Source organism: Ovis canadensis, chromosome 4, assembly GCF_042477335.2.
Source record: "Ovis canadensis isolate MfBH-ARS-UI-01 breed Bighorn chromosome 4, ARS-UI_OviCan_v2, whole genome shotgun sequence".
NCBI lineage: Eukaryota > Metazoa > Chordata > Mammalia > Artiodactyla > Bovidae > Ovis > Ovis canadensis.
Window position 1 is genome coordinate 81039711 of NC_091248.1, and position 72089 is coordinate 81111799.

Below are 72089 nucleotides of genomic sequence, written 5' to 3' on the forward strand. Positions count from 1 at the left end.
GAAAATAAAAACGCAAAGAGGTTAAAGAAGCACAACCAAGGTCACACAGCAAGAGCAGCTTGGACTCAAGGCCAGGTCACTGGCTACTGAGATTGGTTCTTATTCTCCAAGCGTGACTGCTGGTCACACCTGAGCAGATAACCTCGCCTGCAGGAGAATCACCTATGGGGGCACCGCAGGGGTGTTCAGATGGTACTTTTGGACTCACACATAGAAGGCAGCTGGCTTATGTGCCACCATTTGCTCACACTAAGGCCTGGGGCAACTGATTTGTTTCTTCCAAAGTGAGTCATAGTCACGGGAATTAGAAAGTTCTAATTCAGAGGGGCTTTTCCCTATTTGCTAAATCAGTCAAGCTGGGAAGATGATCTCACCACACTGGTATGTAGGAATTGTGAGCTGAGAGTACAAGTAACTGAATCCCAGCCCTATAACCATGCGAGCTCAACGGTACAGTTTTAGGCAAGTCTGCCCCTTCCGGTCTTCGTCAAATGCCTAAATGACCAGACTCACTACTTAGCATCCAAGTTGGACTTGGAAACTGCATTAGATGATATTGAGAAATCTTTGAGCATCTTAGAAAGATGCACTCCATAAATATTTTGCCATTAACTGCAGCATTATTTATTCATTGACTAAACCATGCCACAAATGTTTTTGAAGACTCATTTTTGCCTACAATTGTACCAGATTGTACCAGGTACTAATAACACAACTGTGAGCAAGACTGATGTGGTCCCAGCCTTCAGGGAGCCTACAGTTTGGTGGGGTCAGGGAACCCCTGCTAATGGTCTATCCTATGTTGATCATACAGAAGTATTGTTAAGTATTTATTATGTGCTGGGCACAATATTAAGTGCTGCACACACATTATTTCACTTAATTCGAACTGTATAGTACTACAAGGTAGCAATAATGGTCTTTAGTTCACAGAAGAGGAAACTAAGTTTCGGAAAGTTTAAGTAATTTGCCAAAGTAGAGTCTCCTGTTACTAAATGGCAGGATCTATCTGACTTCAAGGCTCTTACCTTCTATCACATAGGTATCTACGCACATATATATCCACATACAAGAAATTTCTCTGTTACAGTGCCTGCAAGGATATCTGGCCTATAATGAGTTTTTAATAAAAAGTCATTAAATAAATATGCCCATATGGATCAAGCTAGAGAGAGAGGTCCCAAATGTTGAGATGAATGAGGGTGGTGAGAACTGAGTGAGGATTCTGAGGAGGTGGGCACAGTGTGGGCGCCACCCAACTGCTGCCTGAGATACAGGTGTAAACAGAGGAATGCCCCAGACTGCTGTCTGAACTGCTGAGAAGCCACAGCGCTGGAAATTGTGGTGGTGGTTGTTCAGTTGCTAAGTCGTGTCCGACCCTTTGCGGCCCCGGACTTTGCTCAGACTCATGTCCATTGAGTTGATGATGCCATCCAACCATCTCATCCTCTGTCACTGGCTTCTCCTGCCACCCTCAACCTTTCCCAGCATCAGGGTCTTCTCCAATGAGTCAGCTCTTTGTATCAGGTAGCCAAAGTATTGGAGCTTCAGCTTCAGCATCAGTCCTTCCAGTGAACATTCAGGGTTGATTTCCTTGCTGTCTAAGAGACTCTCAAGAGTCTTCTCCAGCACCATAGTTTGAAACCATCAATTCTTCAGTGCTCAGCCTTCTTTACGGTCCAACTCAAATTGTTGGTGTCGGAAGTTTTCAGGGTGTGAAGATGGTGACTGGAGGGGGATAGGAATGATAGACACTAACCATCTGTCCCAGCTGTCATCGCAGAAGAACATTCCATCAGTCCCTCCCTGCTCCATCACACAGACTGGAAGCTCTGTCCACCCCAGTGGTGTGGAAGAACGCGGCTCCCTGAGAAGGCTGCTGTGATAGCGTGCTGGCTGCTTTTCTCCTGCTCCTCCATCACACCTGTTTCTCCAGAGAGGTAGCTAGTTTGCTGGGCCAGGCATACAGAGATTATTTAACAATGGTCTCTGAGTGTAGGACGGGGTTAAAAGATGATGACAGTTGTCAGCTGCCTTTATCACAAGGCATCATATTTGCTCCTCCCTTCGTCACTTCTATGCTTCATCACTTTAGCTGCTCGGCTTTAAATAACACTTTTAGAAAAGTATGTTAATTTAAAATTCCCATTTCTTGCTTGTTAAAATCAGGTTACTCAACATCCCTGGCTAAAAGATTTTTTAGTTGAGGTAGTCACATGGCAAAGGTGATATCACCGTTACCTTTTTGTTCAGACAACAGCAAGGCGTTGCTGAGGATCCAGGTGTGCAGAGAAGAAAAACCCAGACATTGGGAACCGACAGAGCTGAGTTAAACCCCAGGCATTATTTCGTGTGGCAGCCTGACTCAGATGGACCCCCATCCCCGCTCCTAGTATTCATGCACGTGTGTAGTCTCCCCTTGAGTGTGGGCTGGCCTAGCAACTTCCTTCTGACCATACAGCAAAAATGATGAGATGTCACTTCTGAGATTAAGTGCTAAGAGATTGTAGTCTCTGTCTCATTCACAGACTCTCTGTGGCCTTTTCAGCCCAGACACATTGATGATGTGAGCAGCCACATCACACAAGCCCCCAGGACAAGAAACTAAAGTGGCCTCCAACCAAAAACTAGCAAGGAATTGAGGTTCAACAGCTCACAAGGAACAGAATTCTGTCCACAAGTGAGTACCTTGGAAGTGGATCCTCACCAACTGATCTTTCAGATGAAACCCCACTCTGATATCAGCTAAGATGTGCCCAGGGTCCTGAAGCACAGAAACTGTCAGATAACAGAGATGAGTTGTTGTAAGCTTCTATGTTTGCAGCAATCTGCCATATAGCAACAGGATACTAAGACACTTCACTTCTAGGTGAATTGGGGCAGGTTAATTCCACTTCATAAACCTCAGTTTTCTCATCTGTCAAAAAGGCACAGACAATAATAAAAATGATATTATGTTTGCCTTTGGGGAAGTAAATGAGAAACTGTGCCTCAAAGTGTACACATGTTGAAATCTCCTGAATGAGTAAGGGATCTGAGTTCTTCCTGGGCTGGCGTTTGAGGAAAGGGGTGCGTGGAGTGGCTGGAGTTACTCAGGAGTGGGAAGGACTTCCCCTCAGCCCTGAGGTTCTTGGAGAACAAAGGTCTAAAGGCAGGATGTCTCCTTATATGTGAAATCTAAAAAGAAATGGCACAAACTAATTTATTCAGACTTAGAGAATGAATTTATGGTTGCTAGTGAGGCAGGGGGAAGGGATAGTTAGGCTGTCTCAGTCCCTAGGTCAGGAAGATCCCCTGGTGAAGGAAACGGCATCCCACTCCAGTATTCTTGCCTGGAAAATCCCACAGACAGAGGCGCCTGGTGGGCTACAGTCCATGGGGTCACAGAAGAGTTGGACATGACTTAGCAACTAAACAACAAAAGCTAATGAATGAAATCCTGAATGTTGCCTAAGGAAACCTTGCTGCTTCTACCAGAAACATCCCAGCTGCACACTGCAGCTCCCTCTAGGAGCTGGGCCTTCAGGAAGGTCTTGGGGAAAGCCATCAGGCTACCTGATAAACCACCACAATTGTTGTCTTGCACTGGCCCTGGCCACCATGCTACAGCATTCAGCTGGAGGGCAATTACATTGCCCCTTAAGAATCAGGCACAGTCAGAACTCAGTAGCCACCTATGGTTTATGGCCATTTCCTTACTTCAGTCAATTGGAGCTAGACAGTCCTTGGTTTTTGGTGCGATTCATTCTCCTAAATCCAAACCCAAGATAGTTCCCTGAATCTGGCAGAGCTCAGCTGTAAAGTCGGAGCAGGAACTTACAAGCTGCGGCTGCCAACTCATCTGACATCACGCCAGGGCCACCCTACCATTGTCTGTGGCAGAACAAGGCCTTGCTTTGGCAGAGGTTTGCAGCCCCACCCATCAGTGCCTGCTGGGAATCTGGCTACTTCTCAGCAGGCCCGAGAGCCTCTGAGTGCCCCAGGAATGCCTTGTCTATAAATAGAAGTCTTTTGCAGGGTTTCCACTGCTTGGCAGCCTGAACAGCATCTGTACCATGTTATACATTCTGCACAGAACCAGCTGCGGGCCTGGTGGGAAAGATAATCTTGGGAGAGGAGCCTGCGCTGTCAGTGGGCAGTTGTTCAAACTCCCTAGCCTGGGGCCATCACCGGCTAGCACCGGAGGCAGGCCCTTGCGGCAGGCAGCTGTGCTGAGTTTCACAGCAAGGCCAGGCAGCATAGAAGTTGGACTGGTGAGGAATGAACCTGATTGTTTTATCACTTCAGACTCACTTATCTCCGTGGAAAGAGATTCCAGTTGGGTCTTTGTAAACAAGTTACCATGACTTGGGGGCTACCTGAGGTCAACACAGACCCTGCTGGAAGAAAATGCTATCCGTGCACCTGGTCCCAATCAGAACCCAGTTCTGCCACCCAGTGGCCCAGCTTTGAGAAGATGTCAGAGCTCTAATACAGCTCTCTCAAACCAAAATCCCTGTTCCGCATCTTTGAACATAGCAGGGAAATGCCACTCAATTTTCTACAGGGTCTAAAGCAGAAGGGTCAAGTCTATGACTGGAGTGACCATTCCTGGGAACCAAAGCCTGATTCAATAGCCACAGGCAGAGGGGCAGGCCTGCAGCGGGAGAGTATGTCCGTACAGCACTGAGAAGGGTGTGCAATCCTAGGAGCAGGAATTGAGAACCAATTGGAAAGGAAAATGGAACAAGGAACAAACAAGGTTCTAAGAACATTGAATCCCAAAGGCCAGTTGTGCTAAGAGCTTTCATAGACTCAGTTACCCAGCACTGGTGGACTGGCCATAATGAGGACTTCAGGAATGTGCCCTACCCCCTTAGTGATGACTTAAGTTGTGGGGCTGGAGGGTGGGGAATGGTGTGGATGCATGGAAGATTCTTTTAAACAGAGAGTGTTGGAAAAAGAGGCCTTCGAGTTTCAGGATTCCTATGACTCTGAAATCAGGTGATGGGGGCTGAATATATATAGTTCTAGATGCAGAAACCTGGGTGACTTTATGCTATAGATTGAATGTTTGTGTTCTTCCAAATTCACATGTGGATACCTAATCCCAATGTGATGGTATTTGGACGTGTGGCTTCTGGAAGGTGATTAGATTGTGAGGGTAAAGCCCTCACGTGTGGGATTAGTGCCATTAAAAGGAGACCCGAGAGCTTCCTCACCCCATTCACTACGTGAGGACACGTGAGCCAAGCAGATCCTCTTCAGACACTGAATCTGCTTGATCTTGGACTTCTAATCTCCAGAACTGTAAAAAATAAATGTCTGTTGTTTACAAGCTAGTCAGTCTATAGCTCCTATTATAGTAGGTTGCACTGATTAAGAAACTTTAATAGAACAATGTCACATCAATCTCTCACTGCTGGCTTGGAGGCACATGAGCCATTTTCCTACTCTCCAGCCTTCCTTCTCAAATGGGGCCTTTTCTGAGCCTTCCTAGAGATGGTGTGCAGCCAGGCAGCCTTGGAGAGCAGCACAAGCCACCAGAAAGTGAGTGTCTTGTGTTGGGGGGTAGCTTCTCTCTCGACTTGGAAATTGCACAGAAAGTAGAAGGGGCCACAGCATATATCCTTGCCTTCCCACCAGGACGTGTCTGGGGCCAGGGCTGCTTCATGACTACCTTATCTGCGGATGACACTTCCTGGAGGATCACCCAGGGATCATGGGGTAGAAGACCTGTGCCGTGCATCCTCTCCTGGGAAGGGTGTCAGGCTCACAAACTGGGTTCCAGGACGACAGCAGGAAAGGCTGGATGAAAAAGTGATTCCTCATCTGTCATTCAAAGCAATGTCCAACTCTTTGGACTCATGCCCCGTCAGCAAATGGCTGGAACAAAAAATAAATAAAAACAGGGCTGTCACCTGGGTAGCACCCTCCCTGGGGTCAGCACCCTGGACCACACACCCAGGGTCTCACTACCTCACGCTGGCAGCCTCGGGCCCACACTGGCAGGTGGTGGCAGCAAAGTGGACGCCTTTAGGACAACTGGGCCTGTCTGTGGACACTGGCCCACCAGCTCCCACTTGGGAGTCTTGCAGCATTAGCAGGGATGGCTGTGAGTGCACCCAGCAAGGAAAACACCAGGTGTCACCAAAGATGAGCCAGTCAAACACATATGAGACACCCCAGAGGCCAACCTCAGGGTATTTGGGGTGAATCTGAGGAGGGCTGAGAACCGCTAAAGTGAGCATCAGAGCCAGAGAAATGAGAACTTGTGTCTGTAGCTGTGGCTGTCTCCTCACCCGCAGGCTGGCAGGTGTGGGGAAGATGAATGACATCAGATGAATGTCCAGAGGTTGGGAAACAGAATTAGTCACCCTGCCAAGAGGATCAGTTCCCTAGTTTCTGCCTCCTTGTGACATCACTGCTCCAAAGCATAGCACACTCTGGCACCAGATGAGAAGTTCTATTTCTAGAAAATCCACAAAAGTGCCATTGTCTTGATAATGAACTAACACACCAAGGTCATTGTATCTCCCAGCAGCTGGTCGGCCCAACTCCACATCTGTAAAGCTCTCCCGGGGCAGCAGGCAGGACCGTCCCCAGGAGAGGAGGTCCAAGCGGCAAACAGCATTCCTAACTCAGTGTTTGTTGTCTTGTGTCAAAATTCTGTCTGGAATCTCCAACACTAGCTTTCAAATGGGATTTTCAAGAGCATGTGGCCAACGTTGTTTATGCTTTTCCAGAGCTAGAGAGTGTGGAGTCAGAGCAAGGTTTGAAATGCATCCACGGGAGTCAGCTTTTGTGCATTAAGTAAAGGTTTGGCCAGAGTTCTGAAGGGACTGGACCATGTGGCTGGGCTGGATGAGTTCATTAGCACTGAGCTGGATGATGGCTCTGGCTCACTGATGGATAACAGACCTTTTTTCAAAATCCTGGGAGGTGGAGGTCAAGAAGATGCTTCTCACTCACCACAAGAAGGGTGCTGGTTTGTGTTTCCTTCACGACAAGGGCTTTACACCAAGCCACTCATATTCCCTTACTAAGCACTTCTTGTAACCGGTTACAGGAGTCATTTGGGAGCTGACCAGAGTCAGAAATACTCTTTGAAGGAAGGAGGAAATCAAGAGAACTGGAGAGTTTAGCTCTATCACCAAGTATTGCCAAATCACCAAATTTCTTTTTGCTTTTTTTTTTGGCTGCATGGCAGGTGGGATCTTAGTTCCCTGAGCAGGGATGGAACCTATGCCCCCTGCAGTGGAAGCATAGTCTTAAGTCCTGGAATGCCAGGAAGTCCCCAAATCACCAATTTCAACCATACTGTAAAGAAAGCTACGAAATGGCATGGGTTCAATATAAATAACGCTTTCCTTCACGAATTTTCCTATGAGTTAAGACTACTTGCAAAGATGAAGGACATATTTCTGAAGTAGTAATGTTGTCTATGAAAGGACTGCATTACATCTCCATGTTAAATTTAGATGAAGTTTGAATGATAAAGGGCTTTCCTAGTGGCTCAGACGGTAAAGAATCTGGCTTGTACTGAGGGATACCTGGGTTCGATCCCTGGGTCAGGAAGATCCTCTGGAGAAGGGAATGGCTACCCACTCCAGTGCATCTTTGAGTGAGATGTGTAGACGCTTGGTCAGGATTGTTGTGGTTAGGCAGATAATCATGTCACTGGATGGACTGGGATGCAGTGGTAGTTGTTAAGAAAGGGTCACTGTAACGGCTATAGGCATATGTCGTGTGGGTTGATGGGAGCTGGGTAGGTGTGTGGGTGCATAGGTACAAGCCGAGGTGGCTAGGCATGTTGCAGGGCGGGATTACGTGAGGCAGGTAGTGTGCAGCAGGGTGGGATGGAGCTAGGTAATTTGGCTGTGCCGTGGCAGATTGGGACACGTATTCTTGCCTGGGAAATCCCATGGACAGAGGAGCCTGGTGGGCTATAGTCTATGGGGTGGCCAAGAACTGGATGCAACTGAGCAACTAACACTTTCACTTGAATGATACAGGGCCCAGTGGCAGGTGAGGTGGGAGAGGAGGGAGTGGAGGCCCGTTGGGTGTGGTGGCAAAGCCAGGCCTGGGTGCGGTGAGGGTGGGGGTAGGGGGGAAGTCCTCAGTAAGGGGCCCCTGGTCAAGTGCAAGTCCAACCTGAAATCCCATCGCAGAGCAACGTCGGGGGAGGCTGTGTAGTTTGTGTCCCTTCAGTTGTTAGATTTCCATTTCTGATAACAGGGCCTAGGGGAGTCAGAAACTGTTAAACTGGACATTTTCCAGACGCGTTTTAAGTTGATTCTACTCAAGAGTTTGTCTTTTCATAGCCCCTTGCAGCCCAAGTGGCCGGTACCATTTCTGAACAGAAGAAACTCAAAACTGAAAAGACCAAAGCTATGTAGGAATCAAGACGCACATCCAAATCCCCTCTTTTCTTCATTGCCATGTGACACTGTCTGTCCCCTTGTCTTTCTGATCCCGTGCAGTTTCATGCTCCCTGGAGAATTCCTACACTCAAAGGTCTGGTGTTGACTCAGCTCCTTCGTCTGATGCCAGCATCATTCGGAAAACAGGAAAGCTCGGCTCCTGGGATCCAGCACCAGTTCTCTGGAGCCACTTGCCAGCGAGGATGCTTGCTGGGTCCCACAGGATCCGAACCATGAGGGATTATGTAGGATACTGGGGACCTCAGAAGCAGGAAAAGCAGGTTTGAGGCACCAACATTTCTAGGGGATGTGATGTGGCCGGCTTTTTTTCCCCCACATTAATGGAGGAAACAACGGCAGAGATCATCCAAACCAGCAAGTGAGACTCAGAGTCGATGGAATTTGCCTTTGAAGTGTTTTCCAATCCGCACACCTGAGAAGTACACAGTGGTGCTGGGGTTACTGAGGGCGTGTGGGAAAGGGAAGTATTGGGAATTTGGCATTAGCAGATGCAAACTAGTATATAATAGAATGGATAAACAAGGTCCTATGGTACAGCACAGGGAACTATATTTATCCTGGGATAAACCGTAATGGAGAAGAATATGAAAAAGAAATTATATGTGTATTGTTGTTGTTGTTAGTTGCTAAGTTGGGTCTGACTCTCTGACCCCAAGGACTGCAGCACACCAGGCTTCTCTGTCCTTCACTGTCTCCCAGAGTTAACTCAAACTCCTGTCCATTGAGTCATATATATGTGTGTGTACGTAACTGAGTCATTTTGCTGGAAGCAGGAATTAAACACGATATTGTAAATCAACTATATTTCAATAAAATTTTAAAAAAGCAAACCTTGAGATACAGAAAGATTTAAAAAAGTAGGGATATCAATGATAACATCTACCTTTTGTTGGAAGTATTGTAGGAGTCTAAAGGAGCTTAGTACAGTGCCCATTACTTAGAAAGGGCTTTATAAAGTTTGTTAAAATAAACTATCACACATAACAGTGCACACGGCTGGGGTAATATTCACTTAGAACTATTTGCTTGATAGGAGAAGGATCGAAACCTCCTCAGGCTATTCCATACTCACAAAGGACGCAGCAACACTGGGGAGCCAGGTAACCTCAAACCTTGTCCACACTCAACAGAATCAAGGAACATCATTCTGAGATCTAGCGGTAGTAGCGAGACTGCTGTTAAGCCACTGCTAAAATGTTTCTCAGGGCGGCAGGGGCTTCCACTATGCTTGTGACATGTTTTTTGTCCTTTCCACCAATCTCCCTCCTCGGGAACAGGGTCCCAGCTCAGCCAAGTCACCCAGCAAAGGACAAATGTCAATCCCACGACCGTGATGTGAGTTAGACCTAACGCAGCAGAAACAATAAAAAGCTGAACAGGGGGGAAATGGGGAGAGAGGGAAGGAAAGGACTTCCTGTTCCTTCTTGGGCTAAAAGGAAACCCTGGGGCAACTCTGGGAGCCACTGGGAACCCCCAGGCTGCCCTGGTTCTGGCTTTGTCCTCCGGTGGTCTGTGACATTCTGTGCTGCTATTGCATCTTGTGCCCTAGGGCTCCCAGGAGCCCCGACCAGTTTTTAGGGGCTCCCAAGTACCTTCTGGCCAGATGTTCTACAGATGCGCAAATCCTTCCCCACCCACCCCTGGTCTGTGCAGGCCTCAGGGAGCCTGACTTGAGACCTGCTGGGACCCGTCCTTGGCACCCTAAAGTTGGGTTGGAAGCAACAAGGCTTTACAAAGCCTGCCAGCTGATCACCAGAAAGGCCTGGGCTACCTCAGAACACACAGCGGCCTTTCACCTTGCTCAGAACAAAATGAAATATGCCATCCATCTCCTCTCTGGCACTTCCCCAGCCCTTCTCAGAGGGAACTAAATGCCACGCTTCATTGATCGGTCAATAAGTCGTGTTTATTGAGCTGACAGTGTGTACGTATGGGGGTGGGGGAGCTGCAGAGAAAGATGGATGAGAAAGGAAGAAAACCAACTGGGGTCAAATGCTAGGATTCATGTATAAAGAAGGGACTCTACACCTTTCCCTCCTATGCATAGCTGGGCTGCTCGCTCTTTTCTTCGTGCCACGCTGGGGGTCTGCTTTCTCGCCTCTCCCAAAGGCTCCACAAGGAAATGGGGGAAAGCCTCACCAGCACCAGGAAACCCTTTCTTTATGTGGTGCTGACCTCTAGAGGCTTCCAATTAAAAAGCATCCCAAAGGACCAACTTTGTTTTACGGCCCGTTTTTTACATCCTGCGTGGGTGCCATATTTTCCTGGAAAACAAGGAGAAAATTTCTCTGCTCCTTTAAATGCTGCCTAATAGGAAATGCCGACTTTATTCTTTGATTGCCTAATTACAGCCTCCTCAGATTTTTAAGAACACCATTGCTTTTTGCTCCAGAAAAGGGAAAAATGTAGGTTAGAAATTGGGAAAGTATTTCAAAGTTAAGTATTTGCCTACTATGAAACTAAAAGGAAAAGCAGAGGGTCAGCTATTTGGGATGTATTTCTGGAGTTTCCAAAGTGATCAGGTGGCCAAACCCACTACGGGAGACAGGACTGTTTGCTCCTCACCCCTCACCCCAGGTCAGCGGGAGGGCACGGTGGTAGTGGGAGGGGGGCACCATCTGCCAGCCCCTCCTCCACACATGTGCCAGCCCACTGGCTCCAGTTCTGGTGCAGGGTACCAACACTGGGTTTTGCTTATTTTCTTTCAACCCACTGACATCCACAATGAAAACGAGGGACACTGGGAGGTCCCACTTGGCCTGACTTTATTATGAAAACGAGATTCATTTCTAAAGGAAAGAAGACTATTCTTTACATCCCTCAGCAAATCACCCCAAATCTTCCCATCTTGTTATAGGTTTTTATTCTGTTTTTAGTATTTATTTACTTGGCTGCACCAGGCCTTAGCTGTGGCTCACAGCATCTTTGATCCTTGTTGCTGCATATTGGTTCCTTACGTGTGACATGTGGGATTTTTTGTTTTTTAGTTGTGGCAAGAGAATTCTTAGTTGTAGTATGTGGGATTTAGTTCCTTGACCAGGTATTGAACCCAGGACCCCTGCATTGGGAGCACAGAGCCTGTGTCACTGAACCACCAGGGAAGTCCCCTATCCTGTATTCTTGATCACAAAAAGAAGGGACATGCAGGAAGGCAGGAGAAAGTATCCAGGGATGTCAGCACTGGAGCTAATACACATCTACTATTTTGGCTGGGGTCTTTCTCTTTTTGTTGTTTTATTAGTGCTTACTTTTTAGAGCAGCTTTAGAATCACAGCAAATACGAGGAGAAGACAGAAAGTTCCCATGGATCCCCGGTCCACACACATGCATCACTTCCCCCATTTCAACATGCCCCACACAGCGATGCATTTGAAGCCTACACTGACACACCTTATCACCCAGAGTCCATCATTTACACCAGAGTTCACTTGGTGTTGTACATTCTATGGGTTTGGACAGGTTTATAACGATATGGATTCACCATTACAGTATCACAGAGTAGTTTCCCTACTAAAAATCCCTAAAACCCCCCTCTGCTCCAACTATTAATCCCTCTCTTTTGGACTCTTTATTTCTAAAAGGGACCTTAGAGAACACGGGTTCAAAACGGAGAAATAGTTTTGCCATTGTTGGTCATCCAGCCCTGGTTTCCTGAGAAAGCACTTTCCTTATAAACTTGCTTCCCTCCTGCCCTGACCTCACTAGCCAAGACATGTCCCCACAACACTAGTGCCCGGAGGAACCTGGAAATGAATCCATACTGTTGTCTTTACAGATGAGGAAACAGAGATGAGGGGCAGAGAGGTGACAAGCCTGTGATCACACAGCCAGTCAGGGAGGAGACTGGGCTAGAGCCTTGTCCTAGGACAACCGAGCAGAGAAAGAGTCTGCTAAGGGAACACTAGGCCCTGCACTCGGATAAAGTAGCAGGTTTGCATTTTTAAAAGTCTATCTGTGAGGGACTTCCCTCGTGGTCCAGTGGCTAAAACTCCATGCTCCCAATGCAGGGGGTCCAGGTTCGATCTCTGGTCAGGGAACTAGATCCCACGGGCCACAACTAAGATCCGATGCAGCCAAATAAATAAATATTAAAAACCAAAAGGTCTATCTGTGAGAGTGCTCAACTAACAGTAACAAGGGAATTCTCTTGTAAGAAAGGCTTTGTCTGGGGAAGACCATGTCACTGCCACTAAGTGAGGTCTGCAAGCTTGCACACTGCCCACCACTCAGTACAGTCTCTGACAACAGCCATGTTAAAATGAAGAAGCACAAATTAAGTTACCTGAAACACATACATGAGCTTCTAGGCTGTGTCTATTTCAGGCATTCGCAAATCTAATTTAACAATCTATGGAGACCTACTCATTTGGGGAAAGAAACTTGCTCTTAAATAATGGGACTTATTACCAACTTCCAGATTTATTCTTTAAATGCCACTGTTTCTGAATAACAAGTGGGAGGAAAGCAGTGGGAAATAGTGTCCTGTCATCACAGAATGACCACAGGTTTCTAATTGGTGACATAATGGATCCCTGATTAGGACAAGAAAAAAGAAAAAATCTAAGGGTCGAAGGAAGAGTGGAAAATTACTAAACACCAGCTGCAGCATCAGAATAGATTAATGTTTCCAAATACATCAATTATTAACATCTGAATTGTATCAGTGGTTGTTGCAATCACGTCCTCACTCGCCCACTCCCACCCCAGCCAGGCCCCAACAATAGCAACCACAGAGCTGGCTGGTGATCCCCAGTTCCCGTCCCCCTTCGGATCAAGTAAGGTGTCCTTTAGGACCAAACGTGGTGGAGACGGTAAACAAGAGGCACAAGTCACCAGAGATCGGAAGGCTCTTTAATAGCAAGCGTATGGTAATTACATCGTTGGATGAGATCCCCACCCACAGGGGAGTGAGGAAGGAGCAGGTGTAGACAGGGTTCAATTTGGGGTTTACACTGCTGAAGCATCTAACGAAGGGCAACAGTTTTTGGCAACCCATTTCACAGTTCTATAATTTACAAGAGATTTCTTCGAAAAGAAATATAAAGGCAAAGAAAGCATACACACCCTGCATGAAACATTTCTCACCTAAAAAACAAAAGCCCCAAACCATTCCTTGCTTTTGCTTCTTATGCGGATAGCTCACCGTTGCTCTCGTACACAAGTGAAGACTGGTTCACAGATGGTCTCGGGTTTTCCTAGAACTGACGGTTTCCTCTCTCCTCTAAAAAGCTGAGGAGATACAAAGCACTGCTCTGCATGTTATCTGCCTCGCTACCGGAAGGTATTTAAAGTAAAAAATGAATCTGAAGAAACAAAAACAAAATGAAAAGACAGGCAAAGGCAGCTTTTACAAAGAACAGACCGTCAGCTTTCTCCGTGGTATTGAACAACTTGAACGCACATTTCTCAGCAAATTAGATGTTCATTTGTGTGTGGCCTGGCGCCTGCTTTTAACTACTTGTGCCTATTCAACCATACCGTGCTTTAAATGGACTTTCTACAACATGAAATGCTCATGGGTCCTCTGTTTTTGTAATCCAAATGTGAGTGATATCCAAATGTGATATCAAAGACAACACCTTATTTAACAACCTGCCCAATGAACGTGAGCTTTAGCAATATATTTTACTACAGACACCACGTTGCCATGGATACCAGTGGCTACTGGCATTCTGGCAAGTCTGAGAATTAGTCTGCATAAAATCCAGAACACTTCAGCCTTTCACCTCATACCTGGTATCACCAAGATAACTGATTATGTCTTTATGGAAGAGGATTTGTTTTTAATGCAAAACATTTGAGGCTTCTCCAGTACTCTGAAGACTAACCGATCAGGCAACAGCATCTCTTTGGAGTTCTCACTCACTAGAGGGAAGCGGGATCTGGGATCCGCTTGAGTTTCAATTGTGCTCTTTCTCCAACCCGGAAGCGTGGTGGAGGAGGTGGGCTCTGCCCTCTGGCCAGTGGGGACATGTCTGACACAGACCCTTCTCTGCAGCGGAAAGCGAGGTCAGTTTTGGTTCTCCTGCCTGCCAGGTGATCAGAGGCCCCTCTCAGCTCTGACAGAACTTTGGAAATACAGGCTTCTCTGGCAGGTGGCTTAATGAGGAACAGAACTCCACTAATTTGCAGGACATCCACTGTCTCCTTGGCTGAGGTGGGGGTGGATTTTTAAAGCCACAAAGCCACCCCACACTCAGGCTTTGCCTCTCAACAGGCAAGCAGTCCCTTTTCAGGAAAGCAGGCCCCTGGTGAGATAGCCAGGAACATAGTTCTCTTGTACTTTATAGAATAACTGCCTCTTGGCTTTATTTATTTAAAGAGTCAGACCCTAACTCTGTCATCCTATTGAACACCTCACTCATCTCCTCCTACCACAGGTTACGTCTTGCCTATTCTTGCGTGTCTTCACTCAAACCATGGGAAATCAGGTCTGTTCATACCACAGCTTCCCCATCTGTACATTTTAATATGCAAGATTTCTAAAATATAAATTCTGACAATGCTCTAGTATCACAGCTCCCCTGGGTCCAAACACTTTGTGCTCTCATGAACCAGAAGCAGTGTTTAGAGATGTACTTGTGCTGGGGAGAGGTTTCTGCTCCTATGTGGACACTGACTGTGAGAGGAGAGAGGTTTCACTCGCAGACACTGGAAACCTTGATTCTGGCACCAGGACACAAGGAGAATTCCTAAATAAGAGACTTTTCACGTTCTAGGCATGGGAGGGGGGAAGCACTATGTGCTGCTGGGAGCCTGGAAGACTTGGGTGGACACTGGGGTCTCCAGGGTGATGACAGGGATACTATGGGGTCTCACCTCCCTCCAGAATCCATTCTTCGACTCCCCAAAGTCTCTTCAGTATGATTATTAGGCAGGGAAAGTAACTGTGTCACCATCAGAAAAATGTTTCTGTGATTCACTCAAACCTGGGATCCAGGTTTTGTAATGTTGTCACAGGCATGACTTCACAGCCCACAGTGATCGATAAGCAATCAACCATCCCCCTATTCACACACCCACCCACACTCACACACATGCCTGCGCATATATACTCAGTCACTTCCTGTTACTTCTTTCTCTCTCCCTGGATGACATGGCAACAAAGTACTCATCTTTCACTCTCTCCCAGCTATTCCTCACGTGAATTCCCCTTCTCAGTTAAGTTAAACTTATTCTACTTCCAAAGCCCCAGTCTGTCAGGGCACCAGGAAAACCCTTGCCTTCCACAGCAAAGCACGCCAACTGGAATAAGTATGTTTTCCACATTCCCGGGGGACCTCCTTCACCTTCTCACCCAAGGAACAGAATCTCATCAGCCCCTTAGCATCGGGGCTAAGGGGCTGCGAACACTCACAGAACAATACAAACAAGATTCATAAGGTATTTCCTTTGCATTTCTTGAAGAGTTTCCTTGACTGTAGCTCTTTATACACACACACAATAAGACAGTTAAGGAAGGGCAGTGGTTCAAGCAGGAAGGCAAACACCACCTGCTTTAGGTGAGTGAAGGGACTGGCCCAAGGTCACGGGCAGAGTCAGGACTAAATCCAGGTCTGCCTCCTAACTCCTGGGTCTCCGCTCCTCCCATGGTGCCACAGTGCCTCTCCGCTCAGTGTGTTTATGTGTTTGTGAGAGTCTAGCCAGGGAACCACTTCCATAATGAGAACCACAGGCTGCCTGCGTCCCTGACCAGGCAGGTGAGGCTCCACAGTGAGCAAGCTCTAAAGCCACCCAAACAGAGAATGCACAGCGCTGGCGGGTGTGTGTATGTGTGCACGTGTGTCAGCACGTGTGTCAGCGTGCACTGGAGCGGATACGCACAATCAGAGAAAACGAAGCTTTAGAGGAAACAATCTGATTCGCAAAGTTCTTTGGGGTTTTGTCACAAAAATAAGAAACACACAGCGATGTTCCCCCCAACCCCTGGGGGCAGAACAAAGACCAGATTTCTCCCCGGCATGGAATGGCTGAGCTTATCTCAGCTCAATTTTTATAAACAGAGAACATTTGCATAATAATGCCAAAATGCATCTGGTCAAAGCCTAAACACTTTTTTCATAAAATACATTTTATATTAATGTCCATTCCATTTTTGAACATATGTAAATTTAGATTTTAAGCCCTGAACTACAAAATTTCCAATTTACCTCTGAATGGAGCAAGCTAGTCAAGCGTTTTCATTTTGGTGGCAGAAGTCATCCTTTCGGCCTACTGTGTGAAAATGGAGCTTATGGATCTGGGTGCTACCTATGGGGAGGTGCAATTCCAATCACCTGTGCTCAGGTACACAGCCAATCAGAACATGGGCACGAGAGCGAAGTAGTCTGCTCACCCCACTGGATGAAACCTCAAGGTTTGTTTTGTTAACAGGCTACTCTGAAGGAAATTCATTTCACTTTAAGTTAACCTTTAATATGTCTTTCCAAGAAAAAAAAAAATCAAGACAAAACGTGGGCACTGAAGCACGGATGGAAACCACGAAATTATTTTACCCGATGACTTAAAACTGCAGGACACCATTTTAACCACAAGCAGCTGTGCGCTTCACAGCACCAATCAATTAAACAGAAAATGTTGAGATAATCAAGTTTACACCAACATGCCTGGAAGATATACAAGACTCCCATAAGCTCTGTGGCCTCTACCGCGGCTTTCTTAATCTAAAACTTTGACAACCCAACAGGCACACGTGTGCATGTTAACAACAGTTCCACCCCAGATGTTACGATTTGTCAAGTGTTGTAAAAGAGGCAGTCCTCATCTTTTATTAAAACCAGAGATGCAGAAGGGTCTAAGAAAAATGAATGTTTTAAATAATTCCATGTTAGCATTGCAAAGAATTTCCTCACTCAGTGTTTGTGGCCAAAAGGTGACAGCGGTGTTTCCAGTTATTATCACAGTTGTTTCTGTAAGTTGTCTATTTTGATCATTAACACTTCCCCACTGAACCAAGCTAACCCATGATTTAAAAAGTCCCACCTTCTTATCACTTTATGACTTCATTGCAATTGAATTCTTCAAAGCACTTGATTACAATTTTTAAATAAATTATAGAGTGGGATCTTTTCCTTGACTTTTTTTGAAAGAATAAGAGATGAATTAAGGAAGTAAAGAAGGATTCCATCATATTAAAAAAAAAATTTTATCCTGGTTTATTTTTCCTTTTAAATTCATCTATGGCTTCAAAGTTTAAGTGGCACTTGGATTCGGGATGTTTTCATAATTTAATAAGTTGCCATCTTGTTATAAAGAGAGAAGGTAAATATTTCATATGGGGGTGGCTTATGAACATTTTCAAGAAATCAATAATTTATGTCATCCCATTTATATTCTCCACTTTAAAAGGAGCTTTGGAATCAGCATGTTTTAAAATAACTGAACATGCAAGTAATGTTTCTACCTAACCATGAACCAGTTGCTCTATATCCAGGTAACTCAGTAATGGCAGAACACTTAAACACAGGCTTCTTTGCTTTTCTTACCCTCTTAATCCAAAATTAAGTAATTCTCCTTTTCTGCCCGTGTATTTGCACTTGGGCAGTTTTAATGACTAGATATTAAAACTCATGCTTTATAAGCAAAACCTTCCACTTACACACACTTAAAAGGTACATAAAAAGTGCAGACTGCATTTCTCCTCTGCCATGCTTTCCCTCAATAATGTCACCTGTGATGACTCAACGCATATCCTTAATACATTCAGAGTTCTCGACATTCGAGTCAACAAATGTTAGTTCTCCAACATAAACTCGAGAGAGAACAGTCAGCCACAGAATGGACTCTAAATTCAAACTGGCAAAGGCTACCGAGACAACTCCATAGAGACCCACTGAAACGGGAGTAAAATTCAGGTCACTTCTGAGCAAAGCTCATCCCAGATATTGTGTGGTCATTAAAAAGGTATCTCATATTAATTTGGATGCTGGGAGTCAGACGTCCTGTTTCGAAGTGCTAATGCAAAATGCTAACCCAGGAGCTCACGACCCCACCCTAGGTACACGGGGCTCACTCTCCTCCTCAGCGGGAGCCCTTGGAAGTCTACTGCTGACTGACCCCCATCTGGGGGTGGTCCGCTTCTGGCTCCTCCTCTTCCACGTCTGCACTGTACTCTTCAAAAGCGTCGTCATCTGCATCCGGAAGCCCCAGTAACTACAGGGGAGAGAAGAGAAGCAGCTGTGAGTGCCAAGTGGCCAAAAGGCAGGAAGGCAACCAAAGGCAGCTGACACAAATTCAACAGCACTGATGACAAGGGAGGCAAGCGCACACAATGAAGAAGAGACGCTCTCGTCAATAAGTCGTGCTGAGAAAACTGGACAGCTCCATGTAGAGGAGTGAAATTAGAACATTCTCTCACATCATATACAAAAATAAATCAAAACGGAGTAAAGATCTAAATGTAAGACCAGAAACCATAAAACTCCTAGAAGGAAACATAACATTCTTTAACATAAATTGTAGCAATATTGTTTTGGATCCGTCTCCTAAGGTAAAAGAAATAAAAGGAAAAACAAACAAATGGGACCTAATGGAACTCAAAAGCTTTTGCACAGCAAAGGAAACCACTGACAATACAAAAAGACAACCCACTGAATAGGAGAAATATTTGCAAATGATATGACTGATAAGGGGTTAATATTCAAAATACGATAAACAGCTCATACAACTCAATAAAAAAAAAAAAATCAAAAAATGGGCAGAAGACCTGAGATACAGATGGCCAACAGGCACATGAAAAGATGCTCAACACTGCTAATTATTAGCGAAATGAAAATCAAAACCACAATAATATCACTTCAAACTTCAGAATGGCTGTTATCAAAAAGTCTATAAATAGCAAATATTGGAGAGGATATGGGAAAAAAGGAACCCTACTACACTGTTGGTGGGAATGTAAATTGGTGCAGCTACCATGGAAAACAGGATGGAGGTTCCTCCAAAAGCTAAAAATAGAACTACCATATGACCCAGCAATTCCACTCCTGAGTATGTATCTGAAGAAAACAAAAATACTAACTCAAAAAGACACATGTACCCCAATGCACACAGCAGCATTATTCACAATAGCCAAGATATGGAAGTAACCTAAATGTCCACCAACAGATGACTGGATAAAGAAGGCGTGACACACACAAACACACACACACACCACACTGGAGCTGTTACTCAGCCATGAAAAAGAATGAAATTCTGCCACTTGCAACAACATGGATAAACCTAGAGAGTAATATGCTTAGTGAAATAAGTCAGAGAAAGACAAATACTCTGTTATCACTTATATGTGGAATCTAAAAAAATCATATGAATGCATACAACAGAACAGGAAAAGACTCATAGATAGAGAACAAACTTGTGGTGACCAGTAGGGAGAGGGAAGGAGAAAGGGGCAGAACACGAGTAGGGGATTCAGAGATACAAACAATTATGTGTAAAGTAAATAAGCAACAAGAATATATTGTATAGCATGGGGGATTATAGCTATTGTTATGTAATAACTTAAATGGAATATAATTATAAAAATATTGACTCATTACACTATGCTGCACACAGGTCACAACTACTAACAAAATGTTGTAAATAAACTACATTTCAATTTTAAAAAATTCAACAGCACTTAACAGGACTCAGTGCAGCAGCTATGGATATCTCATGGAAGTCAACTACCTTTATAATTATTTTCATAAACTTATTTGATGACAATGTCAATTGCTCAATAGATTGGTGCTCACAGGGCTAGTAGGTTTTATCAGAGAGTCTAGAGAGTCTCTGCTTTTAAGTATCATCCACATATAATATTGATGCACACACAGATATCTGGGCTGTCAGCAGCAGTACAGTGAACAGTGCTGACTATCCCATCAAGATGTTAATATCTATTCCCCTCTATATTTTCTCCTATAAAAATGCATGCTGCTATTATTCATAAAACACGTGTAAAAACACAGAAACTACTAAAACATTCAACAAAATAAATTATGGCACATCCATAAAATAGAATCTTATATATCCACTTAAAGTAATATTTTTGAATTATCTAATGATATAAGAAAATGTACTGGACTTCCCTGGTGGTCCAGTGATTAAGAATCCACCTGCCAATGCAGGGCACACTGGTTTGATCCCTTGTCCAGGAAGATTCCACATGCCTCAGGGCAACTAAGTCCACAGGTCACAACTACTGAGCCTGTGCTCTAAGCCCAGGTCCCACAAAAGAAGCCACCACAATGAGAATCCCACAGAGTGCAACTAGAGAAAGCCCGTGCTCGGCAATGAAGACCCAGCACAGCCAAAAACAGATACAAATAATTTTTAAAAAATGTTCTCATGCGTATACAAGGACGATGAAAACTACATTTTCATTATGATACAAAATTTTTTTAAGTACATACAAATGCAAAGAAAAAAAGACTTCAATGAAATAAGCCCAAATTTTACGAGTAGTCTTTTAGGCAGTGTGATTATGGATAATTTTTTCCTTTTGATCTTTCTGTATTTTCCAAATGCTCTATAATTATCATCAGGGAAATTCACGATAAATACACAGTAAACATTTTCTTAAAGCACTGGCTAGTCCTGGGTTAGAAACTGTGAGTGCCCCTTGCTGGGTCAGTTCAATATGGATGAATGCTCTGGTGCCAGCAGGAAGCCATGGCTGTGGGCATCTTGGCCTTGTCTTGTGATCCAGGGCTGCCAACCCTCAACTCCTTGATGAACCTTTCTCACATGTGGCCCCTTGGTTGATCATTCTCAGGCAAGGATCAACCATTTTCAGGCCACTTCACGGAATGGCCCTATGATCCAAACACTAAATGCATTAGGACAAAGTAAGACGGACTGTTCCGTTGATTGCACTGCCTCCCAGCACCCTGCCATCCGCCCCCTTGCCATTCCCTCTCAAAGACTTCCAGGAGGAAAGGGTAAGCAGAGTCCTGACCAAAGTAACAGCTTTACCCTGAAGTTCTCAGACCATAACTCTTTACAGGTCTCAGAGAGCCCTCTGAACATACTTGGGACAAAAATCATCTGCCGGGCATCATGGATCGTATGATGCACGGGGTCTGCCAGGGCACCACAGCCCACTGCAGACATGAGCTCAGAAGGCTGCAGCTGTCTCAGGGACACTGCTGACTGCGGAGAAGGGCAGGGAGGGCACATCTTGTCTCCACAGTGGCATCTGTCTTGTGTGTGCTGGGGAGAAGGGAGAAGCCCCTTTCTCCTACCACTGTCTCCCTTCTGCATCTTAGTGGACGGAATAAAAGGTAAAGGTGGGCTCCAAGGAGGGATAAAAGATGGTTGGTTACAATGAACACAGCTGACTAATATTTCGCTGTTCAGTTTTAAGAGCTGCTGGATGACACAGCAAGGTGAAAGTATCAAATGAACAGTCCCACTGAAGCAGCTGATAAAACATAAATATTGTTGCTGTGACCAAGAACTTCAGAGTCACCAAAACGCTAAAAGAAGACTCATGAATTCAATAAGAAATGTAACTTCTCATTGCACTGAAGGGATGCTCCTTAAAAGAGGAATGGTCACTGGATTCCTTTTCAGTTAACAAATCTGACTGGCTGCCTGGAGCCTTGGGTTCAGGACAATTCTGAGGCTCAGTGGAGAAGATCCTGTTCAGTTAGCAATGGCTGTCACAGGTACAGAAAGTGCAGCTGAGGCTTGCGTCTATATATACTGGCCATCTTGTCCTAAAGTGACATGCCTTTGATTAGCCTCGGTCATTATACTTTACATAATGCACACGGACCCAAACTGTAGGTATCCCTTAATACTCACTCTCTCCTCAGCTTAGGTTGGCTTGTAGAAGAGGTTCCAGCAAGCCAAGCATGAACCCCTACCCCTCTCCTCTGCCCAGCTTCCCACCTTATCTTCTGTGTGAATCCAAAGCACATAGGTCTAGGTCCAGAGCATCAGCCACACTGGGAGGCCCTTCTCTTTGGCAGGAAACATTCAGATGCTATTTGAGATCCTTGGGCTTCCAGGAGTGCTAGTGGCAAAGAACCCGACTGCCAACGCAACAGACATAAGAGACACGGGTTCGATCCCTGGGTCGGGAAGATCCCTTGGAGGAGGGCATGGCAACCCACTCCGGTATTCTTGCCTGGAGAATCCCATGGATAGAGGAGCCTGGAGGGCTGCAGTCCCTAGGGTCTGCAAAGTGTCAGACACGCCTGAACCAACTTAGCACACATGCATGTACCCCCATCCTTATATATATAGAGAAAAGAAGTAGCTCTCAATGGCTGTCAGGACATTTCAGGCACCTTAGTAAAGGGTCTGCAGATTCATTGAGAGGTTCTATGGAAAAGGCACTGGACCTGGCAGCTTGGAAGCCAGGGTTCTGGTTGGGGGACCCCACTTTTGCTGAGCCTCAGTGTCCTTCTCTGTAAAGGACAGCTGCTCTACTCCAGAGAAACTATAGAGATTAAATGAGAGAGTGAATGTGGCCATGGTCTGCAAACCATAGAGCCTCATATGAATCATCTAGTCACAAAGACTGTCTGTTTCTCATTTTAAAGCACAGCCAGTTCAGTGATTCAAGGGGACTAATGATGCATGAGTAGCCTGTCTCCACCCCCCACTTCTTCTTCTCTCTTCTGCTGGGCTTGTTTCTAGACCCCCTCATGGCTAATCAGTCCTAGGAAGTAGGATGAGAACTAAGAAACTCAGTTCTATCAGCCTCTTCATTTGATTCCCAGGCTTCCATTCCAATGAACTAACCAATTCTGTCATATTTCAGATTCAATCTAAGAGTTAATATTGGTTAGGCTACTGTGCTAGGTACAGTATAAGCAGCTTTCTGTATATGAATTCCGTTCATCTTCATAATAATCCTATGTGGTAGGTATTATTATTATCTCTCCTTTACGAAGAGAAGTTGAGTAAATTTGCCCAGTGTTACCCAGGAAGCGTCAGAGGAGGATTCAAAACCAGGCCACTGGGTTGTAGACTTTACATAGCTAACCACCAGGCTACCTGGGAGATTCCCTTCCAGCTGTCCGTGCTATTTCTATAGCTGGAGGCTTCAGTGTTTTCAACTGGGTAATAAACATTACAAAATTCAATATGCAGTGTTAGCATCAACATTTATGAGTGTGTACAATTTGGAAGCATGCAGAGGAGAACGAAAAAAGCATAAGAGCAAGAAAGGACACCATACAGAAATGTAATAATCTAATGTTCCCACCTCTGCCTCCACTCTCATCTACGGTAGATAAGTCTAACTTCTGGGTTACCAGAGGTGGGGGTAGGGTGGGGAGGGAGAACTGGATGAAGACAATCAAAAAGTACAAACTTTCAGTTATAAGTTATTAATAAATAAATACTAGGGATGTAATGTACATCATGGTAAATATAATTAAACATTGCTGCATGCTATATAAGACAGTTGTCAAAACAGTAAGTCCTAAGAGTTCTCATTACAAGAGAGAAAGGTTTTATTTTCTATTTCACTTTGTATCTATATAAGATGACGGATATTCATGAAACTTACTGTGATAATTATTTTTCATGATGTATATAAGTCAAATCACTATGCTGTACACCATAAACTTATACAATGCTTTATGTCAATTACATCCCAACAAAACTGGGGGGTAAAAGAATAGATTGAAGAGCCAGACTGGAAAAAAAAATTTAATTACTGCATCCAAAATTTTAACAATCAAGAAGACATATCAGAAACAGGAATACAAACAGATTGGGAAGAATCCTGAGTCCTTGCTTTAACTGCACCCACACATTCTTATAAGGAAAAAGACAAGCCAATAAATCCTGTCAACTATATTTAAATTACTCCTGATAGAATCATTCACTTTTATTTCAGTAAAATTTTTTCACTTTCCTGGAAAAAAATCTTTATGATTGCTCTGGACAACAACGATAGCATTCCCAGGGTCTTGCTCCTTTGGAACTTTCTCTCAACACATAAGGACCACTGGAGTCCACCTATCCTAACAGTCCTGAGCCTAATGGGCAGAGATGCCGATCCTTGAGAACTGAAGCTCTTTGGACCCATGAGAGGATCGGTTATCTGCAAAACTAGCTCCAGGTCTTTTTAAAGGTGGTATAAACTAGCTGAGGCTGGAATCAGTTGCGTTTAGCATCTGCCATCTCTGAAGGTGGCACTCAAGCGCTCAGACTATAGTGCCTTTATACAAGGAGATCGTTATCTAGGCCTTGGAGTGCATGGTCAACCAGCTAGGCATCTGTGGCTTCCAGGAAGAGCCCTGTGGCTTTTGAGGTCCCTGTAAGCTCCTTCCAGAGGACTTTTTGAAGCAGCGTTTCTCATACTTTGCTGTGTACATGACTCACCTTGGGATCTACCTAAAAGGGAGACTATGATTCAGTGGGTCTCAGGTGGGACCCGAGATTCTGCTTTGCTAACAAGCTCCCAGGTGATGGGCATACTGCTGATCCAGAAACCACAGTCTGAGTACTGAGACTAAAGCATTTGGGAAATTTGTCACTGTTTATCTTAAGCCAGGAGAAGAGAGCAGCAGAGGATGAGATGGTTGGATGGCATCACTGATTCAATGGACATGAACTTGGGCAAACTTCAGGAGGTAGTGAAGTGAAGGACAGAGAAGCGGGGCATGCTGCAGTCCATGGGGTCAAAAAGACACTACTTAGACACTGAACAAAAACAACGACCTTAAGCCATGATGCTGGTGCTACCAATAAACCTCTGATGGGATCCTGGTCAGTCTGTCTTCTCCATAATAGGAAAAGTAAATAGAGGTTAAGCGGCAAGAGTGATGTAAGACCCAAATGGGAAAGAGCAATAGGTACTCTCTTACTTTAGGGGCATCATACCCTAAATGACAAGGGTTTGAATGTTCAAAACATGAGCAAACAACAACTCCCATGATAAACTTTAAATTGTCAGCGTTCAATGTGGTTTTCTTCTGGATGTGGTTGGCTGTTTTGTGTTTGTTTTTCTTACCAATATTTTTTGAAGTATAGTTGATTTATAATGTTGTTAATTCAATGTGTCTTTATTAAAACCCACATTTGTGCATAATCTTTCCTATCAGACTTTATGACCCACTGGGGTAGCTTCCCACAGGTGGATTCTTTCTCTTCTTCCAGACTCTTGAGCAGACTAGAAGAGTAGAAGCAAGAAATAAACTTTTCTTGGGTCACAAAGAGTTTTCCTGTGGGGTTTAACCCCTAGCTCTCCAGCCACTAGTGGCAAAAAAATTACCAATCTTGCTCATGTCAGTAAGACAGAATTAAGGAAATTTTTCTTGTGGAAATGTCTCTGCTTCTCAAAAGAGAAAAAAACGTGGAGTCACATAGCAACCCCAGGGAAAGGACGAAGGTCAGTCCGAGTGAGAAAACCTGGAAAAGCGTGGGCTCTCACTCGATGAAGGGCCACGAAAGCAACATCAACCAAAACAGCACAGGAAATTGTCATGGCAACAGGTGCCTCGTGACCCTAACGTCCACTGTGCTGGTAAGAGGAAGAATAACACTCCAGGAGAAGAGAGTAAAGCTTTGAGAGAGCTGAAAGGGCACGGATGAGGTTGGGTTTTACAGCTAACTTGGAAATGATAAGCTCTCTCTTCTCTTGTGAACTGTTCTGTAACCAGGGGAGAGACTGTCAATCACTACTAAATAAAAGATATAAAAACATGGAGGGGATAAAAAGGAACAGTATGGTCAATATTACTTAGACCCATAACAACTCTTTCATTGACTAGCTCACTCATGTGATAACCAGCGACCATCAATTCAGGACCATTTAAACAAGAAAAATGCAGGATTCCAACAATTCTCCACCTCACATTTATCGAAGCTGGTGGCAGGTGTCTCTGAAGCCATTACTGGTCTCAGGACACAGAGAAACCCATCTGCTCACAAACTGCAGCGACAGCCTGCTTGGTGTTGTCACTGCACACGTGTACCATTTGAATATGACAATCTGGCAGGAAGGAGAAAAACTAGGTGGAAGCTAGGAGGCCCCTGGAGTGTAGCAGAATATCGGTAAGTCCAGGAGGGAGGCTGCCCGGCTCCATCCACGGAGTCACATAGCCACCTAATGCACATTTCCTAACAGCAGTTATGAGCTGGAAATGGAGCTGTAGTTACTGTTTACTCACTAGCTCATGTCCTATTCTTTGTAACCCCATAGACTGTAACCTGCCAGGCTCCTCTGTCATGTGATTTCCCAGGCAAGAGTACTGGAGTGGGTTGCCATTTCCTTCTTCAGGGGATCTTCCTGACCCAGAGACTGAACCTGTGTTTCTTGCATTGGCAGGCGGGTTCTATACTGCTGAGCCACCAGGGAAGCCCCTGGAAATGGAGACTAACCTTGGTAGGGTGGCTGGGCTTTGATAGCCCTGTGTGTGTTCTGATTGTGAAGCTCTCCATGCATCCATAAGACAGTGAAACATGTATGACCCCCATTTTAGAGATGGGAACACTAAGGCTGAGCAACCTGCTAAAGGCCACACAGGCTAGGAGATGGCCAGGCCGGGGCTGAGCCACCATGCCCCACGGAGGAACATCTCTAGGGTTCTCTCACTAAAGGAGCCAAGGCAGGCCTTCCTGGTCTTCATTCTTATCCAGCCCTCCTCCCCTGCTGACCCAATCCGGATCTTGCCCTTTCTTCAAGTCTCACCTCCCCATGAAGCCCCTGCCCATGCTTCCTTCCTCGATGAGCCCACTCATATCTGAGATTCCCAGTCCTCTGGACACATCGTGGACAAGACAACCTTAAAAAAAATCACAACATAGCTCCTGATCATAAATGGTTTCTGTAACATCATGGAAAATTTAGAAAATCCAGAAAAGGAAACAAGTATCATTCATAGCCTTGTCACCAGAGGCTCTTTGGTCCTGTGTCCCTCTGGAGGAGAGGAGCATCTGGTCGTCCCTCTTGTAGCACTAGCCTCCACCCCAGTGAGCTGCATGGATGAAGTACTGAATGGATGATTATTATTTTGCCAAAATCAATGTTGATAAACTTTTGGCTATAATACCTCAACACTACCCCTTGAAAATCCTTTACCTCAGCTAGATGATTCTGTTAAGTGTGTGCCGAAATGACTTAGCAAATTGCTTTATCTCTCCACCAGAAACCTGAGAGTCCCAAGAAGGTTTTCACTACTGAGCTCACCTCTCAACAGTATTTTGCCAAGTGTCCCCATCCCACCCATGCCAATGCCAGCTTTAATCAGTGCTTCTCAGGTGTGTGCACTGCACTAAGTCCCCAACAAAAATTGTGTCGTTTAATCTTCACAGCAGCCCTAAGGTAACTATCGTCATTTGTTTCCTAGTTTTAACAAATGAGGAAACTGAGAAACAGCAAGGTCAAGTAATTTAGCTGAGGTCACACAGCCAGCAAGTGGCAGACCTGGGATTTGAATCCAGGCAGCCTGCCCCCCAGAGCATGGGTTCTTCACCACTGTAGTAACCTGATTCTGCATAACTAGGTCAAGGGACCACAACCATCATGCTGCGGTCGGTGCCTGTTCACTGACATCCTCTCAGAAAACGCTTCCCCAAAGAGCCAGCAGAGTGGAGCAAGGAGACAGGGAATGGCCCTCCCTCCATCTGCACGGCGTCAGGCAGAGGGTCTGGGCAGAAATCAGCGCTTAGTCATGGAACCTGGGCTTTCTCTGTACTTTTCTGTGGCTGCCTCTCCTCCCAGAAAGCCAGCTCCTAGAGCACAGGCCTAGGCACTGTGCCCTGTCTCCTGCAGGAGCTTCCCAGGTGGTGCGGTGGTAAAGAAACCACCTGCCGACGCAGGAGACACAAGAGACGAAGAGATGCGAGTTCGATTCCTGGGTCGGGAAGAGGCTCTGGGGAAGGAAATGGCAATCCACTCCAGTACTCCTGCCTAGAAAGTCCCATGGACAGAGGAGCCTGGTGGGCTACAGCCCACGGAGTCGAAAAGAGTCAGACACGAACAGCAGATGATCCTGCATTTTGCTAATCATGTTATGAAGAGACAGAGGAAAAAGAGGAAGGTAAGATGGTGAATAAGAAAAAGAATAATTATCTTTTCTTGTCAAATCCAACAACAGATTTCTCTGGCAGGGCACGGGCTTTGTGAGATTGGTTGTTTTGGCAAGGGAGGGGCGGGGAGGCAAACATAAAGCAGGGAGAAGCATCCCGTCTACGAAATGGGAAGGTCTAAAGGTAAAGAGCACTGCCGCCGCACGCTGAGCCTCGCGGGCAGGATGCTCGGGAGGCCAGGAGATGACTCCATGCTTTTGGTCCAGGCAGGCAGGCATGTGTGGGCTTCAGCAAAGTGAATTGACTCTGCTTGACTGCTGCCCCCAAAGGCAGCAGAAAGCTGTCAATAGAAAGGTCTTTATCTTTCTGGAAACACTGCACAGGATAGGGGCTAGCAATGGGCCTGCCAAGGGAAAACAAGGATTCAAAGCCATGAATGAGGCTGTTCTAAGAGGAAGGTGAAAATATTCCTCCTGTGGTTTCCCCAACTATTAAAAAAAAAAAAAAAAGCAGCCACACAATTGGATCAGATTATCAAAAATTTTCAGGGAAATGACAGACTCAAGTTCACCTGCTTGATAACCTTGCAGCATTTGGGTACGTGTTACTTCAACAAATACTACGAGCTACGACAGCAACAAGACCCTTTTCTGAGTCATAACCTAAGCCTCCTTTATATAAAACAGATAAACAGCAGTGGAGAGAAAGGCACTCTTCTGTGGAGAGGGAGAGGGTGAAGCTTCCCCCCTGATCTCCAGAAGTCCTTCACCCGGTCTGTAACACTCCCTTCTCATCCGATCTAGGGCACATCGTAACTGAGAGAAACCCAAGCCTGCGTGTATTTCACCCTCACCAGCCCTGAGAAGGCACTTCCCTGAAGACAAAAACTCAGCCAGAGCGCCCAGCCCACAAAAGCTTCCCTAGCAAAGGGGGCCTCGTACCAGGCAGAGGCCCCACCTTGGGAGCACCATCCTGCCCGCTTTGGCGGAAAGCTCCACTTGAGAAATGGACTCAGGAAGCCCAACAGCATTAATAAAATCTGTGTGTCTCTGTTACACAAAGCAGCGTGATCTGAAAGAAAGTATTCAACCAAGTCAATTGCTTTTAGCTAAATATCTGGATTTTTTGGACTGCATTTGTTTTCCCTTTACATACAGCTGCCTGGTTGCTTAAGCACAGCCATAGGCTTGGTAAAGCAAGATGGCAGAAGGGGCTCTGGTGGGAGCTCACCTTCCCTAGTGAAGCACATTCTGCTGGTAACATGTTTCTGTCCACCACAGATGAGAGAACCAGGTGGCCAGCTCATGAGTGGACCCTCTGTGGAAACCAGCTGCAAAGTGAGTATCATGTACTAATCAGATATTTGGGGGGATTCGGGGGGGAAGGTAAGATTTACGGAAATCCATTTTTTTTCCTTTAACTTTTGCCTGCTTTGATGTCTCTACTTGGGTGTCTAACAGGCATTTCAAACACTGACAAGTCCACAACTGAAGTCTTGGTGGTCTCACCCCTTAAGCTTTTTCCTGCAACTGTCCGCATTTCAGTAAACGAACGCCATTCCCTTCAGTGAGTAGATGAGGAACTCTGGAGTCACCCTCATCTTCTTTTTGGATGACAGTGACAGCCTCCTCACAGGCCTCCCTGCACCCCCTCTCCCCCTCACAGCCTGCTCTCTGCTAGGTGGATCTCTCTGGTGCTCCAGCCCTTCAGAGGCTCCCCAGGTCAAGTACTTTTGTGACCTGCAAGCCCCGGAAATTCCTCAAGATTCACCTCTCACTCCTCCTGCCTTCCCCCTTCACTCGGGCCACACCAGCCTCCCCTTGTTCCCTGAGCCCTGGCTTTCTCTCCCCCTGTGGTTGTATCTGCTGTACTCTCTACCTGGAAAGCTCTTCCTGCGGATCCCCTCACAGCCCACATCTCATCTCAGTTTCACTTAAGTAACCTTCTCAATGAAGCATTGCCTGCTCCCCTAATCGAAACTGTCAGGGCCTCAGACACTTCTCAGCCCCTTTCCCTGACTCATGTTGTTTTCTCCTTGGCACTTGGCACTAACACGTCATGTGTTGTCCTCATTTATCTTGTCTCCCTGACACTAGAATACAAGCCCCGTGAGATCTAAGATTTTCATCTGTCTGGTTCAAGTGCTAGGGACAGAGCAGTAGAGAGTATCAAGGGCTTACCAGGTGTTCAGTAAATACAAACTGAATGGATGCAAGTGGGATAGACCAGTATCTGTAAGTCAAAAATCTATTTTGGATGAGTCAAACAGGCTTAGAAAATGAACAAACAACAACAAAAAGAATTGGTTGGACAAATGATATTAATCAGACAGAGTGACAAAGGCCGTTTAAAACTCCTCTTCTTATAATGGTGGATTAAGTGACACTGGTCAGGACCAACTCTTCCACAGAGAACTAAAAGGCCGTTTAAAACTCCTCTTCTTATAATGGTGGATTAAGTGATACTGGTCAGGACCAACTCTTCCACAAAGAACTAAGAAAGCTGGATTCAATATGAAAAATGCCTTCTTAATTATATTGAGAGTTAGTACCCATAGATGTAAGCCTATCATAAAAAGTTGCTTTTGTCCTGAGGACATCTCATCTACTGTTCTCAAAGAAACTATGGCCTGCTTGGCCTACTCCAAAGTCAACAAAGGAGCTTCTGTGGCAAACCATCCTCGCTTTAGGCTAGGACCCCAAAAGTCTATGCTATGGTCTGAATATTTATGTTCTCCCCTCCAGAGTCATATGCTAAAACCCTACCCCTCCGGGTGATGATATTAGAAGGTGGGCCCTTAAGGAGGTGATCAGATCATGTAGGTGGAGCCCTCATAAATGACCAAGTGCCCTTATCAAAGAGGCTCTTGGCTTCTCTCTCTCTCCTTCCACCATAGGAGGTTCAGTGAAAAGATGGCCACCTGTCCAGGAAGTGAGCCCTCACAAGATACCAACTCTGCTGGCACACTGGTCTTGGACTTCTAGCCTCTAGAACAATGAAAAATAAATTCTTGTTTATAAGCCACCTAGTGTTTTGTTATAACAGCCTGAACAGACTGAGTCTGCTCTCAGAACAAGAAGAAACCAGGCCTGCAACCTGGCTTTGCATCACCTGGAGAGTTCTAAGAACTACAAGTCTTAAATTATTTGAGGGTGGTCTCCAACTGAATCCTCTCTGGAGGAAAGTACCATTATCTTAGGCCTCAATTTATCCCCAAAATATAAATCTTCAAATACAAATATACAAATTTTCAAGCACACAGAGATAATCCAACACACAAAGAAACAAGATACCAGGAAGGGGACCCAGTGAAAACAAAAGATGACAAAACAGAATTTTGAAACACTGGAATATCCCAAAGTCTCTTATGCAGCTAAGCCTACCATGTTCAGAGAAACAAAAACCAGTCTGAAGATTCCAAGAAAGAAATAGATACTAGAGTTTTCCCTGGTGGGTCATGGGTCAGTGGTAAAGAATCCCCCTGCCAATGTAGGAGACACGCATTCAATACCTGATCAGGGAAGATCCCACAGGCCTTGGAGCAACTAAGCCCATGTGGGACTGAGCCTGTGCTCTAGAGCTCGGGAACCACAACCACTGAACCCATGTGCTGCAAATACTAAAGCCCGTACACACTAGAGTCTGTGCTCCGCAACAAGAGACCACCACAATGGGAAGCCTGAGCTAGACTAGTTCCTCCCATAGCTAGTAAGCAGTGAGCCCCTGCTTACTGCAACTAGAGAAAACCCAGAGCAGCAACAAAGACCCAGCACAGCCAAAACTAAAATTATAAAAAAAGAAATAGATACTATATTAAAAGATTTGAAAAAAGAAAAAGGAAATTCTAGAGGAAATAACATTGAAACTGTAGAGTGCTTACAGTGGGCAGGGAAGTGAACTTGGGGGAAATGTCACACAATCTGACTTTGTCTTCCAATAAAGACAGAGAAGTAGTTTATAAAATAGGGGTGAGTATTCATTTCACATGCTTTTCATCTAGAATGAAACAAACCGTCAGCTAACCACAAACATCCAGATTCCTAAATCCTGAGGAGGCTGGGGGGCGGGAGGTGGGGTGGGGGAAGCAAGCTCTCTACAAGAGACTTTATCAAAAGAGAAAAGAACAACTGTCCAGTTTCTTCGCCTCCATATCCATCCACATGAGGGTATATCCTTTATACTGCCTTCTGGCAATTTTCTATTACAAGAGATCCTCCATAGCACTTGCAAGCATTTTGGTTCAAAGTCTACTGGATGAGAACCGGAATACTCAGTTGTCTCATAAAAGACTGTGCTTCCCACCCAATCAGAGATTCTTAACTCAAGGGATGCTAGAAATAACCATCATCCCCGCAACAAACAGCTGTGTCGCACCCCGTTCCCCCTCCCTCTCCGCCTTCAGCCTCCCTCCACGAACTGCTATCTTTAAGCCACAGGGCAGACAAGAGAAAAACAATTAGTCATTCCGGGTTTTGCCCACTTTCCCCACAATCCGTGTTATTCAGAGCGCAGTCACTGGAGACAATAAGACAGCTTTGCAAGCCAAGCAGGCACCTACAGGTCTGAAAGACTTGAAGACTTTTTCCAAGACTTCATGGAGTGTCTTCTTGCCGCAGGAGGAGATGTAATCCTGTGCTAGCTGCAAGAAAGGCAGGCAGTCTTCACTCTCACTCCACACGTGCTGCGTGCCCACCAGTAAGGGAAAGGAGAAAACAAAGACACAGTTATTATACTCAGTCTGAAATACACACAACCAAGATTTTTTCAATTATGTGAATTTGAAGAAGGCCTCCATTCCAGAGTAAAAATCCATATAGTTAGTCTTGACTTGTATCGAAGGCAGAAAATGAATACCCTGCAGAAAGTCCCCGTGCTCCTGGTCCATAATCTCACCTGCTCAATTTTCCATCAGATCTGCCCATACATAGTAAAAGGGCAGGGGGATCAATATTCCCCTTCCCGTGATTTCCGATGTCCCTCTCCTGATGCTGGCAAAGTGAAAGTGAAAGTGAAGTCGCTCAGTTGTGCCCAACTTTTTGTGACCCCATGGATAGTAGCCTGCACCAAGCTCCTCTGTCCATGAGATTTTTAAGGCAAGAGTACTGGAGTGGGTTGCCATTTAGGGTGGCTTTAAAACGGGAGGGAGGAGAAACCAAGAGTTTGCATAATCCTTACCACTGCCTTCAGCAATGGCTGAAGGATTAAGAAGGAGTTTGTAACTGCTTACAAACATTCTTTACCCAGATTAGCCTGAGGGTGGGGGCGATGGTCACTTTGCTTCAAAATTGAAACATGTATACTATCATGTAAGAAACGAATCGCCAGTCTATGTTCCATACAGGATACAAGATGCTTGGGGCTGGTACACGAGGATGATCCAGAGAGATGATATGGGGTGGGAGGTGGGAGGGGGGTTCAGGATTGGGAACTCATGTACACCCATGGCTGATTCATATCAATGTATGGCAAAACCAATACAGTATTGTAAAGCAAAATAAAGTAAAAATAAAAAAATTTTTTTAATTAAAAAAAAAAAAGAAATGAATTTAGGAGAACACATGGAAAAGTCATCCCTACTCACCAGGAAACAAAGGCTCTCTGAAATCTCACCTTCCCTTAAAATGCTTTAAGAGGACATTGTAGGGCTTCCCTGGAGGCACAACGGTAAAGAATCTACCTGCCAATGCAGGAGATGTGGGTTCAATTCCTGTGTCAAGAAGATCCCACATGCCGTGGAGCAGTGCCACAACTAACAAGCCTATCTTCCAGAGCCCAGGAGCTGCAACTCTTTGAGTCCAGGTGCAGCAACTACCAAAGCCCCTGCACCTAGAGCCTCTGCTCTGCAACAAGGGAAGCCTGTGCAACTAGAGGGCAGCCCCCACTTGCCTCGACTAGAGAAAAGCCCATGTAGCAGTGAAGACCCAGCAAAGCCAAAAAAAGAAAAATAAATAAAAATTATTATATATATATACACACACACACACACACATATATATATATATATAAGAGGGCAACGTACCCAAGCAACACTTTGCGATGTTAACATGCACCAGGAGGAAACTGATTTAGGCTTTATTTTTTCTTAGGCTAGACAAGTATTTTTTTTTTATTTCCCACATGAGGATATCCATTTTAGCACATCTTTAAGACTTGGCTAGTTTCTCCCATAAATGTTCAAGGATCTGGAATAAGCCCAAGAAACTAGTTTGAGAGATGAAGATGCAGAAGCCCCCTGCTCTGCATATCTGCACAACAGGATGGGGATAGGGGTTACTGAAGACCAGGATAATATCACGGTGTCAGTCAGGTACCAAGCATTGCTGTTTACAGGGGCCGGATCAATGATAGCTCAACACTGGTGAAAAAAGAGTAGAGGAGAGGAAGATGTTTGCCAGCTGAGAGCAAGGAACAGGCACTGGGCAGCAAGGGACAGATCAATTTGGAGAAATGGTCCATGTCAAGCATATACTTACCCCTGCTATTAATACAAATGATTAGAGCATCACCCCCAGAAAGTCATATGCCCAACATGCAATAAACAGATTTTCCCTTCTTCCTTTTCACTGCAGTATCCTCAGGAACTGGAAAGAACTGAAAACGCTGCTCAGATTCAAGAGAGAATAACGTGCTAATATGCCATCTTTACACCCCAATTATCTGTGTTTCACAGATGTGAAAGTCCAGTTCTGATACATGCCGCTCTATTTTCAGCAGACTTCTAGAGTAGCTTCCTCCGTGACCTAATAAAGATACCTTCTAGATTCTCTAACTTTAGAGAACAGTTCAAACATGATTCCCTATTAAGTGGAGGCCCTTAAAGTTGTCGAGTCACTGAAATGCCAGTCATGTAATCGTCTCTTGCATTGTACAAAAAGCATAATAGTACAGTTCAGTTCAGTTGCTCAGTCGTCTCCGACTCTGCAACCCCATGAATCACAGCACTCCAGGCCTCCCTGTCCATCACCAACTCCCGGAGTTCACTCAGACTCACGTCCACCAAGTCGGTGATGCCATCCAGCCATCTAATCCTCTGTCATCCCCTTCTCCTCCTTCCCCCAATCCCTCCCAGCATCAGTCTTTTCCAATGAGTCAACTCTTTGCATGAGGTGGCCAAAGTACTGGAGTTTCAGCTTCAGCATCAGTCCTTCCAATGAACACCAGGACTGATCTCCTTTAGAATGGACTAGTTGGATCTCCTTGCAGTCCAAGGGACTCTCAGGAGTCTTCTCCAACACCACAGTTCAAAAACATCAATTCTTCGGCGCCCAGCTTTCTTCACAGTCCAACTTTCACATCCATACATGACCACTGGAAAAACCATAGCCTTGACTAGATGGACTTTTGTTGGCAAAGCAATGTCTCTGCTTTTGAATATGCTATCTAGGTTGGTCATAACTTTTCTTCCAAGGAGTAAGCGTCTTTTAATTTCATGGCTGCACTCACCATCTGCAGTGATTTTGGAGCCCCCAAAAATAAAGTCTGACATTGTTTCCACTGTTTCCCCATCTATTTCCCATGAAGTGATGGGACCAGATGCCATGATCTTAGTTTTCTGAATGTTGAGCTTTAGGCCAACTTTTTCACTCTCCTCTTTCACTTTCATCAAGAAGCTTTTTAGTTCCTCTTCACTTTCTGCCATAAGGGTGGTGTCATCTGTATATCTGAGGTTATTGATATTTCTCCCAGCAATCTTGACTCCAGCTTGTGTTCCTTCCAGTCCAGCGTTTCTCATGGTGTACTCTGCATATAAGTTAAATAAGCACGGTGACAATATACAGCCTTGACGTACTCCTTGTCCTACTTGGAACCAGTCTGTTGTTCCACGTCTAGTTCTAACTGTTGCCTCCTGACCTGCATACAGATTTCTCAAGCCGCAGGTCAGGTGGTCTGGTATTCCCATCTCTTTCAGAATTTTCCACAGTTTATTGTGATCCACATAGTCAAAGGCTTTGGCGTAGTCAATACAGCAGAAATAGATGTTTTCTGGAACTCTCTTGCTTTTTCCATGATCCAGCGGATGTTGGCAAGTTGATCTCTGGTTCCTCTGCCTTTTCTAAAACCAGCTTGAACATCTGGGAGTTCACGGTTCACGTATTGCTGAAGCCTGGCTTGGAGAATTTTGAGCATTACTTTACCAGCGTGTGAGATGAGTGCAATTGTGTGGTAGTCTGAGCATTCTTTGGCATTGCCTTTCTTTGGGATTGGAATGAAAACTGACCTTTTCCAGTCCTGTGGCCACTGCTGAGTTTTCCAAATATGCTGACATATTGAGTGCAACACTTTCACAGCATCATCTTTCAGGATTTGAAACAGCTCCACTGGAAGTCCATCACCTCCACTAGCTTTGTTCATAGTGATGCTTTCTAAGGCCCACTTGACTTCACATTCCAGGATGTCTGACTCTAGGTGAGTGATCATACCATCGTGATTATCTTGGTCGTGAAGATCTTTTTTGTACAGTTCTTCTGTGTATTCTTGCCACCTCTTCTTAATATCTTCTGCTTCTGTTAGGTCCATACCATTTCTGTCCTTTATCGAGCCCATCTTTGCATGAAATGTTCCCTTGTATCTCTAATTTTTTGAAGAGATCTCTAATCTTCCCCATTCTGTTGTTTTCCTCTATTTCTTTGCATTGATCGCTGAGGAAGCCTGTCTTATCTCTTCTTGCTATTCTTTGGAACTCTGCATTCAGATGCTTATATCTTTCCTTTTCGCTTCTCTTCTTTTCACAGCTATTTGTAAGGCTTCCCCAGACAGCCATTTTGCTTTTTTGCATTTCTTTTCCATGGGGATGATCTTAATCCCTGTCTCTTATACAATGTCAAGAATCTCAGCCCATAGTTCATCAGGCACTCTATCTATCAGATCTAGTCCCTTAAATCTATTTCTCACCTCCACTGTATAATCATAAGGGATTTGATTTAGGTCATAGCTGAATGGTCTAGTGGCTTTCCCTACTTTCTTCAATTTAAGTCTGAATTTGGCAATAACGAGCTCATGATCTGAGCCACAGCTTGCTTGTTTTTGCTGACTGTACAGAGCTTCTCCATCTTTGGCTGCAAAGAATATAATCAATCTGATTTCAGTGTTGACCATCTGGTGATGTCCATGTGTAGAGTCTTCTCTTGTACAAAGTGCCTTTAAATCCATTATTGCACTTGATTCTTAGTGGGGATTCAGCAAGAACAATAAAGTCCACCTTAATACAAGTTTGGCTCAACACCTATTTCAAACTCAAATTTTAAAAAGTTCTGGCATATTTCAAATTCTTATCCAAGTCAGAGATGGGATTAACACCTAGCACCACACAATGGAAAATCTTAAACCTGCCTTCTTCCCTAGACTTGTTATGAAGATTACAGAGAAAGTAAAAAGTTGATTAAGTACCTAGTACAGTGCCTGGCTGGCAGATAGTACAATAGCTTTTCAATAAATGAAGGCTATAAGTCCCCTATTTCCCCTTTTGCATTTTCAGGAGGATGGTGTGGGGGATTTCCACCCTCAGTAGTGCTAAATCAGACAGCCTATGTGACTTCACTGAGAACACTATCCAAGGCAACTTGGGTTAGAATTAATTCAGAAACAGGTGTATCTATGAAAACCTTGTATTTTTTTTTTTACAAATATAGCCTGTTTGATAACTATCTTTTTTTAAAAAAAAAAGTATTTTAAGTTATAAATTAAGGAAATAAATTAAGAAAAGTATATCACTCAAAGTGTTAGTTGCTCAGTCGTGTCCAACTCTTTGCAATCCCATCGATTGTAGCCCATCTGGCACCTCTGTCCATGGGATTCTTTAGCCAAGAATAGTGGAGTGGGTTGCCATTTCCTTCTCCAACATCACTCAAACTGTAACAGAATCACAGTGTATCCACCACCGCCGGGCAATCAGTTTCTGCACCTTAAGTGTTTCTAAGGCATCGACAGCCTCATGAAGAGGAGGTTACTCACGCCACCATTTTCATTACTCCACTTTTGGAGTTGCTGATTTATAAATACATTGGAGAAGAAAGACTTGCATACATGTCTGCTAAGTCACTTCCGTCATGTCTGACTCTTATGTGTCCATGGGATTCTTCAGGCAAGAACACTGGAGTGGGTTGCCATGCCCTCCCTCCAGGGGATCTTCCTGACCTGGGGATGGAACCTACAGCTCCTGAAGCTCCTGCGTCTCCTGCAGCTCCTGCACTGCAGGTAATTCTTCACCGCTGAGCCACCAGGGAAGCTCTGGAGAAGAAAGACTTAACACCTGGGAAAGGCCTTCCTGTCCATTCTCCCTAAATTTCCTTGACGTGGCTTTCTAACTTATCCCGAATTGCCAGCAGTGTTGGTTTTCTGGTTTTAGAAAACAGTTTCAGCTGAATCCCTGCCCATGTGATAACCTGACAGACCAGGGGGTTTGGAATGAGACAAACCCAGGTGTACACAGCCGCTTATAAGACGTCACTTACTAAATGCTAATTATTTCATATCCATTGTATCTCATAACAAAAGGTATTCAGTTTTATTTACTGAAACTGCCCCCTTCTAAGACTGCTCATGGCAGTCAGCGAAAATCTACAGAATACAAGGTGAGGTGAGCTAAAAAATAAGTCTGTAGTTGGGGAAAAAAAGACAAAGGGAAAACAACAGAAGAATCATGTAAAAACCAGTGAGATCAGGACAGCAGTGCCAGGTAAACAAGCCTGGCACATGCCATGGATGGAACGCAGATTGGCTCCCACTGCTCTGCAGAGGCCGATGCAAAGAAAGACAAGCAACCAGTGACCCGAGGCAGTGCCCACAGACAAAATAGGCCAACTCTTCAGAACTAACAAGAACGGGACTAGGGGCAGGAGCGCTGTAGTTGTTGTTCCGTCGCTAAGTCGTGTCCGACTCTTTGCGACCTCATGGACTGTAGCCCGCCTGGGATTCCCTAGGCAAGGATACCTGAGAGGGTTGCCATTTCCTTCTCCAGGGGCAGGAGGGTTACTCTTAGAAAATTAGAGAGGCCTATTCCAAAACCAGGGGAGGGCAGAGAGAGTATCTGGTGGCTGGGCTAAAGCACCTGAAAGCAAGATCTGGGGTCTAGCCTTGTACAAGGACAAACGGGAACTTGACCCAGAGTCCGGCACCACAGGGCATGGCCACAAGGCCTTTCACTTGGAAAATATCTTAAGCATGAGAAACCAAACACCCACTCTGGCCATAAAAAAACTATAGCAAGGGGTCAGGGAACCTGTGGCTCTGAACAATGCTAATTCCTTGGCAAATATACATCTGGGAACAGAATGTACTGAACTTCCAGTCTGGTCATGAGAGCCAAGGCAGATCACAGACACGGACTGTTACAGTATTAGAAATGCCAAGGAAAGGCTTCACAAAGGAGGGAAAGAGCTGGTTCTTCAGCCTTAGAGTGCAGCTCAGTGACCTGTGCTGTGCTTACTCAATTCTGACTCTTCACGGCTCCATGGACTGTAGTCCACCAGGCTCCTACATCCATAGGATTCTTCCGGCAACAATACGAGAGTGGGTTGTCATGCCCTCCTCCAGGGGATCTTCCCGACCAAGGGATCGAACCTAGGTCTCCCCCTTTGCAGGCAGATTCTTTACCGTCTGAGCCACCAGGGAAGCCCTCTCAGTCACCTGGAGGCTTATCAAAACACCATCGCTGGATCCCACACAGGAATTTCTGAAACTGCATTTCCAACAAGTTCCAGGTGATGCTTATGTTGCTGGTTCTGGGACCACCGTTTGAGGACAGAACAGAACTGTGACTAACCTCATATTTGAGGATGGGCATTACATTACTTTGCTGACAAAGGTCCATCTAGTCAAAGCTATGGTTTTCCAGTAGTCATGAATGGATGTGAGAGTTGGACCATAAAGAGAGCTGAACACTGAAGAACTGATGCATTTGAACTGTGGTGTTGGAAAAGACGCTTGAGAGTGCCTTGGACTGTAAGGAGATCCAACCAGTTCATCCTAAAGGAAATCAGTCTTGAACATTCTTTGGAAGGACTGATGCTGAGGCTGAAACTCCAATACTTTGGCCACTTGATGCAAAGAACCGACTCATTAAAAAAGACCCTGATGCTGGGAAAGGCAGGAGGAGAAGGGGACGACAGAGGCTGAGATGGTTGGTTGGCCTCACTGACTCGATAGACATGAGTCTAAGCAAGCTCTGGGAGATGGTGAAGGACAGGCAAGCCTAGTGTGCTGCAGCCCATGGTGTCGCGAAGAGTCAAACATGACTGAGCAACTGAACAACATTACATTAAAAGGGCTTCCCGGGTGGCTCAGGGGTAAAGAATCCACCTACAGTGGAGGAGACACAAGAAATGCAGGTTCAATCCCTGGGTCGGGAAGAGCCTATGGAGGAAGGTATGGCAAGCCACCCCAGTATTCTTGTCTGAAAAATCTCATGGACAGAGAAGCCTGGAGGGTTACAGTCCATGGGATCACAAAGAATTGGATATAACTGAAGCAACATAGCATGCAATCAATTACATTAAAAAAAAATCTAAATGTCATGATCAACTAAAACCACTTCCAATTCTCAGGACAGCATGGTTTGCAGTGAAGCGGCCCCAACTTGTACCTGCCCTGAGAAAGCCTACTCTTTCCTATAGATTCCTGCCCATTTGGAGCTGAAAATCCCCAGTGAGAACTCTGATTTCAGCATGTGTCATCTGTGGCCCTTATTTCTGTCATTAAGTTGGGATGGAGTTTCTTATCAAAGTTCATCTGGTTTAAGACAATAAAACAGTGTCAACTGCAAATGGGAAAATGAGCACCTTTCTGTTTTCTGCAGTAGAGATAAGAATATCTAGCTTATCTAAGAATGGAGGTAGATTATTAAAGTAATTCAAATGACAAATACCTTTTTGATCACAGTCTGTATACTCCTACTGTTCTAACACTTGTGGGGATGGCGCTTGACTTCCTGGTGCTTACGCAGAGTTGGGGATGGCAGGGAGTGAAGAACACACACGCTGTCCTCCCAGGACTCAGCTATCTGTGTCAAAGGGCCATTGTGAAGCGCCTCAGTCTCACCACGTGGGTTTTCTGCTGCCAGCAGTTCTGGGGAGTCCATTTTAAGTTGGTACGGCTTAACCCAAAACTGACTGCTACCCACATAAGAGGTGAGGTAAGAGTGGCAAGCCATCTCATGACAGCCAGCATTATTTCTGAACATGTCTGACCATACCTCCAATCTGCTCTTGGTGTCAAACACTGATCTGGTTTATCAAGGAGGAAACTGAGACTCAGAAAGTTTAAGCAACTTGTCTATGGTCACACATGAAGCAACGGGCAAAGCCAGGATATTAAGAGAGATGTCTTGCTTTCAACCTGAGCCTCAGCTCCTTCCTTTGCAAGTCGAAGAAAATAATAATACCCCCAGGGTGGACATGGGCTTCCCAGGTGGCACAGTGGTAAAGAATCCACCTGCTAAAGCAGGAGCTGCAGGAGCTGCAGGTTCCATCCCTGGGTTGGGAAGATCCCCTGGAAGAGGGCATGGGAACCCACTCCAGTATTCTTGCCTGGAGAACTCCATGGACAGAGGAGCCTGGTAGGCTACAGTCCACAGGGTTGCAAAGAGTCAGACACGACTGAGCTACTAAGCACAACAGGGTGGATATAAAGATTTCAGACTTCAAGAGAGGGACCTCCCTGGCAGTCTTGTGGTTAAGACTTTGCCTTCCAATGCAGGGACATGTGGGTCTGACCCCCTGTAGGGGAACTAAGATCCTAAGATTCCACATGCCACAGGGCCAAAACACCAAAACATAAAACAGAAGCAATATTGTAACAAATTCAATAAAGACTTTAAAAGTGGTCCACATTAAAAAAAATCTTAAAAAAAAAGGTTCCAAGAGATAAACTGCTTCTCATTTAGCAGAGGCCGATGAATGCTTATGTCTTCTCCCCCTTACTTGAGTTTATATTAGCAGAAATTTACTCTCCTTGGGATTACCACTCCATGAACGATAAAGGACATATCTTTTTCCCTGATGTAATCTCTCTAGATGAATAATACATGGCCAGCATAGGAAGCTTTACAGTCTACCACTACTGCTCATTTAACCTGCAAATAATGTGATATAGGTATGATTATCCCCATTAGACAGAAGAGGAAACTGAGGATAGGGTTTAAATTGAACAAGACAGGGCCTTCTCTCCACTATACCACCAAACATGATGATGCAACCTCATTCAAACAAGTTATATCTTCTTTCTCCAAAATAATAAGGTTATTTAGTCACACAGTTAATAATAGAGACATGCCTAGAATGAAAATGGGGATTATATCTATATATATACATATAAAGTCACAGTCATAGGGACACATACAAAGTTAAATCACATAGTTCTGCTATAAATAAAACATTTTTCTTTAATACTATGACAACAGCTATCTTTGTTTTTGTGTTGAGGAGGCATTAAACTATACATGTAGAACCAAACATGTTGTGAATGGTTGGCAGGACAATAAGGGAGCGCCCCCCCACCCCCTCACCATCAGCAGCAGGGAGAGGCTGGGCAGTGGGCTTTGTTTCCAGAGAACTCTTTTCTCTAGGACGAGGCGAGGAGGGAAAGCAGCTGGTGCTGCCATGCCCAGGAGCACGTGCCCCTCTGTCCGTCTGGCATGTTAGTGGCTGCCAACGCCCCATTCCTCAAGCCTGACCGAACCCTGGGGACCTTTCAAGCTGGCAAAGGATGGGCGTGCCGCCTGTCTAAGCTCTCGGCACCCTCCCTGTGACACCCAAAGAGCCAGGCAGGGTAGCCGTGTCCCTGAACCCCCAGCACACACAGGGCACTGGCAGCATTTTATCCCAGACCTGAACTCCCCAGCCATCCATAGAGAGAGACTTGAATCAGCAGCAGTTCGCAAAGGGACCACATGGCCTGTAAAGCAAGCAGGGGAAGGAGTTCACAAGGGGCCCAGGAGCTGCCAAAGAGAGGAGAGACAAAAAGAAGTCCTTGTTCCTAGGCCCCAGCCTGATCCTGTCCAGGAGACCTTCTGCATGGTGGAAGGGACAGCCCTCTGGGCTTTGGCTCAAGTCCTGACTCTGTCACTTCTTACTGGCATAGTCCTGGCTGAGTCCTTAAAGTTACTAGCGTTGGTTTCCTCGCCTATAAAATAGTAATACCCACCTTACAGAATTTTTGTGAAGCTCAATAAGATGTAGCCCTTGAACCCAAGTCTGAATCGGGTCCCCTGTTGTCACCCCTGTAGTGCCAGGTATTCAGTTCAGGGCTACCATCTATTAGCTGTAAGGAAGTTAGCAAACCTCACTTGGCTTCAGTTTTCTCATCTGTAAAGTGGAGATAATTATAGAGAGTGGCTTCTGAGATTACTAAGATTAAATGGGTTCATACATACAAAGTCTGATACATGGTAATTCACACTTAAGTGGTAGCTGTCTTTGAAGCTGTCACTCTTGAAATTTAACATGTCTTCTATACTGAGCTATTACTCATTCATTCATTCTTACAAACATGGACTGAATATCTATCACATGTCTGGCATGTTCTGAGTGCTGCCATACAGGGATGAATAAGGTCTCATGAAGCTTAATAGGCTAGTGGGCGAGGCAGAAAATAGGCAGTGGACTATCAAGTATTAGTGAGTGCTATGGTAAGAATAAAAGAGAGTGAAGTAAGGGAGTATGTGGTCAGGAAGCTTTCTCCCAGGCTGCAATGGTATAAAGAAGCTATGTAAGGATGTGGGGGAAGAGTGTTTTAGGGAGAGGGAACAGCAGATGTAAAGGCCCTAAGGCAAGAATGAGCTTGGTTTCTCTAAAGACCAGAAAGGCCAGTGTGGCAGGAACACACTAAGCAAGGGGGAAGAATGGGCCAGGATGAGGTCAGAGAGGTGGTGGGAGGCAGATCGCGTGGGGGCTTGAAGCCAGGAAAGCTCAGGTTTTATTGCAAAAGTGATGGGAAGTCAGTTTAGGAGAGGGAGGGAGTGGTAAGAACACAACCTGATGTTTTTTATCGACATTTTAAATAGATCCAGAGGGACTGCTATGTGGAAACTCTGCCTGAGATCCTTAATATCATCCCCACTTTAGGCACTGTTCTCAAACAAAGCCGCTAGGGAGGTATTAATATCATCTCTATTTTACAGATGCGGAAGTTATGACACAGAAGGGTTAAACAACTTCCTCTGAGGCACAAAGTTAGATGTGGGGAGCTGGGGTGAAAGCTTGAGTAGCCTGACCCAGAGCCTGTGCCCCTAAGCATTATCCCACACTGTTTCTCAGATGAAGAGAATGGTCCTATTTGAAGTAGCCCTGGCCACGTACAGAGTGAGCCCTCAATAAATGTTAAATGAATGAATGCTATAAAAACACTTTGTAAACTGAGAAATGCTATGTAAATATTCTTATTGTTTACAAATCCTTCAGATTACAAGGATTCCATGCATCTCAAATTTCTTCTAATACTTAGCAGATTCTCCTGAGAAAAAGCAATGGACAGAGGTAAGATATTTTCTTCAGATCTGAGTTTCTTTAACTAGAGGCAAACAGCATCTTGACAAACCTGGCCTGCAAATCTGAGGCAAGGTTTTGGGCTAAGAAAATTCCAGTGTTTGGCATCTTGTTTATTATGGCCTCTAGAAACTGAAAAAGGTCCAGTCTGCCCAATGAATTACTCCCCGCACCCCCCCCCCCACCACCACCACCACTTTCTTTCTTTCCTATTTATTTCATTTAATTGTCAGTGAATGAATACTTTCAAAAGAAATACTTTCAAGTATTTAACTCATACAGGTGGAGATTTAAAATGTAACATGGGTGGCCTTGAAAAAGGCCTGATAGACTTCATGTTTCTGAATGACAGTTTGCTAAACATATTCAGATCAAGAGAACAGCCTTGCTTTTCTTCACCCACTTATTCTCTTTGGATATGTCTCCTGCAGTGACAGCAGGATGGCTGTGTGGAACCATGAGTTCCGGAACCATGAGTGATTCCTGCCCCATTTCACACAGTAAGGAGGGGAAAGGCCACTGGCAGACCAAGGAAGCCCAGGGGTGGAAGGGACTCCGAGTCAAACCCCAACACTGCAATTACTTGGATCCTGGTGCCATTTCCACTACATCCCTGGTGCTTATTCATACTTTTACTATGGAGTAAATAGATCAGCCCTGGGATTTCTTTGGAAAGAATGATGCTAAAGCTGAAACTCCAGTACTTTGGCCACCTCATGAGAAGAGTTGACTCATTGGAAAAGACTCTGATGCTGGGAGGGATTGGGGGCAGGAGGAGAAGGGGACGACCGAGGATGAGATGGCTGGATGGCATCACGGACTCGATGGAAGTGAGTCTGAGTGAACTCCGGGAGTTGGTGATGGACAGGGAGGCCTGGCGTGCTCCGATTCATGGGGTCGCAAAGAGTCGGACACAACTGAGCAACTGAACTGAACTGAACTGAAATCTCTTTTTAATGATCTTCCACATTGACAAACAACACTTACTTATTTTAACTACAGTTAACAGTGTTCTTACATACATTTATATTTTACTTGCACTTCACAAATACCTATGATGGAGGCATTCTGATTAACCTAATTTTACAGGTGAGACATTGAGGCTCTTAAAGAGATAAGTTCTAAGCTCTGGGGAACCTCAGATCTCTGACCCAAATTTGTGGGGCCCTTGCTGTGCAGTGGAGACTGTCAGGTGCATTATCTATTTGATCACCTGGGGATCGGTATTATACCCATTTTTCAGATGTGTACACTGAGCATTTTAAAACATTAAAATGCGTTTGACCAGAGTCACGCTGCCACAAGTCAAATTTGACTGTCACTCAAGGCTATCCCTCTTCTAGAGGGTCAGGAGGCTGGGGCCTGGTGAGTCTCTCACCTTTGTGGAGTGGAATGGAGGTGGTGGGAGGGGCATGCTTCATGTTAAGTCACATAGAGGACTTCATCACTCTGGGGCCAAGAAAGACAATCACGCTAACTCCTTGTCGAACTTTCTGTGGTAGCTGGGGTGCAAGACAGCCTGAGCTTTGAACCAGCTTTGTCTCACCCCACCTGAAGTGCCAGCGCCAGGCCGCGCCTCTGCACTGCCCCACCTCCGTCCCCAGGGGCGGCAGCAGCGCCAGCTCCAGGCTCAGGCCGGCAACTCAGGCCGGTAACCTGAGCCCATAGCCGCCTCCATCTTACATGTAGGGACCATTATTTTTACCCCGTCCTTACAAATACTTCATGAAACGCCATCCTCACCCAGTCTCCACACCTCCCACCCCAACTCCCCGGCCCTCTACCTCCCTTTCCTTAACTGCCAGCGCCAAGATCCCAAGTGAGGGCAGGATACAAAGTCGAGAATTTGGACACCGCAGTTTCAGGGCCAAGTCCCTCCGAGCCCGGCGCGGGGCGGGAGGTGGGATGGGGAGGGGGAATTTCACCCCCATCTGGAAAAACCGAAAGGCTCTGGCAGGGCCAAGGCCGCCGCCTCAGCAGGAGAGAACCTTTTGGGCTCCACACAGCTCGCTGGAAGCTCATAGAGGAGCAATGGAAGCACAAGAGGAAAGGGGGCTAGGCGTGCCTCTGTGTGTGTGTGTGTGTGTGTGTGTTTGTGTGCGCACGCGCGTGTGCGTTTTTAAGATCCGGGGTGTAATTCCGCAAAGATGGTCCAGGAGATGGGGCATCGCTAGTGTGGACAGAGGCTTTGCGTCTTAATACCACCGAGAATAACATGGGGAGAGGGGTCGGGATGAGGGTTCTCTCGAGCGGGGAAAACTCAAGGAGTTGTGTCTGCGTATTGAGAGGGTAACGGGATTCCTCACCCGGACGGGACGCCTGGGTGGAGGAAGCTCCGGACTCCGGATCCTGCGGGAGTGAAGGGTCCGTGCGTCCCGGCCCGGACTGGCGCTAGGCGCAGACATCCTCGGAGATGCTCTAGCCGAGCACTGCGCTCGAGCCGCGGGGTCGCGTCCCGGAAACTGCCCTCCCTAGCCCAGCTTCCCGGATTCTAAGGATGCCCCTGCCTGCCTCCTACTGGCCTCACCCAGAGTGCTGACCCCAACGCGCCAAGCTCAGGGGCTCGCCGGGCGGAGCGCGGAGCATTGGGGTGCCTGCAGGCAGTTACGCCCCCCCACCTCACGCCCCACCGCCTCCCCGGCGAGCGGGAGCTGGGGCGCAGGGTAGTGGCCGCGCGTCCACACTCCCGCGCGCTGCGGCGGTCCCTCCCCCGAGCACTCACAAAATTGTCCCCGCAGCCGTTGTCCGGACACAACACGTAGAAGGAGACGCCGGGATCGGCGTAGAAATCCATCCTGCGCTCGGTCTCCTCGGTGGCGATGAGCTCGAAGGGCGTGTTGGAGCACCATTTCTCCGCAACGTCAGCCAGCTGCTGGAAATCCATCCTGGCCCGCCACGCCCGCCGCTCCCTCAGCCTCCTCGCGCGCCGCCCGCCTCCCGCTCCCTCCGCCGCCCGCCCTCCTCTCCTCCGGCGCCCTCCTCCCGGACGGGCAGCGCGCGGTTCTGTGGCTCTCGGGCAGGCGGCGGGGCCGGGCGGCTCGGGCTCCCTCCGGTCCCGGGGCTCCTCCCGGCGGGGACTGTTTACATGCTGTGTGTAACCGGGTGGGCGGTGGCCAGGGACTGCGCGGCGCCGCGCCCGGCTCCTCCCCGCTCCGCCTCTCCGCCCGCCCCTTTTCGGGCAGCCCCGGAGGCTGGCGCGGCCCGGCCAGGCGAGGTTGACAGTGGGCGTGGACGGAGCACGGCTGGAGGCACCGTGCGCTCCGCGGACTTTCCTGTCTCCACCTGCCCCCTTTTTAAAAAACGAACCCGGAGCATCCCGGTGCCCTCAGGAACCTAGGGCCGCCCCGGCCCGTGACGTCATGAGGTCCAGCCAATCACCGGAGTCTGAGACCAACGCCGAGATCTGTGAGCCGGGTGACGTCACAGCGCGGGCCCGAAAACGGCAGCTCGCAGGTTACAGTGAAGCGGAGTTATCTGGATCGCGTTTATCTGGAGTTTGAAGGCCGGGAAAGCATTTTCCCCAATGAGACTGAAGTATAGAGAAATTTACAGAACTGCAGATAACGTGTACCTTGTCTGAGGCTAGGAATGGAGGAGCTGAGAAAACCAAAGGGAAACAGAGCTTATCTTTTTCAGAAATCACAGCTCTGTCATCTGAATGATGTAAAGAAATGTTTTCCATAAATACATTTACTAGACACTGAAATGAATGTCCGTTTGGAAAGGAAGATGAAAGTTTATGGATTTGGGTGTGTGTATGTGTGTGGTTTTTTTTTGGCGTTAACATAAAGCTGAGTATTTCTAAAAATAAGCCTCTTAAGTCTAGATTGAAGGCACGAGGAGAACAGGTGCAATGGTTGGACCTTGTTTTAAAATGTACTTTCTCGTCTCCTAAATTGGCAGTTGGTCATTTTCGGTTTTACAGTATGAATTTAAGGTGATTACTCTTCAATCTAGATTTGTCGTTGTTCAGTCGCTCAGTTGTGTCCGACTCATTGCGACCCCATTGCAGCACACCAGGCTTCCCTGTCTTTTACCATCTCCCGGAGCTTGCTCAAACTCATGTCCATTGAATCGGGGGATCCTTTGAGCAAGCTCCGGGAGATGGTAAAAGACAGGGAAGCCTGGTGTGCTGCAATGGGGTCGCAATGAGTCGGACACAACTGAGCGACTGAACAACGACAAATCTAGATTGAAGAGTAATCACCTTAAATTCATACTGTAAAACCTAAAATGACCAACTGCCAATTTAGGAGACGAGAAAGTACATTTTAAAACAAGGTCCAACCATTGCACCTGTTGAATGTTCAGTAGCTGCCGGGACCAGACAGACACTGCTGGATTGCAGAAAATGCGTTGGATAGAGCCCTGGCCCACAGGAAGTGATTAACTACTAGCAGAGACAGGCCAAATAGCATTCATTCCATAATACAAACATTCAGTCAGCTTTTGTCTTTAAAGCTGGTCTTCTGAAGCAAGCACCATGCTAGCTCTAGGGATATAAATGTGGTGGTGTTGTTCAGTCGCTATTGTCTGACTCTTTGTGACCCCATGGACTGCAGCAGGTCAGGCTTCCCTGGCCTGCACTATCTCCAGGAGTTTGCTCAAACTCATGTCCATTGATTCAGTGATGCCATCCAACCATCTCATCCTCTATCACCCTCATCCTCCTGCCCTCAATCTTTCCCAGCATCAGGGTCTTTTCTAATGAGTCAGCTCTTCACATCAGGTGGCAAAAGTATTGGAGTTTCAGATTCAGCATCAGTCCTTCCAATGAATATTCAGGGCTGAGTTTCCTTAGGATTAACTGGTTTGATCTCCTTGCTGTCCAAGGGACTCTCAAAAGTCTTCCCCAGCACCACAGTTTGAAATCATCAATTCTTTCACACTCAGCTTTCTTTTTGGTCCAACTCTTGCATCCATACATGACTACTGGAAAAACCATAGCTTTAACTATATAGACCTTTGTTGGAAAAGTGATGTCTCTGCTTTTTAATATGCTGTCTAAGTTTGTCATAGCTTATTTTCCAAGGAACAAGCATCTTTGAATTTCATGGCTGCAGTCACCATCTGCAGTGATTTTGGAGCCCAAGAAAATAAAATCTGCCACTGTTTCCATTGTTTCCCCATCTATCTGCCATGAGTGATGGGACCAGATGCTACGTTCTTAGTTTTTTTTTAAAATATAAATAATATGTAATTTCACTCTCAAAGAGCTGGCAGACTAGGCAAGGGAAGCTCATGACACCTTGAACCCACTGAAGACACCCTTTACTCGACAGAATTGATTTGATTCTGGAAAGTTGTTTATCTTGCCATTTCTGGGATAGGAATTCTTTTCCCCTTGACTTCCCTTAATGAAATCAAAGCTGCATTCCCAGAGTGAAAGTAGAAAGTCCACTTAATCTTTTGATAGAGGAAGAGGTCATGATAGAGATCACCCTAAAGGCTACCTGGGCATTGCATCTTATTTGATCTTTTTCCTGATGGGAGTTGTCCTTACCTGAAAATGAATGCTTATATGTAGCAATTTCGTGACTTCAGTAATTTCTCAATCTCTTTAAAACAACTCAGTTCAGTGAACACTCATGGAGCATCTCTTGAGTACCAGACAAAGATGCACAAGACCCAGATTTTGCCATCAAGGAGTTTACAGACTGTGAACTAAGGAAGGGTTCTAAGATGACCTTCAAGATTCCTTGTAAACCAAGATTCCTGCTCTACATAGATGTTCTCCCAGTTATTCAAACAAACATGAATCTAAGTACTGCTGTGAGGGATTCTGCTCATGTAACTAAGGAGTCAAATCAATAGACCTCAAGATGGGGAGACTGTCCTTGGTGGGCCTCATGTAATCACATGGGCCCTTACAGGGGACTGGGCTTTCCTTGGAAATTCAAACCATGAAGCAGATTCATCATCAAGTGAGATTCGTTCCTAACAGCTTTGATGATGGAGGGAGCTGCTTCATTGGAGAGGAGTGTAGATGGTCAATCCCTGACCATCAGCCAGCAAGTGAGACTTTAGTTTTACAACTGCAGTGACCTCAGTGAGCTTGAAACTAAATTTTCTGCAGAGCCTCCAGAGGAGAACTTAGCCTGACTTGATTCCATAATTTCAGCCTTGGGAGAGCCTGAGCAGAGAAGTCAGTTATGCCTCGGCTATGCGTAACTGATTTCTGACTTACAGAACTTCTGACTTACAGAAGTGTGAGATAGGTATTGTCTTAAGTTGCTAAGCTTGTTTTAATTTGTTCTGCAGCAGTAGAAAAGGAATACACAGGACAGAGAAGGAGATGGGCACATGAATAAGAAAATTCAATCTGCCGTTGTGAATGTTACAAAATGTTGCTTTTTTCTTTTAAATACAGACACCCCAAGATAGAGATTCTTTAAATTTGAGACTAAAATATATAAAAGACATAGCTTTTCTTCTTTGGGAAAAGGAGGGGGTTTTACAACTATGCGTGTTTCAAAATCCATCTATCAAGTTTGCTCCAAGTGATGGATGGCCATAAGTACAGAGTTTTATGTATTTAACAAATACTTTTTGTCAGAAGATGAAAAATTCTTATGATGAAAAATAGAATTCTGAGTTTAAAGGAATTGTTCAATAACTTGAACGCACACTGTTGTTTTTCATAGAAAGGCATTGAGTTAAAGATCAGAAACTTGAGCTCTGCATTGATTCCCACCTCAGCGAATTTAAGCTTCGTGTACATCTACAACTTAATTGCCCTGAACCTCAGTTTTCTCTCCTGACAAATGGTGACAAAAAAAGAGATGAAGTATATTAAGTCCTTTTCCCAGAACCTGGCACATAGCATGAACTCAGTAAATGCCATGATTACTGTTAATCTACTTCTTGGGAATGATTTGCAGGAAGATCAGCTGATGGATTTTAAAAGTAAAATTCAGGAGTGACTTGAGAATGGTAGCATGATGAGTACTGGTCACAGATGATGTGAAATCTCATCTTTTTTTCTAAGCATTTGGAACAGATAGCAGTACTACTGGTATTTGGAGCTGGGTATTTCTCTCTTGTAGGCAGTTATCTTTTGCACTGTAGGATGTTTCGTGGCATCCCTGGCATCTACTCACTAGATGCCAGCAGCATTTTCCCCACTCCTCTCTGACGTTGTGACAACCAAAAAATGTCTTAATTGCTCAGTCATGTCTGACTCTTTGTGACACTTCGGACTGTAGGCTGCCAGGCTCCTCTGTCCATGGGCTTCTCCAGGCAAGAGTACTGGAATGGGCTGCCATTTCTTCCTTCAGGGAATCTTCCCAACCCAGGAATGGAACCTGCACTTCCTGCATTGTAGGCAGAGTCTTTACCCACTGAGCCATCAGGGAAGCCCCCAAAATGTCTCCAGACATTGTTAAATGTTCCCTGGAAGCCAAAATCACCCCTATTTGAGAACCACAGATTTAGAGAGAGAAGTCTTGCACCTTTAAGGGAAAGGGTTATCACATAAAAGCAGTGGAAATTAGTCCTGCAAAGTGAATCTTCAGAAGTTGCTTGGATCTTGATTTCCTTAAGGCAACTAAGTCAGTTTCTTAGATAGGAAGACAAGTCACTCTGCTTCCCTCCTGCTTGGAGAGTCCTGTGAGGCATCCCCTGTAGAGATGTATATGGGCTCCAGGTACAGGGTAGTGGTCACTCCAGAACTTCAGCCAGGTCTTTTGTGTAGCCCAGGAGTGAAGGAACATCAGGGACTGCTGAGTCCCCTTTCCTGTTTTGCCTTTGGCCATTATTCAGAAGTAGAAGGAAAATAAAACATAGCTCCAGTAGTGGGCAGAGAGCTGTGCAGGCTTCATTGCATTTAGAGAAATCTTTCTCTTCTTATATATGAATCTAGACTTTTCTCCTGTTGAACCACTGTCTTTTGGAGATGTTGTTAAGGAGAGAAGGCATCTTCAAACTCCATGTTGGCTGGGAGTTCTCAGGAACCCGATTCAGAACTGCAAAACCCACCCTAGATTCTCCTACTCAAGCCAACTCTTCCACCCACCCCCGTTCCCAGGTCCTCTGTGGCTTTTATTCTAGTGTGAGCAATGCTGACTTGAATATATAATTGTACCTTTTATTTACTCCCACATTGTAAGTCCATTTAACTAACCCTACCATCTGGTAAATCTGCTTCATCCACACAGCCTCGTGGTTATGCAGTATGAGGAATAAGGCTGAACGGGAAATGTGGCTGGTTCCGCATTCACCCTGTGAACTCAAAGAAGTTGCATTTTACCAAGAGGCACAGCAGACGTCAAGCTCCAGGAGGGGACGGTCAGCAGAGGGGTATGTGATCTGTCACAGCAGTGATGGGAGAGGTGAGAGGACCCCAGGATCTGGAGACAAAACCCCCAAGACGTCAACATAAGAGGGATGAGGGGGAGGGAGGCTCAGGAGGGAGAGGGTATGTGTATACTTATGGCTGATTCACATTGTTGTGAGGCAGAAACCAACAAAATAATTGTAAAACAATTGTCCTCCAATTAAAAATAAAAGAGGGATGAGAGCTATCTGTGTGCCTTCCCAATACACTCAAGAGAGGTGACACCTGGACAGTGGGATGGGGAAGATAAATAGAGGGTAGTCTCTTGAGTTCAGCCCATGCCAAAGTTCATGTTTCATTGTAACTGGAGTTTGGAAAAAAAATTGAAAGATCAGCAAAAATTATAAATCTACATAAATGGGTCATTGTGACCCAAATACTCCATAAACCTGAGGAGAAGGATTTTCTTTGGCATTCTTGCCCTCTGGCCAGAAAAATTCATTCCAAATTGTGTTTCTGAATCTGGTGATCTGAATTTCTACAAAATCTTTTCTTTTTTGTTATTCCTGTAAAAGCTTTGCATCTAGAACTTGAGAAAGCTCTGGTTACATAATTTGGCTACGTTTGTCTTCAAAGCATGTCTATCTGATCAGATTCATCTGATAAGCATTTCCCTTTTACATATGTCAAAGGAAAAGAAATTTGTTCTATTTTATTTTATTAAATTCATTTAAAACACCTCAGTATTCTGTTTTGTTCAGTCACTCCCCGTCCTTGCCTTTACTCTCAACTAAAATAGTTTCTCAAGTTCCTTGCTTCTAAACATTTTCATTGCCTTCTTTCCTTACAACACACAAAACGTCCTTTTCAGTGATATCTCTTTGGTGGCTCTGAAAGAGAAACACAGATTTTATGGTGGCAAAATGGTTGTTTTAATATTATTTTCTTTTCCCTTTCTGATCATGATTATAGTTCTGCCTTTATTTTGTCTGCTGAGGCTTATTAGGACCTAGTTGTATTAGCTCATTCTCTAGCAAGGTGTCCCAAGAGCATTACTAGAGAACTCCTACAAGGATGTAGATTTCCCTCTGGGAAAACGCCTATATCCTGGAAATTGGCTAAACCAGAAGCTGCTGTCCTTAAATTAGCAGACTGATCTCTTATATATGTCCGTTTAGTACGATATGATGATCTGGGTAATAGCATAGTTTGCTTTACTCCAGCCTTCCCCCAGTCAGAAGGTGTGCTTGTCCTCAGCTACAATGCCAGCAAAGTAGTTGATGAAAGAATACAACTAAGATTTGTGACTTCCCTGGAGGCTCAGATGGCAAATAATTTGCCTGCAATGCAGGAGACCCAGGTTTGGTCTCTGGGTTGGGAAGATCCCCTGGAGAAAGGAATGGCTACCTATTCTTCCCTGGAGAAGCCCATGGACAGAGGAGCCTCACGGGCTACAGTGTATGGAATCACGCAGTCGGACACAACTGAGCGACTAACACTCTTACTTTTCAAGATATCTGACACAATAGAAAAGTTTGGGTGTTAAAAAGACTTTGCCACTTATTAATTATGTGACCTTGGAAAGGTTACCTAATGCCTGTGAACCGCAGTTTCTTCATCTGTGAAAATGGGGTAAGGGTACATACCTTGTTGAACTCGTAAGAATCAGAAAATAAATATGTGAGTGTGTGTGTAGCAGGGGAAGATGGTGCAAAAATCAGCAAGAAGCTTTTTAAAAAGTGAGAAATGACAATATATCCAAAGTTCTGATAGTAGTGGTCTTTGGTCTATAATGTATATAGAGGTACTGATTAAGTTTAGATCTTGTTACATTAAGTATACATGTTTAAAAATTTCAGGTGAATCAGTTATAAATTGCATTCAGCTAATAATAAAAATCTTGACTAAAGTGACTAGTATAAGGTCAGAATTGGTCTTTATCTCATATGAATAAAGTCTGGAGGTGCACAGGTAAGGGCAGATTTGGCCACTCCTTGGTCACTGGGGCTCAGGCGCTTTCTGCCCTACTATCCTGGGGGTGTAGCTTCCATCCTTGGAGCTGCCTCAGGGCGCATGATGGTTTCTGGAGTTCCAGTTATCATACCCACATTCCAAGCAGGATAAAGGAAGAAAGAATAAAGGAACATAGGCCAACTGTCATTACTCTTTTCCTTTTAAAATTTATTAATTAGTTTATTTTCGGTGGTGCTGGGTCTTCATTGCTGTTCTGGCCTTCTCTAGTTGTGGTGTGTGGGCCTCTCATTGCAGAGACTTCTCTTGTTGCAGAACATGGGCTCTAGGGCATGGGGACTTCACTAGTTGTGGTGCATGGGCTCAGTTGCCCTGTGGCATGTGGGATCTTCCTGGACCAGGGATTAAACCCGTGTCTGCTGCATTGGCAGGCAGCTTCCCAACCACTGGACCACCAGGAAAGCCCCTGTCATTCATTACCCTTTCAATGAGCCTTCCCAGATGTTCCAAGCAACCAACTTCTCACATATTGTGTCCCTTCTATCTATGAAAGAAACTCAGAAATGCAGTTTCTCAGCAAGGTATATTTCCCAGTTTTATTGCTAAGGAAAAAAGGGAAAATGCCTATGGCAGAGACATCTAGCAGGTTCTGCCATAAAGAGAAACTTCCAAACAGATAGACAGGAAAATGGGGACCAAAGAAAGCCCACCAATTCAACAGACAGCAGGAATGGAAAAAAACAGAAGCCAAGAAAAATCATTCTAAAGAATGATATACACAAAATAAGACAGAGTAAATGATTCCCGAGTATGTGTAATCATAATCAATGTAAATGGACAACCAAATATCCTTGTGGGTTGTATCAGTAGTAGGCACCCCTTCATCAGAACTTTAGCATTTGAAGATTACTAGTTATAAATTAAACATAGCCATTTTAAGTCTCTGTCATCTACAGGTAATATTTTTAGGAAAGTGAAAATTAAAAAAAAAAACTTGTCAGAAGATATTTGGATACTTAAGATGGGATCATGGATGCCTAAGAAATAATAATTGATTACCTATTTAATTAGAGTCAAAAGAAAGCACTGAAAAATAAACATAGATGGTAACAGGATTTTTTAAAAAGTCTATGCTCTTTCACAAGTGAAGAACCTTGATTCTTTTTCTTCCTTAAATAATCAAGGATATAGAAAAGTCAACATAAAGCACAGGAAATTATTCTAGTAAAACCCAGAATCTTTGCTACCCAGGCAGGTTACATAGCAGATAATGATAACCTTTTAGGCTATAGGCTGAGGCACTACTCAATAAATCAAGCAACAAGCTTACCAAAATTGGGCAAACTTTGCTAAGATTTTAACACATTACAGAGCCACTTTTCAGACTCAAGTATTATAAACTAAGGCAAATAAATGTACTTGCCAAGTTCTGTCCTTCCCTATCCTTTTTCCTATTCTGAAACAATCTAACATTTTACTTTAGAACACATCTTCAGGGGTTGCAGACCCAAAATTAATTTTATTATAACACTAAGATGTTACCTCTATTAACATACAATGCACTAATCATGGCTATTGGCAAATGAATCAGTATATATTTTTGAAAGTTCTCAGTTTCCTCTTTTAATGGGTTTCCCTGGGAGCTCAGACAGTAAAGAATCTGCCTGCAATGCAGGAGACCCAGGTTTGATCCCTGGGTCTGGAAGGTCCCCTGGAGAAGGAAATGGCAATCCACTCCAGTATTCTTGCTTGAAGCAAAGCACAGACAGAGGAGCCTGGTAGGCTACAGCCCATGGGGTCATAAAGAGTTGGACATGACTGAGTGATTTTCACTTCCACTTTTAATACAGTAAATGTTGATAATTATACCCCAAATAAACAGAATGTCTTGGAGTCCTCAATAAATTGTGAGTGTAAAGGGGTCCAGAACCTAACAAAAAAACTCCAAAAAGTATTACCTTAGGATAAATTTAAATTTATTCATTTTCCTTGGAAAACAAAAGCACATTTATAGTTGTACAGGAGGAGAAGGGGATGACAGAGGATGAGATGGTTGGACAGCATCACTGACTCAATGGACATGGGTTTAGGAGGACTCCAGCAGTTGGTGATGGACAGGGAGGCCTGGCAGGCTACGGTTCATGGGGTTGCAAGGAGCCGGACATGACTGAGTGACTGAACTGAACTGATAGTTGTACATCAATTTATGCTAGAAACTCTCTACAAAGTGGGCATAGAGGGAAAATCATTGTTGTTTTAGTCACTAAGTCATGTCTTACTCTTTTGCGACCCCGTAGACTGTAGCCCTCCAGGCTTCTCTGTCCATGGGATTTCCAGTATTTTCCAGTATTTTCAGAATACTGGAGTAGGTTGCCATTTCCTTCTCCAGGGGATCTTCCTGACCCAGCGACTGAACCCATGTCTCCTGCATTGGCAGGCGTGTTCTTCACCACTGAGCCACTTGGGAGCCCCAGAGGGAACATACCTCAGTACAATAAAGGTCATGTACACCAAGCCCACAGGTAACATCATACTCAATGGTGAAAAGCTGAAAGCATTCCTTCTAAGATCCAGAACAAGACAAGGATACCCACTCCTACCATTTTTATTCAATATTGTATTAGAAGTCCTGGTTACAACAATGAGACAAGAAAGAAATAAAAGGAATACAAATTGCAAAAAGGAGATGACATGACACTACACATGGAAAATCCTAAATGCGCCACCAAAAGAACTACTAGAGGTCACCAATGAACTGAGTCGAGTTTCAGGATACAAAATCAATATACAGAAGTCTTTTGTATTTTTATACACTAACAGAGAACTATCAAAAAGAGAAGTTAGGGAAACAATCTCATTTACAACTACATAAAAAAGAATAAAATATCTAAGAATAAACCTGCCTAAGGAGGTAAAAATCTGTACTTGGAAAACTGTAAGACACTAATGAAAGAAATTGAAGCTGACACAAGCAGACGGAAAGATATACTGTGTTCAACCCACATACTTTTGGTCAATTAAGCTGTAAGAAAGGAGGCAAGAACATACAATGGAGAAAAGACAGTCTCTTCAATAAGTGGTGCTGGAAAAACTGGACTTCTACACATAAAAGAACACAATTAGAATAGTTTCTAACAACATATACAAAAATAAACTAAAAATGGGTTACAGATCTAAATGCGAGACCAGAAACCATGAAATGCCTAGAAGGAAACAGGTATAACACTCTTTGACATAATTTGTAGCAATGTTTTTCAACTTGTCACATAAGGCAAAGGAAATAAAATCAAAATTTTAAAAATGGGACCTAATTAAACATAAAACCATTTGCACAGCAAAGGAATCCACTGACAAAATGAAAAGACAACCTACTGAGTAGGAGAAAGTATTTGCAAATAATATGACCAATACGTATAACCCCAGTATATAAACAACTCATACAACCTAACATTGAAAAACAACCTGATCTAAAAATGGACAGAAGACCTGAATAGATATTTTTGCAAATAAGACATACAGATACGGACTTCCCTGGTGGTCCAGTGGTTAAGAATCCACCTCACAGTGCAAGGGGGAAGGGTTTGATCTCTGGGGAGGGAAATAAGGGTTTCCCTGGTGGCTCAGCAGTAAAGAATCCACCTGTAATGCAGGAGACATAGGAGATTCAGATTCAATCCCTGGGTCAGGAAGATCCCTTGGAGGAGGTAATGGTAACCCATTCTCCAGTATTTTTGCCTGGAGAATCCCATAGACAGAGGAGCCTGGTGGGCCACAGTCCTTGGAGTGCAGAGTCGGATATGGTTGAGCAAGCGCATGCCTGCAGGGAACTAAGGTCCCACATGCCATGCGGCAACATATGCTGCAACAAGGAGCCCGTGTGCCACGAGACAAACACAGCCGGATAAATAAAGGTTTAAAAAGACATACAGTGGCCACAGGCACATGCAAAATGGTGCAATATCATATACCATCAGAGGAATGCCAATCAAAACCACAATGAGACATCACCCCACATCCATCAGAATGGCTACCATGAAAAAGTCTGCAAATAACAAATTTTGGTGAGGATGTGGAGAAAAGGGAACCCTAGAATACTGCTGGCAGGAAAGTAAATTGGTGCAGTCACCGACATTATGGAAGTTCTTCAGAAAAACTAAAACCAGAACTGCCATATGACCTATCACTCCACGCCTGCATATATATCTGAAGGAAACAAAAACAATAATTCAAAAAGATACAAGCACCCCAACGTTCACAGTTTAGTTCAGTTCAGTCGCTCAGTTGTGTCCGACCCTTTGCGACCCCATGAATCGCAGCACGCCAGGCTTCCCTGTCCATCACCAACTCCCAGAGTTCACTCAGATTCACGTCCATTGAGGCAGTGATGCCATCCAGCTATCTCATCCTCTGTCGTCCCTTTCTCCTCCTGCCCCCAAACCCTCCCAGCATGAGAGTCTTTTCCAATGAGTCAACTCTTCGCATGAGGTGACCAAAGTACTGGAGTTTCAGCTTTAGCATCATTCCTTCCAAAGAAATCCCAGGGCTGATCTCCTTCAGAATGGACTGGTTGGATCTCCTTGCAGTCCAAGGGACTCTCAAGAGTCTTCTCCAACACCACAGTTCAAAAGCGTCAATTCTTCGGCGCTCAGCTTTCTTCACAGTCCAACTCTCACATCCATACATGACCACTGGAAAAACCACAGCCTTGACTACACGGACCTTTGTTGGCAAAGTAATGTCTCTGCTTTTGAATATGCTGTCTCGGTTGGTCATAACTTTTCTTCCAAGGAGTAAGCGTCTTTTCATTTCATGGCTGCAGTCACCATCTGCAGTGATTTTGGAGCCCAAAAAAATAAAGTCTGACACTGTTTCCACTGTTTTCCCATCTATTTGCCATGAAGTGATCGGACCAGATGCCATGATCTTAGTTTTCTGAATGTGGAGCTTTAAGCCAACTTTTTCACTCTCCTCTTTCACTTTCATCATGAAGCTTTTTAGTTCCTCTTCACTTTCTGCCATAAGGGTGGTGTCATCTGTATATCTGAGGTTATTGATATTTCTCCCAGCAATCTTGATTCCAGCTTGTGCTTCTTCCAGCCCAGTGTTTCTCATGATGTACTCTGCATAGAAGTTAAATAAGCAGGGTGACAATATACAGCCTTGACGTAGTCCTTTTCCTATTTGGAACCAGTCTGTTGTTCCATGTCCAGTTCTAACTGTTGCTTCCTGACCTGCATACAGATTTCTCAAGAGGCAGGTCAGGTGGTCTGGTATTCCCATCTCTTTCAGAATTTTTCACAGTTTATTGTGATCCACACAGTCAAAGGCTTTGGCAGAGTCAATAAAGCAGAAATAGATGTTTTTCTGGAACTCTCTTGCTTTTTCGATGATCCAGTGGATGTTGGCAAGTTGATCTCTGGTTCCTCTGCCTTTTCTAAAACCAGCTTGAACATCTGGGAGTTCACGGTTCATGTATTGCTGAAACCTGGCTTGGAGAATTTTGAGCATTACTTTACTAGCATGTGAGATGAGTGCAATTGTTCGGTAGTTTAAGCATTCTTTGGCATTGCCTTTCTATGGGACTGGGATGAAAACTGCCCTTTTCCAGTCCTGTGGCCACTGCTGAGTTTTCCAAATTTGCTGGCATATTGAGTGCAGCACTTTCACAGCATCTTTTTTCAGGATTTGAAATAGCTTAACTGTAATTCCATCACCTCCACTAGCTTTGTTCGTAGTGATGCTTTCTAAAGCCCACTTGACTTCACATTCCAATGTTCACAGCAGCATTATTTACAATTGCCAAGATATGGAAGCAACCTAAGTGTCCATCAACACATGAATGAATAAAGATGATGGACTACTACTCAACCACAGAAAAGAATGAAATTTTGCCATTTGTAGCAACACGGATGGGCCTAGTGGGTACTATTCTTAGTGAGATAAGTCAGACAAAGACAAATACTATAATGATATTATTTATATGCGGAAGCTGAAAAATAGACAAGCTAGTGAACATAACACAAAAGAAACAGATAAGAGAACAAATCAGTGGTTACCATCAGTCAGGAGAGGAAAGCGTGGAGGGGCAAGACAGAGATGGGGGCTAAGAGGTACAACATAGCATGTATAAAATAAGTACGCTATAAGTATGTATTGTACAGCACAGGGAATATAATCAAAATTTTATAATAACTCTAAATGGAGTATAACCTTTAAAAATTGTGAATCACTATGTTATACATCTGTAACATGTCCTATTATAAATCAACTACACCTCAATTTTTGAAAAGCACATATACCGTTGTATTTATTTGTCACTATTGTTCTTAGCGTAGCCTCAGTAACTCATTTATTTATTGATTTTGGCACATTGTGTGGCATGCAGGCTCTTAGTTCCCTGACTAGGGCGCACTGGACTACCAGGGAAGTCTCAATAACTCATATTAATTAAATTTTAAATCATAAAAGTTAACTTCCCTTTATAATGACCCAAAGATGTATCCTTTCTGTAGTATATGAGAATAAGAAGCAAAGTATATAAAATTAAATTGTGATTAGTAGTCAACATTTTGGTATTTTAACTTACTTGGCTGTAGGCACCAGCAAAGCCAAACCAGCTTAAGCAAAGAGGAAACACACTGGGTCAGGTAACTGAGAATTTAGGAGTTGAAAACTTTGGCAAGGTTGACTCTAGCTACTCAAATAAAGTCATTGGGCATCTGTCTCTTTTCGTCTCTTGGTTCTATTTTCCTCTGAGCTGGCTTTGTTTTTCAGAGCTGTATGTCTTCTCATGCTAAAAAGAAAATGCCTAGAAGCACTAAGCTCACATGATCCCTAGTGTATTAGAGCTCAGAAAATGGAGATTCAGATCATCCCTTTTTCTCTAGGTATCTGAATATTCTCCCTGAAAAGCCCCTAGGTATCTCTCCTTGGAGCAGGAGCTTATCTCTGGGCCAATAGCTAGAGCTCATAGCTGACTCCAGAGGTCTGGGATACTTCAAATGTTCAGCCTGGACCAACTGACCACTACAGTGGTCATTCAGAATAGGGAGCAGGCATTCTTTGCCCCAAGCATGATGCTAACTGTTTTCATGAAAAGGTAGCCTTGTTTAGCAGAAAGAACACTAGGCTGATATTCAAAGACCTTGGTTTTGTTTCTGGCTCTGCCATCTCCTAACTGAGAACTTGAGCAGGGGATTTCACTTCGTTGAACACCAATGTTTTGTTGTATAAAATGAATGGTTTGGATTAGATGATTATAGATATAAATGCCTATAAATGTGTTTAATTAATTCAGAAAGAGACAAAGTTTATTTGTTTGTTCAGGGGCTCAAAACAAGATGGAGAAGTAGGTTCTAGTAGTCTTAGTCAATACAATAGAAACTCACTCAAGCTATCTTATGCCAAAAAAAAAAATCAGGAGAACTTTATACAAAAATTCAGGGTGTCTCACAGAACCCAAGGACAGGAATGGACATCATGAAAACCAAGAACAAGGAACTAGAATACTAATAAGAACTATCATTTTTTCTCTCTCTGTGTCTTCCCCTCTCCCTGCCTACCTCCCTCTTTCTCTCTCTCTCTAGCCAGACTATTTTCCCCCCTTTTTTCCTTCGTTATTCATGTCAATTCAAAAATCAGTTCTTCTCTATAAATATCTACTTTCTTTGTTTCTCCTGGCATGTGGATGAGAATGGTTTTCCGTGATGGCGGTTTCTGCTCTTCGTTTTCCATAACCCTCTTTCCAGCTAAAAGGCATAGTCAGTCATCCCCCAGTCCCACTCTGGTCTGATTGCCTCACCTCAGGTTAGGTGTCTATTCATGGCACCAGCAAAGCAAGGTCATCAATCCTGAACATGTCTGTCTCATGGAGATGGAGACGCTCCCAATGAAACGGGAGTATGAAACTGGGAAGACACCCCAAAATGTACCTATTTCAACATTTAGAGTCACTGGGTCATGTCTGACTCTTCGGGACCCTATGGACTGTAGCCCACAGGCTCCTTTGTCCATGGGCATTCTACAGGCAAGAACACTGGAGTGGGTATCCCTTCTCCAGGGGATCTTACCAACCCAGCAATTGAACCAGGGTCTCCTGCACTGCAGGTGGTTTCTTTATCAGCTGAGCTACCACAGAAGCCCATTAAACTGGGAAGATACCACAAAATGTACGTATTTCAACATTAAGGGTAATTTTTAAATACAGATCAGTGCAAGGTACTATTGTTAAAAAAAAAAAAGAAGAAAAAACAAATATTGGAGAAGATGTGGAGAAAAAGGAACTTTTGTGCTCTGTAGGTGGAAATGTAAAATGGTGCAGCCACTGAGGAAAACAGCATGCAAGTTCCTTAAAAAATTAAAAATAGAACTATCATATGATCCTACAACTCCATTTGGGGCTATTTATGTGAAGGGAATAAAAACACTAACTTGAAAAGATATATGAACCTTCATGTTCATTGTAACATTATTTGTAGTAGATAAGACATGGAGGCAATCAAGGTATTCACCAATAGATGAATGGGAAAGAAAATGCCATACACATATACACACAATGGAATATTATTCAGCCATGAAAAGGGAATCTTTGCCATCTGTGACAACATGGATAGACCCCGAGGGCATTATGTTACGCAAAATAAGTCAGACAGAGAAAGACAAATTCCATAGTATCTCAATCTCTGGAGCCACTGGTGGTGGTGGTTTGGTTGCTAAGTCGTGTCCAACTCTTGCAACCCCATGGACTATAGCCTGCCATGCTCCTCTATCCATGGGATTCTCCAGACAAGTATTCTAGAGTGGGTTGCCATTTCCTTCTCCAGGGGATCTTCCCAACCCAGGAATTGAACTCAAGTCTCCTGCACTGCAGGCAGATTCTTTACCAACTGAGCTATAAGGAAAGCCCATGGAGCCACTGGGGATGCCCAAATAATTATGTTGTACACTGAACACTAATATAATGTTACAAGTCAATTATATTTCAATAATTTTTAAAGGGGTAAAAAGAACTTCACTAATATGAAGAATAAAATAAATAAATAAATAAAATGGCTCATAGATACTGAGAGCAGATTGGTGGTTGCCAGAGGTGGGTGCGGGGCAGGGAGTGAGTGTGATGGCTAAAAGTGTGGTCAAAAGTACAAACTTCCGGTTATAAAATAAGTAAGTCCTGGGGATGTACAGCACAGGGGCTACAGTTAACAATACTGTATATTTAAAAGTTGTCAAGAGAGAAGATCTTAAAAGCACTTGTTACACACACAAAAATTGTAGCTATGTGTGGTGAAGGATATTAACTAGACCTATGGAGGTGATCATTTCATAACTCTTACATATATGGAAATCAGATAATTCTGTGCTGTGGCATCACGCTCAGTTGCTTCAGTCCTGTCTGACTCTTTGCAAACCTACGAACTGTAGCCAACCAGGCTCCTCAGTCTATGGAATTCTCCAGGCAACAATCCTGGAGAAGGGTTGCCATGCCTTCCTCCAGGGGATCTTTTGACCCAGGGATCGAACCCATGTCTCCTGCATTGTAGACAGATTCTTTACTGCTGAGCCACTGGGGAAGCCCAAATAATCATGTTATACACAGTCTATGTCTGACGCAGGATGCAGCATGCTTGGGGCTGGTGCATGGGGATGACCCAGAAAGATGTTATGGGGAGGGAGGTGGGAGGGGGGTTCATGTTTGGGAATGCATGTAAGAATTAAAGATTTTAAAATGTAAAAAATAAAAAACTAAAAAAAAATAAAAAAGAAAAAAAAAGAAAAAAAAAAGAAAACTAATACAATGTTACAAGTCAACTATATCTCAATAACTTTTAAACAGGTAAAAAGAACTTCACAACTATACGACTTTTAGATAGGTGAACATGATTTTATAAAACTTCTTGGAAGGGGATGGATTCAGGGTATAAGACCCTGAACATGAGCCACAGTAACACCATTTAAAAAACACAATAGGGGGGAAAAACAGTGGGAAGTGTAACCAAAAGTTTAATACATAAATATATAGTTTTAGGGTCTTGTATGATTTATATATACTCAGCAATGAGGATACTGATAGATCAGTATATGAATCTGGTGGTATTTGCTTTCTGAACTCAATTAGGAAACCAGATGGGCCAATTTCCAATAGCTGCTCCCAGGCTAATATGTTTTCACTCCACTTCTTAGAAGAAAGGCCATCTGACAGAATGCCCAGGTGGAATCACAAGGCATTTCATATTGATATGCTCATCTCTGGTCATAGCTCTTAGTTATTTATATGTAAATATATATTACATATTAGATAAGGAAATGGCAATCAACTCCAGTATTCTTGCCTGGAAAATCCCATGGACAGAGAAGCCTGGAGGGCTACAGTCCATAGGGTTGCAAAGAGCTGGACATGACTGAAGTGACTTAGCATAGACTTTTCATAAATATGGAATCATATGATATGTGTGGTCTTTCAAGTCTGGCTTCTTCCATTCAGTATTGATCAGTTGTTTCATCAGCACTTAATCACTTTTTATTACTAAATAGTATTCCATTGTACAGATATGCTAGGCTTCCCAGGTGGTACAGTGGTAAAGAATCTGCCTGCCAGTGCAGGAGACTCAAGAGACATGGGTTCTGTCCTTCACTTAAGAAGATTCCCTGGAGGAGGAAATGGCAACCCACTCCAGTATTCTTGCCTGAAAAATTCCATGGACAGAGAAGCCTGGCGGGCTACAGTCCATGGGGTTACAAAGAGTTGGACAAGACTGAACACACACACACATACAGATATACCCCATTTGGTTCATCCACTCAACAGCTGATGGACATTTGCGTTGTCTCTACATTTTGGCTATTGTGAACAGTGCTGCTGTGAATACTTGCGTATGAGCTCTTGTTTGAACACCTGTTTTCAATTCTTTGGGGTATACACCCAGGAATGGAATTGCAGGGTCATGTGATAATTCTATGTTTAATTTCTTAAGAAATTGCCATGCTGTTTCCATAGCGGCTGCACCATTTCACGTTCTCCCCAGCAATGTGAGGGGATTATGATTTCTCCACATCTTGACCCTCTGTCTTTTGACTATAGCTAACCTGGTGAGTATGAAGACAGATCTCAAGGTGGTTTAGAGTTGCATTTCCCTAATTACTAAGCTCTTGGGTTTTTGATTGCACAGAAAAAAACTGCGCCTCTCAGAGGCATGGATTGTATCTTAGAGATTCAATATTCTCAGGGCTGAGGACACAGTAGGTGATTAATCGCTACCTGTTGACAAATGCTTCATTTGGCAAACATTTACAGTCTGGACTTTGTGTGAGCTCATCACCAATCATAAAGAGTTATATTTAGCTTTGGGAGGTCAGAAGATCAGAGCACATAGACAGATTCTAAAGACACTATAACAACAGGCCCCTACGCTGGCAAGTTCACACCTCAGCATGAAGCAGCACCGGAAGCTGTAAAAAAGCTCTCTGACCCATCTCACCAAACGGTGGCTGAAGGTCAATCACAGTTAAAATCGGTATAGGCAGCTGTTTTAATCTTCTTTTTCATTTGTAATACAATGTGTCTTGGCAGAAACCCCTTAAAGCAGACGGGTGCCCACTTCGTAGAGGTGTTTGGTGGATTGATGGGAGGCAAACACTTCATGATGGTAAGACTGCCACTGTAATTGAAGAGTCAGGTGCTCTTATTAATGAGACTTTTAATTCTGAGCATTTGCTCCATGCAAGATCCTGTCCCAGGCAATTTACTCATAGCTGAGAATGTAATGTGCTGCTTTCAGACATTATCTCAATCTTAATAGCTCTTTCCTCTGCTGCAGCACCGGTTCTGTCTGGGTTCAGATCTGAGTTCTGCCCCTTACAAGCGCCGAGATTTAACCTCTGTAAACACCAATTTCCTTATTTGTAAAGATGGAAATTAAAATGCCCATATCTTAGGTTGTTTATAGGATGAGTTAGGATAACCTGGTTAACTTTACCACAATGTCTAGTATCTGCGAGAGAAGTTTAATAATGTTAGTTCTCTTTGCCTTCATCTAGAAGTAGGGATTTATAGATATTATTCCTCTTACTTTGTAAATGGCAGAAGCAAGGCATGAGCCTCACAGTGGATGAGTCACCATCTTGTCTTCCCAGCTCATGGCCATTTCCAGCTCCCTGAGGCCCATGCTCTGGAACAGGATGAGGGACCACAGCAGTCATGTTTGCACCATAGGCCATGGCTTTTCAGGCCACTGCCAACTGAACTGAGGGAGACAGACGTGGGATTAGAGTGGGCCAATTAGATTCTTGTGTAAGAATTAGGAATTGGGACTAAGAGACAGAAAGCTAGAATCTGTATGTGGCTAGAACTATGTCACATAATGTTGGATCTCGATGCCACTATATTCTGGCCTATGGATGGGGGAATACAGACAGCTGATCCTCAGAGAAGACGGAAACGGGTGTGCATAAAGCAGCAGCAATGAGAGCCGAGAAAAGGGTTTCCAGTACTTGCTTATAGTCTTTTATGAACCTAGCTCACACGTTTTTCTCTTGGATTCCATGAGACACTTACCTATAGACTTATAACAAATTTTTCTCATGTTGTTTCTCAGAGTTTGGTGGGCAAGATTTTCAGAGGCCACAAAACTCTTAACACATAAGTGACTGAACCTTATTTTTCTGAGATAAAATCACATTTCAGTTTTCAATTCCACCTGATGGCAGAAAAGCAATCAAGTTCAGCTCCAGATAAACTCAGTCATTCCAGCATTTTAGGGGGGAGGGCAGTTCCTCTCACCATCATGTCATATCCAGACTTCTTCAGCATCCTTCTTGCCCTCAGAGGAGGCATTTAGCCCATGCTGACCCCCCTGAAGAGAGGCACTCCATCTGCTCCAGGGTCATCATGTCCTTGCAACCACTCTCCACTTACCTGATTTTGCATGGAAACCCTCTGACAGCTCTTTGCTCACTACCAGAGATTTTTGTGCCCCTTTTAAGAACTCACTAGCATCTAAATCTTTTTATATCTTTTTTTAAATAAAAAAAGACGTATTTGACAAAATCTCAGCTATCTTTAATCTGCAGGAAGTAGAGCCTTTTCGTTATTCTTCTCATTTCTTTCTAATACCTTGTTTAAAACATAAACTTTGTGCATTGATTTTTGAGGGGAAGAGTCTTTTGAAACTTCAAATTCCTTTTTCTCTCAAAAATCCTGGCTGCTGTAAATCAAAAGTGCTGGATTTTAAGACCATTGTTTCTACTATAAATGAGCGGCACTGGAGTGGCGAGCAGCCGAGAGGAAATACCCCACGTACAAGGTCAGAGAAACCCCAATAAGATGGTAGGCGCTGAGAGAGGGCAGACAGACTGAAACTACAATCACAGAAAACTAACCAATCTAATCATACGGACCACAGTCTTGTCTAACTCAAGGGAAAGGGAATGGCAAACCACTTCAGTATTCTTGCCTTGAGAACCCCATGAATAGTATGGAAAGGAAAAAATACAGGACACTGAAAGAGGAACTCCCCAGGTCAGTAGGTGCCCAATATGCTACTGGAGATCAGTGGAGAAATAACTCCAGAAAGAATGAAGAGATGGAGCCAAAGCAAAAACAACACACAGTTGTGGATGTGACTAGTGATGGAAGCAAGGTCCGATGCTGTAAAGAGCAATATTGCATAGGAACCTGGAATGTTAGGTCCATGAATCGAGGCAAATTGGAAGTGGTCAAATAGGAGATGGCAAGAGTGAATGTTGACATTTTAGGAATCAGCAAACTAAAATGGACTGGGATGGGTGAATTTAACTCAGATGACCATTATATATACTACTGTGAGCAAGAATCCCTTAGAAGAAATGGAGTAGCCATCACAGTCAACAAAAAAGTCCAAAATGCAGTACTTGGATGCAATCTAAAAAACTACAGAATGATCTCTGTTCGTCTCCAAGGCAAACCATTCAATATCACAGTTATCCAAGTCTATGCCCCAACCAGTAATGCTGAAGAAGCTGAAGTTGAACAGTTCTATGAAGACCTTCTAGAACTAACACCCCAAAAAGATGTCCTTTTCATTATAGGGGACTGGAATGCAAAAGTAGGAAGTCAAGAAATACCTGGAGTAACAGGCAAATTTGGCCTTGGTGTGCAGAATGAAGCAGGGCAAAGGCTAACAGAGTTTTGCCAAGAGAATGCAGTTGTCATAGCAAACACTCTCTTCCAACAACACAAGAGAAGATTACACATGGACATCATCAGATGGTCAACACTGAAATCAAATTGATTATATTCTTTGCAGCCAAAGATGGAGAAGCTCTATACAGTTAGCAAAAACAAGACCAGGAGCTGACTGTGGCTCAGATCATGAACTCCTTATTGCCAAATTCAGACTTAAATTGAAGAAAGTAGGGAAAGCCACTAGACCATTCAGCTATGACCTAAATCAAATCCCTTATGATTATACAGTGGAGGTGAGAAATAGATTTAAGGACTAGATCTGATAGATAGAGTGCCTGATGAACTATGGATGGAGGTTCATGACATTGTACAGGAGATAGAGATCAATACCATCCCCATGGAAAAGAAATGCAAAAAAGCAAAATGGCTGTCTGGGGAGGCCTTATAAATAGCTGTGAAAAGAAGAGAAGCAAAAAGCAAAGGAGAAAAGGAAAGATATATCCATTTGAATGCAGAGTTCCAAAGAATAGCAAGGAGAGATAAGAAAGCCTTCCTCAGTGATCAATGCAAAGAAATAGAGAAAAACAACAGAATGGGAAAGACTAGAGATCTCTTCAAGAAAATTTAGAGATTCAAGGGAACATTTCATGCAAAGATGGGCTCGATAAAGGACAGAAATGGTCTGGACCTAACAGAAGCAGAAGATATTAAGAAGAGGTGGCAAGAATACACAGAAGAACTGTACAAAAAAGATCTTCATGACCCAGATAATCACAATGGTGTGATCACCCACCTAGAGCCAGACATCCTGGAATGTGAAGTCAAGTGGGCCTTAGAAAGCATCACTATGAACAAAGCTAGTGGAGGTGATGGAATTACAGTTGAGCTATTTCCAAACCTGAAAGATGATGCTGTGAAAGTGCTGCACTCAATAGGCCAGCAAATTTGGAAAACTCAGCAGTGGCCACAGGACTGGAAAAGGTCAGTTTTCATCCCAATCCCAAAGAAAGGCAATGCGAAAGAATGCTCAAACTACCGCACAATTGCACTTATCTCACACGCCGGTAAATTAATGCTCAAGCTTCTCCAAGCCAGGCTTCAGCAATACGTGAACCATGAAATCCTAGATGTTCAAGCTGGTTTTAGAAAAGGCAGAGGAAGCAGAGATCAACTTGCCAACATCCACTGGATCATCGAAAAAGCAAGAGAGTTCCAGAAAAATATCTATTTCTGCTTTATTGACTATGCCAAAGCCTTTGACTGTGTGGATCACAATAAACTGTGAAAAATTCTGAAAGAGATGGGAATACCAGACCACCTGACCTGCCTCTTGAGAAATCTGTATGCAGGTCAGGAAGCAACAGTTAGAACTAGACATGGAACAACAGACTGGTTCCAAATAGGAAAAGGAGTATGTCAAGGCTGTATATTGTCACCTTGCTTATTTAACTTATATGCAGAGTACATCATGAGAAACGCTGGGCTGGAAGAAGCACAAGCTGGAATCAAGATTGCTGGGAGAAATATCAATAACCTCAGATATACAGATGACACCACCCTTATGGCAGAAAGTGAAGAAGAACTAAAGAGCCTCTTGATGAAAGTGAAAGAGGAGAGTGAAAATGTTGGTGTAAAGCTCCACATTCAGAAAACTAAGATCATGGCATCTGGTCCTATCACTTCACGACAAATAGATGGGGAAACAGTGGAAACAGTGTCAGAATTTATTTTGGGGGGGCTCCAAAATCACTGCAGATGGTGACTAGAGCCATGAAATTAAAAGATGCTTACTCCTTGAAAGGAAAGTTATGACCAACCGAGACAGCATATTAAAAAGCAGAGACGTTACTTCACCAACAAAGGTCCATCTAGTCAAGGCTATGGTTTTTCCAGTAGTCATGTATGGATGTGAGAGTTGGACTGTAAACAAAATGCTGAACGACGAAGAATTGACGCTTTTGAACTGTGGTGTTGGAGAAGACTCTTGAGAGTCCCTTGGATTATAAGGAGATCCAACCAGTCCATCCTAAAGGAGATCAGTCCTGAGTGTTCATTGGAATGACTGATATTGAAGCTGAAACTCCAATACTTTGGCCACCTGATGCGAAGAGCTGATTCATTGGAAAAGACCCTGATGCTGGAAAAGATGAAGGCAGAAGAAGGAGACGACAGAGGATGAGATGGTTAGATGGCATCATCGACTCAATGGGCATGAGTTTGGGTAAACTCCGGGAGTTGGTGATGGACAGGGAGGCCTGGTGTGTTGCAGTCCATGGGGTCGCAAAGAGTCAGACATGACTGAGCAACTGAACTGAACTGAACTGAACTTGGAACTAATCTGAGTTTCAAGAACCTAATTTGGAATTCAAATCCATTTGGCTGAGACTATATATATATATATATATATATATATATATATATATATATATATATATATATAGTGGTGACTTAACTGGGGAGGGCCAAGGAGTAACTTACAGAAAATGCACATTTTGTCAGCCTTCAAGGGTTTGTCAGGCTTCAAGGGTTTGAGTTGATTCCTTGATTACTGTGAGCTGGAAATGCTGGCCTCCCAAGAATGCTTTCCATTCTTTGACCCTGTCTGCCTGTTTGAATTTCCAGGATTATCTCCTTTGCAATGTTCCATCTGCTTTCCACAATCCTTGTGTCAACTGGGGCATAGAGGCTGGTGGGCAGATGGAAAGGCTGTGCCAAACTTAGACCTGCATTTGCAAGACTACGTGAAACACAACGCCCATTCTCCTGAAGCCAGGCTGCTTTTAGAAGGAGAGAAGAGGAATGCCATTCCA

General features: G+C 44.3%; 1 protein-coding gene across 1 annotated transcript; it reads right to left on the reverse strand.

Moving 5' to 3' along the window:
• Positions 1-13252: 13252 nt before the first annotated feature.
• MTURN (maturin, neural progenitor differentiation regulator homolog) lies at positions 13253-48177 on the reverse strand. Its single transcript, XM_069588122.1, has 3 exons — positions 47598-48177; positions 32956-33078; positions 13253-18575 (listed from the first exon to the last, which is right to left on the reverse strand). The coding sequence occupies exons 1-3, from the start codon at positions 47757-47759 to the stop codon at positions 18465-18467; spliced, it is 396 nt and encodes a 131-aa protein (XP_069444223.1). The 5' UTR covers positions 47760-48177; the 3' UTR covers positions 13253-18464.
• Between the last annotated feature and the right edge of the window lie 23912 nt (positions 48178-72089).

Bases quoted from the DNA above. Each gene is read 5' to 3' on its own strand.
- MTURN (XM_069588122.1), bottom strand. From the start codon at position 47,759: ATGGATTTCCAGCAGCTGGCTGACGTTGCGGAGAAATGGTGCTCCAAC. The intron at 33,079-47,597 runs GTGAGTGCTCGG...GTGGGCACGCAG, and splicing joins ACGGCTGCGGGGACAATTTT to CACGTGTGGAGTGAGAGTGA. The intron at 18,576-32,955 runs GTAGGTGCCTGC...TCTCCCCTGTAG, and splicing joins TCTTCAAGTCTTTCAGACCT to TTACTGGGGCTTCCGGATGC.